The sequence below is a fragment of the Cannabis sativa genome, chromosome 8 (assembly GCF_029168945.1).
Source record: "Cannabis sativa cultivar Pink pepper isolate KNU-18-1 chromosome 8, ASM2916894v1, whole genome shotgun sequence".
Lineage (NCBI taxonomy): Eukaryota > Viridiplantae > Streptophyta > Magnoliopsida > Rosales > Cannabaceae > Cannabis > Cannabis sativa.
In genome coordinates, this window is record NC_083608.1 from 22,797,853 (window position 1) to 22,853,523 (window position 55,671).

Consider the following 55,671-nt stretch of genomic DNA (forward strand, 5'->3'; position numbering starts at 1 on the left):
GTTGTACATCTACGATTAGGTTTTCTTTAATTATTTATTGTATTCCTATTCCTATTACAATTTGGACATTCTCGTGGGCTCACACATAATATTCCAATCCGCACTTCTCTTTTTTCTTCTTCACAACTTAATAACAAAATATATAAGTAATAATAATAATAAAAAAAGAAGCGTGACTTTTATCAAAGTTCACAAAACCAAGCATCAATGGCGAAAAAAACCCAACAAAGTTTACAGCTAATAAATGATTCTAAGTGCTCGGCATATGCATTAGTTTCCAGGAGCAAAGATTTTTAAAGTTACGTAATAATTTACATATATGTTGCAAACACAATATACAAAAAATAAAGAAGAATATGGAAGAAAGAAGAGACCATTATTCACATCTAGAAAGGCAGTGGAGATAATAATAGAAACTTTTCATTTTTTAAATCATTTTTTTTTCTTTTTGAGTAAAGAGAAATATGAAATTTTAATCGTATCAAGTTTTATTTTAATAAAATATAGTATTTTAAAATAATTTAATAATATTTTGTTATAGAATACTATCACTTTTTGTTAAACATGGTTTTCACTTTTTGTTGACACTACCATATTCAATTTATCAACGAAAAAATAGACAATCCAGATATATGCGGACCCGGCTAGAATGAAAAGTGTAAAATACAAAAATTACACTATTGTCTCTATCGAAGCAAATGAAGATTGAAATTCACCAATGAATATCATTAGTTTTCTTATCTACAATTTTTAGACAAATGCTATCTTCAATTATCAGTAATTTAGAGATTAATTTTTAATTTTCTTTTTATCTTACACCCATTTAAGTAATGTTTCTTTAAGTATTGGAACATCAATTTTTAATTTATTTTTGGATTAACTTAAGAACATATTTAAAACATCAAGCTTTCTTAAACACTAATATATTGCATTCAATATTCACTTTTAATTGACAACATTATAAAATATAATATTTAGATACACATAATACTAATATCACTTAATAATTAATAATATTTTTTATTTAATTTTTAATTGTATCACTTTCAAATAACATAGAAAAAAACTAACATAAATTTAGTATACGTGCCTCGCACGTATGTTTTGCTAGTATTAATTAATGTCCATAGAAAACTAAATGCATGAAAAGAATAATTAATAATTTTGATTTTATATACTTAAAAAATAAAAAAAATTTATTATTAAACCAAAAACTTAAACCCTAAAAAAACTATGCTTTTTTTTTCAAAATCCCAAAAATACCTCCCTCACAATTCACCCATTCTCTCTCTGCATCATCTCTCTCTATCTCACATCCCAACCGCCCACCCTCACCACCACCTCCAACCTCCATCTTCTGACCTTTGATAAATTAGATGGAGGTCGGAGGTCGGAGGATGGAGGTCGGAGGTGGTGGTGAGGGTGGGCGGTTGGGATGTGAGATAGAGAGAGAGATGTTGCAGAGAGAGAATGAGTGAATTGTGAGGGGGTATTTTTGGGTTTTGAAAAAAAAAGACATAGTTTTTTTAGGGTTTAGGTTTTTGGTTTAATAATAAATTTTTTTAATTTTTTAAGTATATAAAATCAAATTTCCCTTTATTAATAGGAAATTAATTAATGGAAACTATATGAGCAAAGAAAATTATTAAAGAGAAAAATAAATAATTCAAAAGTAAATTAGACTAAATCAATATATCTTATAAGGTGGATTTTGCAACAAAAAAAATAAGGGAGTTAAGTGTATAAAAATTAAAACATAAGACAGTTTTGCCATAAAAAAATAATAAAGAGGTTAAGTGTATAAAAATTAAAATGTAAAAGGGTTTAGCTGCAAATTACTCTATATTTGAATGATATAATAATAATTATGATTTGTTTTAAATGGATATATCATTATGAGTTGTTTTAATATATATAATTTTTGTTCTTCATCACCTAATTATAGATTCATCACCTAATTATAGATGATGCTTCAATACATCTATTTATTCATTTCTTATTAATTCTCTAATTTTTTACTTCTTTATTATTTTTTTTCTAAAAAAAAAACTCCAATTAAGCTAATAATAATAATAAAAAAAAAACAAAAATATCTAACTAAAAGAAATTATATCAACATAGGACACAATATTTTTTTTTTCTAGATTTACATACGTATATATTTTCTAAGTTTTACATTTTTTTAGAATATATATAATACCTTAATAATATATAGGAAAATTACCTCATATACTATTTTTTAAGTTTTTTTTTTCAAATTTACTGTTTGGGTTGCTACATTAGTTTTTCCGGTGGTTTCAATATGGGTTGCTATGTAGATTTTTGTTGCAATTTAGGTTGCTATGATATCAATTTTAAATAGTAAAAATTACCCAAAATATGGAAAAAAATTTAAGAGTTTACTTTTTTATGGCATAAATAAATAAAGCTAAGTGGTTATAGGTTTTTTTTTTTTTTTTTTTTACATTTATATGCCATAATTTTGTAAAAAAAAAAATAAAAATCTCATATTTGTAAAACAACAATAAGTTTTGCTGAAAAGTCGCCGACACCAGAAAAGTCACCGGAAAAATCACGGTCACTGGAAAAGTCGTCGGAAAAGTCACCGGAAAAGTCAACGTGACCGGAAAGTCAACAAAAAAGTCAACGTCGTCGGAAAAGTCAACGTCACTAGAAAAGTCACCAAAGTAAATGTCTTATATATAACTAAAAATATAACCGGTTATATGAATAAAAACTAATAACTCAAATCGGTTATAATTGAAATATAACCCGTTCTGTAACATAATAAATAAATGTAAATAACATAAAATAACTCAAACCAGTTATAACTAAAATAGAACCGGTGCTATAACAGTGTTATAATGAATAAAAAAAATAACACGAAAGAACTCAAACTGGTTATAACTAAAATAGAACCGGTTATATAACATAATGAATACAAACAAGTAACACACAATAACTCAAACCGATTACAATTAAAAACAAAGAAGAAATCAGTTCCTAAAATACTGAAATATAAATTAAAGACAAAAGTAGTTTCATAATAAAATACTTCATAACACATAATACCTCATAAAACTGGTTATAATTTTTTTTAAAAGAAAGTGGGGATCAAATGTCTCGAATATAATAAAAGTAGAACCGGTTCTATAACATAATGAATAAAAATTAATAACTCAAACCGGTTATAATTAAAATATAACCGGTTCTGTAACATAATGAATAAAAATAAATAACACAAAATAATTTAAATCATTTATAATTAAAATAGAACCGGTTCTGTAACAATGTTATAATGAATAAAAATCAATAACACGAAATAACTCAAAACCGATTATAACTAAAATAGAACCGGTTATATAACATAATGAATACAAACAAGTAACACACAATAATTTAAACCGATTACAATTAAAAAATAAAGGGGTCATCAGTTCCTAAAACACTAAAACATAAATTAAAAATAAAACTAGTTCTACATCGTAACACATAATATCTCATAAAACCGATTATAATTTTTTTTAAAAGGTGAGGATCAATTTGAAAAAATACTGAAGCATAAATATGAAAAGAACCTGCTCCGTAACAAAATAAATAACACACAATAACTAAAAATATAATATAAAAAAATTGGCTATATTTTAATTATAACCGGTTTGAGTTATTGTGTATTTTTATTATATCCGAGACATTTGATCCCCACTTTTTTTAAAAAAGAAAATTATAACCGGTTTTATGAGGTATTATGTGTTATGAAGTATTTTATTGTGAAACTAGTTTTGTCTTTAATTTATATTTCAGTGTTTTAAGAACTAATTTCTGCTTTGTTTTTAATTGTAATCGGTTTGAGTTATTGCGTGTTACTTGTTTGTAGTCATTATGTTATATAATCGGTTCTATTTTAGTTATAACTAGTTTGAGTTCTTTCGTGTTATTTATTTTTATTCATTATAACACTGTTATAGAATCGATTCTATTTTAATTATAACTGGTTTGAGTTATTTTATGTTATTTATATTTATTTATTTATTATATTACAGAATGGAGTATATTTCAATTATAACCGGTTTGAGTTATTAGTTTTTATTCATATAACCGGTTATATTTTTAGTTATATATGAGACATTTACTTTGGTGACTTTTCCAGCGACGTTGACTTTTCTGTTAACTTTTACGACGACGTTGACTTTTCCGTTGACTTTCCGGTGACTTTCCGACGATTTTTTCGGCAAAACTTATTGTTGTTTTACAAATATGAGATTTCTATTTTTTTTTACAAAAATATGGCATAAAAAAACCCATATAAATGTAAAAAAATAAAAAAAACCTATAACCCTATAGTGTTATTTATTTATGCCAAAAAAAAGTAAACTATACCTTCAATTTCCATATTTATGAAAATTCCCCTTTTAAATACAATAGTGACTATAAATGAAATACGGTGATGATAGTTGTTTTAAAATTATATGATGAATTTTCTATAGATTTATTATATTATTTCTGTTTTAGATCTCTATTTTGTGTAAGAAATATTTAGTTTCTAATTTTCTTCACTATAATGTATATTTTAAAAAAATTTGTGTGATTTTATTTATATAAGAAGGTGTATGATAATTTTTTTTAATTATTTAGAGTTTTCTATATAAATTTATTATTTTTTAATAAAAAAATACATAAAAATAAATTTAAAATTATTTGATATTAATTTATTGTTCAATTATTATTAATATAATTATTTAACGCCGCACGCGAAGTGCGGCCTGTTTTCTAGTTATATTCTAAACTTAAGTAAAGAGTGAGGGTATATTAGACAACTCACTCAAAAAAAAAAAATGAGTATATTTTAATAAAATATAATGTAAGAATATTTTTTATTAATAAATACAAAAAAGAATTATTTTTTAACTTATCCATTTTTATTTTTGGTTGCAATACCCTCCTATTTTCAATTCTCTTTGTAAATTTAATACATTGTTAATAGGGAATTTTTAAAAATACATTTCTTTATATTTCATTTATAATTTTACGGCTTAAAATTTTTAATTTTAAAAATACTTTTATAAAGTTTTAAAATTACAAAAATGTACTTTGCTCAACAAAAAAGTTAAAAAAAAATAATTAAACAACAATGTGAAATTAATTCCACGACAACTATAAAACAACTAAAAATATTCTCAAGACAATTATAATATAACTATAATACAACTATAAATAAATTATAAAACAACTAAAAAATAGTTCACTATTTTCACTGAAAAAAAATTTTGTAAATAAAAAATTTTACAGATTGAAAATGAAAAAATTTATATTGATGTATTATTGTATATTTTTTGTTTGTTATGTAAATTTTTCTTTGTTAAATATAGTTGTTAGACATCTCCAGTGGTGAAAATTTAAAGGATATTTACCGAGGTGAATAAATTAGGTAGCAAAGTATTAAGATGTTATGCCATTAGAGAGAGATGGATGTCATTTTAAAAATTTACATAGATGTTACATAGTAACATTAAGGGAAAATTACATGTGGACACGTTTTTTTCTATTTAATTCTAATAATAACGTTACTTTTTAAATTTTTGAATATACCATCAGTTTTACCGTTTTTTCATTTTAATCCATTTCTTTATGTTTGGCTTGTTGAGCACGCTTAGTGGATGAGGGGGGCTGACGTCATTGTCAGTTGAATGAGATGGAGGTCATGTCAAAGTGGGCGTGTGGGCACGATTTTCAGTTTTTGAATTTTTTTAAACTTTTACCCAAAAAGTGGGTTGTAAACCTCACAAACCGCCTCTATTTCTTCTCTCTCAATATAAGTGTTCTTTCTTTTTCCTAATTTCATTTCTTCTCTCTAAATGCTTAGTAATGGTGAAAACACGTTCGTCTACTTCTCCATCTGCGTCATCCAAGGCGATGAATCTGAAGAACAAATCAAAAGAAACAATGTCTGAGGGTAGTAATAGTGGAGAGTCTGATCTTTCTTCGAAGAGGAAGAGGAATAATGCTGGGTCTAAGAAGGGGAAATCTGCAGATCGTCCTTTGAAAAAGATGAAGCAGGTGGTTGAAGAAGACGATGTTGAATATGATAATGACGATTTGGAGATTCGAGTTCCAGATAGTATTAAGGTATATATAATTTATATTTGGTTTATTTTTTGATTTAATATTTTAGTTTGATGGATTTATGGTTTACGGTTTTCTTTTTGGCTTTTTGTTTTGTTTTTTTGGTTTTGATTTAATATTTTTTTTCGTCTGTTGATTTTTGGTTGTGTTAGTAAAAATAGTACAATTACTTAAAAAAATATGAATAATTATAAATTCTACTTAAACCGTATTTTCGAACCAAACCAAATTGTTCTTAATGGTTTGGTTTGATTTGAAAATTTTATTGGTCTGGTTTGGTTTCCAAAATTCAAAAAACCGCTATACTGGTTCAGTTCTAAAAAATATAAAAATCCGAACCAAACCAATCCTTAAACACCCCTAAGATCAGTAGCAATATCAATATGAGCTTTCTTAATATTAAAGTCAACAAAAATATCATTAATTAGTATGAATTTTAATTTTGGAACACCTCGGGTTGTAATTACCGTAGCACTCCAAATTAATTTGAATTTACTCTCTTAAATTATCTTAGTGAACAAAGCCAAGGCCGGCCAGAGGGTGGGGCAGCCAGGGCTGCCCCAGGACCCATAATTTTTGGGCCCGGAAAAATTTAAACTAATATATATATATATATACGCATATAAAAACTTTAATATATATAAATACTTAATTCCGTAAATCGCATGAAAATCTTATGGCACATATGGTAATTGAGGTGTTCTATGGATGAAGAAATTGTTGGTTCGATCTTTTTTACCTTGATTTTTATATTTTAAAAAGTTATATATGTTATTCTTTCATTTCAAAGTCCTAACAAAAAAAAATTATAAAGATATTAATAAATAATTTTAATGTAGTTCTTTTAATAGTATTATAAATAATATATATATTTATCATGTATTTTTTAAAAAATTTATAAATATGTAAAAAAATTATATAATTTTTCACATATTATTTTTTTTTTAAAAAAAATGTGTTAAAATATATAACACTTCAATAGAGATGCTCGCAATAATTAATTAATATTATTTTATCGAGTTAGCTTATGTGGCAAAAATTTATTTATTACATAGAGATAAAATAATTAAAATTAATATTGTGTCAAAATTTAATTAATATTTATCTTTAATTTTTATATAGAGGGGCCTATTTTTAAATTTTCTCCCCGGCATCTTCTCACCTTGAGACGGCCCTGAACAAAGCTAATTTCATTCATAATTAGAGAATTAAGCCGAAGTGTTGATCAACATTTGTTATTTTATTTTTTTTATGTAAAATATTGCATTGTAATTTTTAAATTATTAAAAAAGTAACTAAATAGAATTCTAAAAATATAATTATCTTTAAAATATGTACAAGCCACTCAAAAGAGGGCATGCAATCTCCGATTAGGGCGGTCTTTCACAATAAATGCAATTTTGCTAGTTGGTAATTTTTTGTATGAATAAGTATAATATAAAATACAGCGTTGATATGTGTTCTGGAATATGTATAGTTGTGGAAAAAAATCTTCTGTCCCAAAAAGCATGTCTCCACCCTATCTCACCAACAAGTTTAAGCCACCTGTTTTTTTTTTTATTTATTAAATAATTTAATGAAAAATTATAACGTTAACTTAACTGAATAGTTAACTTTCCTCCTATATTTAATGCTATATTCTCTCTCTCTCAGAATTGTAAAAGTCTCCTTTTAACTTAATAATAATACTTTTCAAAGTAAATAATATTTTAAACAAACAAATTTTACTTTTTTTTTATCTCCACTGTAGAACCATCATTTTTCTGGGTTTTTCCTACTTTATTGAAGAAGAAAAAGAAGAAAACAAGTAAGCTCCATTTTCTATTTATTCATTTGATTTTTTTTTCTTGGGTTTCTCCTATTTTATTGAAGAAAAAAAGTAAACTTCATTTTCTATTTTTTTAATTCTTATTTTCTTTCTTTAAAATAATATTCAAATAAATTATATATTCAAATCACACATATTTTTTTTTTTTTGGTTACTTTTGCTGTATCGATTGTATATAAACTTATATATAATCAAATGTTTTGTTTTATTCATTCGTTTTTTTTAAGGATTTATAAAATGTAAAAAATATTTTATTTATTTACTGTATCATATTCTTATTATATATATATATATATTAATTTTTACTTTTTAAAATTATTTTTATATAGTTAAAATTATTAGTTACTTTATGACAACTTATTAATATTTAATTTATTAATTAATATATTTTTAAAATCTGACTTATTTATATATACAGGATTATGAATATTGATACAAATAATGAGGAACAACACTCCAACAATCAAAGGAATGAAGAAAATCAAGAAGCTACAAATGATTACGCTGTAAAAATAATGCAAATTCATTCCAACATTCCTGATGATGAGATACCAAAGGTTAGTATGGAATTTGAAACTGAAGAACAAGCTTATAATTTTTATAATGTTTATGCTTATAAAGTTGGTTTTAGCATACGGAGAAGCAAAAGTCATAAGGATAATGAAAATGGAAAAATAAAAAATAGAACTTTTTGTTGCTCATGTGAAGGCTTTCGTGAGAAAGATAAACAGAATGATAATGTGAAATGTCATCGTGCTACAACAAGATTTGGTTGTTTGGCGAGGATGAAGATAAAACTTCATCAATTTGGAAAATATCAAGTTATTGAATTTAATGCAGAGCATACACATGTGACTTCAAGCCCTAATATGAGTCACTTACATAGGTCACAAAGAAGAATAACCCCTGCTCAAGCATCTGAAATTGAAATGGCTGAGAATTCAGGAATTGCTCCTAAAGCCAGTATGGAACTAATGATTAGGCGAGCCGGCGGACACGAAAATCTTGGATTTATTTTGGATGATTGCCGAAATTACATACGCACCAAAAGAACAATTCAAATGCGTGCAGGAGATACAGGTGGTGTTCTTGAATATCTTCAAAAGAAGAAGTCAAAAGATCCTAATTTTTATTATGCATTGCAAGCGGATGAAGATGATTTGTTAACAAATATATTTTGGGCGGATGCACGAATGAAGGAATCATATTATAACTTTGGTGATGTTGTTAGCTTTGACACAACCTACAGAAAAAATCATGATTGTCGACCTTTTGCTATGTTTGTTGGGGTAAATCATCATAAACAAACCACTATATTTGGTGCTGCATTGTTATATGATGAAACTACTGAAACATTTATGTGGTTATTTGACACATTTGTAGAAGCTATGTCAGGGAAAAAACCAAAAACTATTCTTACTGATCAAGATGCGGCAATGGCAAAAGCATTAAGATCCCAATGGCCAGAAACGTATCACCGTTTATGTATCTGGCATATGTATCAGAATGCAGCTAAACACTTGAGTAGTGTTTTTGAAAGATTTCGTGAATTTGCTCATGATTTTGGAAATTGCATATATGAGTATGATGAAGAATGTGAATTCATTGAGGCTTGGGGAAACATGCTTGGGAAATATAATCTTGAAAATAATGATTGGTTGGCACAACAGTTCAAGGTTAAGGAGAAATGGGCTTTAGTATATGGAAGAGATACTTTTTGTGCAAATATGACCACTACACAGCGAAGTGAAAGCATGAATAATGTACTTAAAAAGTATGTCAGCTATCAACACACTATGTTGCGTTTTTTAGAGCATTTTGAGAGGTTGATTGATGATCGACGTTATGAAGAGTTAAAAGCCGACTTTAGAGTAAGTCAACGTAATTTGGCACCATCACTTCCAATTGAAATTTTGAATCATGCAGCGAATGTGTATACCCCTGCAGTGTTGAGAATGTTTGAGGTTGAGTTTTCAAAGGCTTATAGTTGTGCTATGGAACTTATTACCGAGTTAGGAGTTATGAGAGAATATAAGCTTACTCCGAATGGTAAGTCTTTTCACCACACAGTTAAATATGATTCATCGATTAATACAACATTATGTAGTTGCAAGAAGTTTGAGTTTGCAGGAATATTATGCTCACATATTCTTAAAGTCTTTTCCTTTCATAATATTGTGAAAATACCTTCTCAATACATTTTAAAGAGGTGGACAAAGCATGCGAAGATGGGAGTTACAAGTAGTACCTTTGAGATTAAACAGGGAGATGATCCTAAAACATGTTTGGCATTACGTTATCAAGATTTGTCAAGATCCTATACTCATATTGTAACAAGAGCATCAGTAATTGAAAAAGCCTATAAACTTGCTAGAGATGGTTTTAAACGAATTTCAGATGATGTGGATGCTTGTTTGGAAGAAGATACTGTTGGAAGAAAAGAGGAGAATTGTACCGACGACAGAATCAATACAACAATAAAAGGTATAAAAATAAATAATAAGAGAATTCGTGGTAGTTCTTCTACACGTCCAAAAAATGCTCTTGAGAAGATGCGTAAAAAAACTAAAGTTTCTAAAAAAACCGTCTCTACAAAACAGGTACTTATTTTTATTTTTTTAACTTTATGTTTTCAATTCTATAATTTTATAATATTAAATGTTATATATTTTATCTTACAGGCTTCACAAGTCTTTCACAACAATGATCAAGTCAATAATATATATGCCACTTTGTCAACCAGATTTTTCATTCCCGACTACATCATATAATCCTAACCATGTAATATATTATATATTTTATTTAATTTTTTATATCAACAACCAATTTTATATATATTTATATCTTTTTGTTTTTTACAAATTAATATGGCACCTGAAAATTCAAGCATACAAATAAGCATGACTGAATTACTTTTACAGGTATATTGACTTTATTTAAAAATAATAATAATAATAATAATAATAATAAATGTATTGCTTAATAAAAATTTTATTATGCATATAGGCTGAGAAGACACCTATTGGATTTGAAGATAGCTAATTTTTCAAGAATATCTAAGAATTTGGCTTGGTGGAGTTAGCAATTGTTAAAGGCACAAATTTATTGATATGTTTTGGAATTTAATTTATAATTATGATTATGTGGAGTTAGAATATAACTTTTATAAAGAATTTTATTATTTTTAACAATGGTGTGGAATTTGATTATATATATAAAAGATGTTATATAAATACATACGAGCAAAACAAAAGAGAGATGAAAATTTGAAAATTAAATAACAGTGGGGTAGTGGGGTGTTATAAATAACGCTGCCATGGGACTTGCTAGACTAGACAAATATATTGAATAATATATAAATATTAGCACAGGATAGGAAATAAAAGAATATAATATGTAGTTAATTTAATATTTAGTACTATTATTATTATTATTGAATAATTGAATCAAGAGAGAGAATATAACATTAATTATAGGATAAAAGATAACTGTCTGTTAACTTTAGTTAATCTATCTTAACGTTTTAAATTTTTATTGAAGTATCTATTAAATGAAGAAAATAGGTGGCTTAAATTTATTGGTGGGACAGGGTGGAGACATGGTTTTGGGGACAGAAGATTTTTTTTCCGTACAGTTGTATACTCCTTAGATGGAAAGGATCATTCCCAAGTAGTCCGTACAATGTAACAAAGATAAAATTTAAACATGCGCAAATAGAAAAAGAAATATATACATGTAAACACATGAAACTAACAACTGTCGAGCTTGGGCACGACTTGCCAAAGCTTCATATGAAGGTTTAAGACATCTGTAGCAAGATTGATTGAAACTAATGTTAATAACAAATAGGAACAAGACTAAAAAAATCAATATATGAGGAAAATTCAAAAGATATAAAGTAAACAAAGAAAATTGCAAAAGAAAGAAGAAAAAATGCAAAGCAAAAACTCTTCTAATCATCCAAACAACCAAAATTTACAAATACATATTGATATTTTTCCAGCAAAAGAAGAAAATTAATATAATTTTGAAAAAAAAATATGTAGGATTTACCAGAATGAAGAAGAAAGAGGAGAATGAAAACATTGTGTGAAGAAAACATAATTTACACAATAATTATATGGAATATCATAAAAAAAAAATTTAAAAAGAAGAAAACTATTTGGTTTTCGTTTTATCTTTTCTTCCGGCAAGAATCATAAAAATTTGGAGGTGTCTACTGAAAGCTTGGTTAAAGAGCAAGCGAGTCTGGAACTCTGATACAATAGGAACCATGACAAAATTGCTGTAGGAATGAAGATTATGAGTCCCATTATGTATTCATAAACTCTTACTGGTTCCTTCCTTTATTAAAATTTGAAAAACATGACATGAAAAAGGTACTTACAAGAACAATGGCCTACCCTGTGGGCAAGAAAGAAAGGATAGCAGCAAATAAATCTGAAAGAGTAAGGCCACGTACTACAAATAAGACAGTCATGACTGAAATAAAACCAAGAAACAAAAGTGCCATGAGAATTCTAATCATGAGCTGGAAATGTTTCCGAAATCGTTTTCTGCCCAGGGACATCATCTGATAAAACCAAAGATCAAATATTGCATTTAGAAAATGATTAATTGTCCATTTTACACAATATTTATTTCCAGTGTTGAAGACAGTTAAAACTGTTATATTGTTGTTAACTGTAATTAGCTTTGTTCTGTCAGTTAGTTATGGTTGTTTGCCACGTGTTCTTTCTGTTAGTTAGTTAGTAAAGTCTGTTATAGACTTCTTGTATTGTTAGTCTATAAAGCTGTAACACTTGATCATAATCAGTAAGAAGTCTTTTGCTAAATCTTTCCAGCACTTTCTTCTTCTTCATCCTTTCTCCTTCTCTGTTTTGTTCTGTTCTTGATTGTTCTTCAATGGCTAGAAACTTCAACATGGTATCAGAGCAGTTTCCTCCTTTGGGCGTGAACATGGCGACCGTGGGTAATGCTGGTGCAAACTCTGGTGTGACCAATCAACCGAATCCTGCAAGCGCGAATGGAGCTACTGTGAGAAATCGAACACATCAAGAACCTGTGATTTTCAATCACAATATCTCGATCAGATTAAATGATCACAACTTCCTGCTATGGAAGCAACAAGTTCTTGCGGCTATCAGAGGCAATCGATTGCTGAAATACATCAAAGAACCTCCACCAGCTGAGTTCTTGACAGAGGCAGATCGTGAAGCTGACAGGTCCAATCCAGTGTATTTAGAATGGGAGGTTCAAGACCAGCTTCTGGTATCGTGGTTGTTATCGTCCATGACAGAAGGTTTATTAACTCGAATGGTTGGGTGCAATACCTCTCTTCAGATCTGGAATGCTCTAGAAAAACATTTCACACTTCAGATTTCTTCCAAGATTCTTGAGTTTAGAACTAAACTCCAGAACTTGAAGAAAGGATCGATGAGTCTCAATGAATATCTGCTTAAGGTCAAGCAAACAGTGGATCTTTTAGCCTCAGTTGGTGAAGTCCTTAGTGATCGAGATCATGTTGCTGCCATTTTCAAGGGGCTGCCAAGTGAGTATGATACCTTTGTCATTTCATCAAACACAAGGGTTGAGAATTACACTGTGGGAGAAATAGAAGCATTACTTCTTGCTTCTGAGTCGAGAATTGAAAAGTCCAGCAAAGAAATTGATCTCAGTGCCAACTTGGTCACCAATGATCTGGACTCCACGGCTGAAGCTAATCTTGCATTTCGAAGATTCAAGCAATTTGGTCGTGGAAATTCTCAACTCAGCAATGCTTCTGCTCAATTTAACAGGATTCCTAATCCTAATGTCAGGTTCAACAATTTTTCTCCCAATCCCAATCAGAGTAGCATGAGCAGAGGTAATTTCAACTTTAATCCTCTCAGAAATAACAGGTTTGGATTTAACTTTCCTAACCGGCCTCAGTGCCAACTCTGCTTGCGATTTGGTCATGTTGTGCAAGATTGTCCTTTTCGTTTTGACAAATCTTTCTCAGGACCACCTTTAGCTAATGGCAGTAGCAGTGGCAACTCTCAACCCTCTACTCAGCTGCAATCACAGGCTCAAGCTAATCTTGCTACCAACAGTTCCTACAATGATGCAAATTGGTATCCCGATTCAGGAGCTACGAATCATTGTACCAATCAAGCTCAAAACCTTGGCAGTAGTGTTGAATATGGTGGTCAAGATCAGCTATACATGGGAGATGGATCAGGTTTGCATATTAAACATGTTGGTCATTCTCATATTCTTTCACAAAATTCTTCTACACCCCTTGTTCTTAACAATTTATTGCATGTTCCTGAAATTACAAAAAACCTCATTAGTGTCTCTAAATTTGCTCGTGACAATGATGTATTTTTTGAATTTCATGCTGATATGTGTTGTGTTAAGGACAATTCGACTCATACTATTTTTATGATGGGGAAGCACAAGAATGGCCTGTATTTGTTTGATTCCAACCATGTCAAGATTGTCCCTCCTCTTCCTAAGCAGCCTGCCACAGAATCCAACACCAGTAGCACCAGTAGCAGCTCTTTTCCAGCCTCCTTAGAAGTTAAAACAACCTACATGGTCACCCTTAATAATGCCAAAGTAGCAGTATCTAAATGTGTCCAATGTAATTCTGAAGTACAAAATGATTTCACTCTTTGGCACAATAGACTAGGGCATCCTTCTCAAAGAGTTGTACAAACTGTTTTACAGTCATGTAACATTCCCATAAGCAATAAAATTTCTCATTTTTCCATTTGTTCAGCTTGTTGTCTTGGCAAGATTCATAAGTTCCCATTTCCCAAAGCTTCCACTACTGTTATTAATGAACCTTTGCAGCTTGTAGTCTCTGATTTATGGGGACCTTCATACACTCCATCCTTCAACAATTACAAGTACTATATACACTTTGTTGATGTGTATTCCAGGTTTACATGGCTTTATCTACTGAAAAACAAGTCTGATGCTCTTAAAGTCTTCCTAAACTTTAAGGCTGAAGCTGAGTTACAACTAGGAAAAAAACTGAAATGCCTACAAACCGATTGGGGGGGTGAGTATAGATCCTTCACTAAGTATCTTACTGACCATGGAATCCAACATAGACACCCTTGTCCCACCACACATCAACAAAATGGCCTAGCTGAAAGAAAGCATAGGCACATTGTTGAAAATGGTCTTGCTTTGCTTGCTCAAGCATCTTTACCACTTAAGTTTTGGGATGAGGCTTTTTCGAACAACTGTCTACCTCCACAATAGACTCCCCACCCCACTTCTTGGTCATAAATCTCCCATTGAAACTCTGTTTAATATCCAACCTGATTACACCACCTTTAGAACCTTTGGTTGTAGGTGTTTCCCCAACATTAGGCCATATAATAAACACAAGTTGGAATATAGGTCTACTCCCTGTACCTTTTTGGGATATAGCCTCAATCACAAAGGGTACAAGTGCCTAGATTCAAATGGGAGACTTTACATTTCTAGGGATGTCATTTTTGAGGAGTTTGCTTTTCCCTATGCTAAAACCAGTACCATTTCACCCAATACAGTTTCTGTCTCCACTGGTGTATCTTCTATTATCCCTACATGTTCTCATTCTTCTTGTTCTTACACAATGGCTGATTTATTGCACTCAAATGTTGAGAATGACCAACCTGTTACCACAAATCATGATTTATCTCCCACTAACAGTTGCCTTCCTAGTCGATCTTCTGGTTTTGATGCAGGTCAGTCCACTACAGGTGTTGTTTTGTCTGATTGTCCACAGGTTGTCACTCATAATGAACAACAACCTCCTTCATCAGATTGTCCTACTGGTGTGCCTCTCCCTGCTGGTGTGGACACTACTGTTGTTGCTGCATCTGGTTGTAGCAGTGACATAGCTACTGCTGCTTCCACTATCAGTGGCTGCCATCAAACTGTTGGGTTTTATGCCCTAAATAAAACTCATTTCAATATAATCAGATTTACTTATTAATATAGATCAGAAATAACATTTAATGTTGCATGGTTCACATGATTTATTTCATGATTATATGTACATAATGTATAAATTCATCTGAAACCCTTTTCACATACTTGATCCTGTTTATTGTGCCGTCAACACATTGGAAAGTAAACATGACTATGTGAATAAAGTTTCCTAGATTTATCAGACATAGGGTTTTACTGATATGATAATCTACAACAGAGTTTACTTGCATTTGGAGAAGTGCTATGTTCTTTCCAGAGCATTGGTTAAAGTAAAGCTCAGGTTGGATGCATGGAGTATGCATCGGAAGGGACCGATATTGAACTCTGACTTAGATTTAATTAAACTTACCGTAAAATCTATTCAAGTCAATATCGCCTAGTTGATCCTAGATCAAATGATCTTAATCCTGTTATGATTAGGCTCAATCTTGAAAGGCTATTCGTGTTCCTTGAATTGTTAGTTAAGCCTACCTTTTGGTCAGGGTGATACGTACTTTTTGGAAACACGGTAGTGCAATTGAGTGGGAGCGCTAGCATAAACATGGAATCTATAGCTTCTATCTGGCGAATAGTAAGCAAAGGATGATCTCCTTCGAGCTTGACCAAACGAACATAAATGGTGGAGTACTCATTTCACATAAGCTGAAATATCATTTATACGGGGTCAAGTGTTTTAAGGAATAAATACATTGTAGGGTGTAACGGTAATTTAATCCCTTTACAGTGTAGATCATTCATATAGAGGATCATTGATCACATTAGGATTATAACAATGGATAACTAATGATGTGTCTATATGGTGGAACATATAGAGCATTCTATATACTGAGAGTGCAATTCTAAGTTCTATGCGTGGATTCAACGAAGAATTAATAAGTTAGTGAATTTTAGTGCTAAATTCTTGATCTACTTATTGGAAGCTCGGTTATATAGACCCATGGTCCCCCCACTAGTTGAGATAATATTACTTGTAAGACTCATATAATTGGTTTTGATTAATCAATTATAATTCTCAAATTAGACTATGTCTATTTGTGAATTTTTCACTAAGTAAGGGCGAAATTGTAAAGAAAGAGTTTATAGGGGCATATTTGTTAATTATGATACTTTGTATGGTTCAATTAATAAATATGATAAATGACAATATTATTTAATGATTATTTATAGTTATTAAATAGTTAGAATTGGCATTTAAATGGTTGAATTAGAAAATTGGCGTTTTTGAGAAAATCAGATGCAGAAAAGGTAAAACTGCAAAATTGCAAAAAGTGAGGCCCAAATCCACTAGTATAGGGCCAGCCACTTTTGTAGGAAATTTAAACTGATATTTTCATTATTTTAATGCCAAATAATTCAAACCTAGCCCTAGTGGAATGCTATAAATAGATAGTGAAGGCTTCAGGAAATTCACACTTAAATTTTCTATTTTTCCTTCAGAGAAAAACCTGAGCCTTTCTCTCTCCCTATCTTTAGCTGCCACTTCTTCTTTCTCTTCCCTCTTGATAATTTCGAAATCCTTAGTGTATGAGTAGTGCCCACACACATCAAGTGATACCTCAATCATAGTGAGGAAGATCGTGAAGAAAGATCATCAGCAAAAGGAGTTTCAGCATCAAAGATTCAGAGAAAGAGATCCAGGTTCAGATATTGATAATGCTCTGCTACAGAAAGGAATCAAGGGCTAGATATCTGAACGGAAGGAGTCATTATATTCCGCTGCACCCAATGTAAGGTTTCTTAAACTTTATATGTGTTTAATTTATTGTTTTAGAAAGTTCTTATTTAGGGTGTTAATCAACATACTTGTGAGTAGATCTAAGATCCTGGTAAAATAATTTCCAACACAAACACCAGGTCCTCAAAATGATAACATGAGGACACGATCTAAGTCTGGCATTCATAAACCAAAGGCACTTTTGGTGACTAGAGAACCTACATCTCTTCAGGAAGCTCTTAATCAGTTAGTGTGGAACAAGGCAATGAGTGATGAAGTTCTTGCCCTGGTTAGAAACAAGACATATACTCTTGTTAGACTCCCACCAGGAAGGAAAGCTATTGGTTGTAAGTGGGTGTACAAAAAGAAGGAGAATCCAGATGGGTCTGTTCTAAAATACAAGGCAAGGCTTGTGGCTAAGGGATTTCATCAAGAATATGGATTTGACTTTACTGAGACCTTTAGTCCAGTAGTTAAACCGGTTACAATTCGTGTTGTCCTGACTTTAGCCTTGTCAAATGGTTGGCATATTCGACAATTGGATGTCAATAATGCTTTCCTTAATGGAGATCTACAAGAGGAGGTGTACATGTTACAACCTCCAGGGTTTGAAGTGCCTGGCAAAACCGATTTGGTGTGTAAGTTGCACAAGGCCATTTATGGCCTTAAACAAGCTCCTCGAGCTTGGTTCGAAAAACTTCAGCAATGTCTCTTGTCTCTAGGCTTCACATCATCTAAATCAGACCATTCCCTCTTTGTTTTGCATACATCTACCTCTGTTACACTTATCCTAGTGTATGTAGATGATATATTGGTTACAGGGAGTGACAATGCCACTATCGAATCCATTGTTGCTGCACTCAACAAACAGTTTGCTCTAAAAGACCTTGGTCCTCTTGCATATTTTCTTGGGATTGAAGTGACACAAACAGAAGCTGGAATCCACTTATCTCAAGCTAAATATGCTAAGGACCTTCTTCTTAAGGCTCACATGAGCAATGCTAAACCTTCTCCAACACCTATGACTAGTGGTATTCGATTATCTGCATATCAAGGGGAACCATTGGAAGATGTTCAGTTGTATAGGTCAGTTGTTGGGGCTCTTCAATACCTGACCATTACAAGACCTGAACTCTCATTTAGTGTAAACAAGGTCTGCCAATTCATGCAAAAGCCCTTGTCTACACATTGGTCTGCAGTTAAGCGAATACTTAGGTATATTAGTGGCACTGTGGATCACGGTCTGCATCTGCAAAAACCTGAGAACTTGGATCTGGTTGCTTACTGTGATGCCGACTGGGCATCCGATCCAGATGATCGAAGATCCACGACAGGTTTTGCCATTTTCCTTGGGACAAATCTGATTGCTTGGAAAAGCAAAAAGCAACAAACTATTTCGAGGTCTAGCACTGAAGCCGAATACAGGAGTGCTGCCAGTGTTACGGCAGAACTTACGTGGCTACAATATTTGTTTTCTGAACTCAAGATTCAACTCTCTCAACCCCCTACAATATGGTGTGACAATCTCAGCACTATAATGCTAACACAGAATCCGGTTTTGCATCAAAGAACCAAGCATATTGAGTTGGATTTGTATTTCATTCGAGAAAAGGTTCTCAGCAAGGTCATTCAAATCAAGCACATCTCCTCCTATGATCAGTTAGCTGATGGGTTAACTAAAGCGATTTCCAGTCAAAGATTTGCTGAGTTTAGGCACAAACTCAACATTGAAGATCGTTCAATTATGAGTTTGAGGGGAGGTGTTGAAGACAGTTAAAACTGTTATATTGTTGTTAACTGTAATTAGCTTTGTTCTGTCAGTTAGTTATGGTTGTTTGCCACGTGTTCTTTCTGTTAGTTAGTTAGTAAAGTCTGTTATAGACTTCTTGTATTGTTAGTCTATAAAGCTGTAACACTTGATCATAATCAGTAAGAAGTCTTTTGCTAAATCTTTCCAGCTCTTTCTTCTTCTTCATCCTTTCTCCTTCTCTGTTTTGTTCTGTTCTTGATTGTTCTTCAATGGCTAGAAACTTCAACATCCAGCAATGTCCATTTGCTTACCTTTAAGACAAGGATAGGCCCTTGAAATTCAAAAAAAAAAAAAAAAAAAAAAAAAACATAATGAGAGCATCGCCCAAAAGAGTTTATGCATTAACAAAGAAATAGTTCGTAGATGGACAGAACGTGTTTCATAATCACTACCCCCCTTGACCCTTCCTTGGCTTCTTGGTCTAGTCAAGCATCAAAGTTATGAACATGATAAGCTATAATCAATCAAATGAATAAAGAGGAAACATACTTTTAGGTTAATTTAAGAAGAAGATGATAAACCATTTGAACATAATTTTATTGTATATTTGAACGAATTTGTAGTGATCAGAACAAGTGTCTAAATATTTAAATGTATGCATCGGTTTCATATAGACAAATATTAATGAAACTATCTTTGAAGCCAACATTTATGAAATCAACATGTTAATTTAAATTTTTAAACTTTTTTGAACATTTTTTAAGTTTAACAATGGGACAAAATATATATAATCACATATATATGCTTTCTAGTATGTAAATAGGTCTTCAACCTTATCTTTAATGGGTGGAAAGAAGTCAATGTTATTGTCGGGCACTTGCTGTGCACATTTCCATAATTATTACACCTTGTCCACTCTTATGATCCAAATACAAAAGTAAAGAAAAACCTTATATAATCCAACCATTATAATCATCAAATATCTATGCCAATAAAAATGGAGATCCAAAACATAATTCCCATTATCCTCTTCATCACTTTCGTCCATTTCTACAACCCTTGTCAATCCGAGCTCTGCCACCCAGAAGACAAGAAAGTCCTTCTCCAAATCAAGCAAGCCTTCAACAATCCACGTGTCTTCTCCAGATGGGACCCAAAAACCGACTGCTGCGCTGACTGGACAGACTCCCTCAAATGCGATGAGACCACACACCGTATCACCTCCTTCATGCTCCTCTCCGGTGATCTTTCCGGACCCATCCCCTCTCAATTCGGAGACCTTCCATATCTCGATGTCTTATGGCTTCACAAGCAACCCAATCTCACCGGACCCATCCCACGAGCCCTAACCAAGCTCCACAAGCTCAGGTTCCTTGTAGTTAGCTGGGCCAATCTATCGGGACCGGTCCCGGACTTTCTTAGCGAGATGAAAAATCTAGAAGACATTCAACTCTCTTTCAACAATCTCTCTGGACCCATCCCGGAATCTATCTCCAAACTACCCAAACTCACAGGGCTTAGCTTAGACCGTAACAAACTGACGGGACCAATACCGGACTCATTCGGAGAATTCCAAGGCAAGAGCTTTTATCTTGATCTGTCCCACAATCAAATTTCCGGAAATATACCAATCTCGCTGGGGAATATGATGGAATTCAACCACGTGGACCTGTCCCGGAACCATCTCGGTGGTGATGCTTCTGTGTTCTTCGGTTCTAATAAGAAGAGTTTGCAGTACGTGGACTTTTCAAGGAATTTATTGGAGTTTGACCTGTCCAACGTTGAGTTTCCAGAGAACTTGTTTTGGTTAGATCTGAACCATAATAAGATAAGAGGGAGTCTTCCAGTGGGATTGGCCTCACTGAAATATTTTCAGTTTATAAATGTGAGTTACAACAGATTGTGTGGACAAATTCCCGTTGGTGGACGGCTAAAGAGTTTGGACAATACGTCGTACTTTCATAACCGTTGCCTGTGTGGTGCTCCTCTAAAAATTTGTTAGAAGCTATGAAATAAATATAATGGGGATGTAGCTCAGATGGTAGAGCGCTCGCTTAGCATGCGAGAGGTACGGGGATCGATACCCCGCATCTCCAAGGTTTTTAGTACACAGTTCATAATTGTTGGACACTTTTACTTTTTATTGTTACTTCTTTTTCATTTACTTTCGGGAAGATAGAAGATATATAAATTACAATTTTAACTGCATTCAACTTGAACTCCTCCCTCCGTTAAAAAAATTATTCTTTTTTAGAATTGTGTTTTTAAAAGTGAGAATAAAAAATAACTTTTATCATTTTAAAAGTTAAATAGTATTTGGCAAAGTATGTTAACACTATTTTAAGATTTTTACTTACTAAAAAAAATTAATATTCTACACTATACCATGACATGAATCCATCCTACCCAGGACCCAACTTGAACTTGGACTCCAGCCCGAACCCGGACCCGAACGCAGACTCAGACCCAGACCCAAACCCAACCACCAGACCCCGCACCTGAACCTCGGACCTAGACTTAGACTCTCACCTCGGACCCTAGACCCGAACTTAAACCTTAGACCAAGATCCTGTCCCGGACCTCGAACCTAGACTTGAACTTGAACACGAACCTGAACCTGTATCCAAAACCCTGGGCCAGGTCTGAGGTCTTTGGCTGGGTTTGAGGTTCGAGTCCGGGTCTAAGGTTTGGGGTTCGGGTCGGGGTTTAAGGTTCAGGATTCGGGTCTAGGATTTGGGTTGGGGTCAGGGTCGGGGTTCGCGGTTTGGGTCCGGGTTCTAGTTTGGGTTTGGCATTCTGGTCTAGGGTCTGATGTCTGGGTTCGGGTCTGGATCCGGATTTAGTATTATTGTAATTTTATAATTTTATTAAGGGTAAAAATGGTATAGTCAATATGCACACCATTACCACACTTTTATAATAGTAAGATATTAAAGTATTATTATAATTAAGGTTATTAAAAAAAAGGGATATTGGCGGTTAAATCACCTGAACTTTAAATTTTTTAACACTTAACCACAAAAATTGATTTTTGGGGCGCAAAACCAACTGAACTCCCATTCTATTTTGCTTTATACTTCTCCGTCCAAAAATCACAGTTAAGTGTCACAGTGGTCTGCCCACGTGTACACACTTGTACACGTGACAAATTTTTAGTGGCCCACATAATATTAATTTTAAAAAATAATTATAAATAATAATTTAAAATTATAAAAATAAATAAATTATAAGAAAATTATTTTCTCTTATTTTCTTTTTTTCTTTCTTTCTTTTTTTTTTCCCTTTTTCTTTTCTTCTTTTTCTTAACTAAAAAAACCCTAGCAAACCTTAGAACCCAACCCCCCTCTCACACACTCTCTCTCACGGTGCACAACGTCGACGACCACCCTGACCCCCCTTTCTTTTCTTGTGCAATGTCGGAGCCACCAACAGACTAGGATACCACAAAATTGGAATCCCCAAGCCTCGAAACCAAAAACCCCAACCTCCCTCCTCGACCAACCCCGACGACCACCACAAAGAGAGAGAGAGAGAGAGAGAGAGAGAGAGAGAGAGAGAGAGAGAGAGAGAGAGAGAGAGAGAGAGAGAGAGAGAGAGAGAGAGAGAGAGAGAGAGAGAGAGAGAGAGAGAGAGAGAGAGAGAGAGAGAGAGAGAGGGCCTGGGAGGGGGTTCAGTAGAAAAAGAAGAAGAAAGAAGAAAGAAGAAGAAAAAGAAAAAAAAATACTTTAAAAATAATTTTTTTTCTAATTTTTTTTAAATATTTATAATTATTTTTTAAAAAATTAATATTACGCGGGCCACTAAAAATTTGTCACGTGTACAAGTGTGTACTCGTAGAAGTCCACTATGACACTTAACTATGATTTTTGGACGAAGGAATACAGAGCAAAATGGAATGGGAGTTTAGGTAGTTTTGTCCCCAAAAAATTAATTTTTGTGGTTATGTATTAAAAAATTTAAAGTTTAAAGCCGCCAATATCCCTAAAAAAAATAGACTTAGTTTATATTTTACGTTATATAAGTTAGAGTAATTTGCGACATAAATACCTAAGTTTAACTTCCAGTTGCAAATAAATACTTAAGTTTAATTTTTGGCGGTAATAATACCTAAGTTATATTTTTGAAACTTCATAGGTACCTAATCGTTAAATGTCAAATAATTATCTACGTGTCATTTTCTTATTGCTATATTTAATTTCAAGGAAAAAAATTTAATGACGTGGACCATTCAGAGATTGCCACGTGGCAATTTACTTAATAATTAATAGTGAGGTACCTAAAGAAGTTCCAAAAATATAATTTAGGTATTATTACAGCCAAAAATTAAACGTAGGTATTTATTTGCAACTGAGAGTTAAACGTAAGTATTTATACCGCAAATTACTCTATAAGTTATTATTTTTTCTCTTTTTTTTTTTTTTAAAAAAAAGTTATTAAATAATTATTCTCAATATATACACATATAATATATTATTTTGAAATTAAATCTCAGTGCTTTATTTTTTTTTTTTTAAATGGAAAATTTATGTGTGAATATTTGTATAAGATGGAGTTCTATTTAAGTGAATTATTCCATATACTGTTTTTTTAATTTTTTTTTTTTTTTTCAAATTTACTATTTGGGTTTTTAATGTGGTTTCTTAGGTAGTTTCTATGTGGGTTGCTATACGATTTTTTGTTGTGATTTAAGTTGCAGCGCTAATTGCAATAGAGATTTTTATATAGAATTTCGTAAAAATGTAAAAAAAAAAAAAAAACTGTTTTGAAGTGTAAAAATGAAAAAATCTCTTCTATTTATATCTCATAAAATGATAAACAATTTTTATTATTAAAAAAATATAAACTTAAATAATTTTTATAAATTATTTTTAATATTTTTTTAAATAAATTTTCTCATATTATTTTATATTAATTTTAATATTTATTTTGATTTTATAATTTAATTTAAATATAAATGTAAAAATGTATCCATAAAAAATCTGTAAATATGTATTATTAATTTTTTTTTGTTAAAAATAAATGTAAATATGTAGAACCATACAAAAGTGCTCCACGGCATAATTTCCAAAATAAATAATAGGACAATGAAAAAGCTATAAAAAAAGTAATGATGAAAAAATATCATATCTGGAAATATATTTTGATAAATGATATCCAATCTGGAAATAAATAGAGAGATAATTTTTATGGAAAATGGAAAAGTAAATTGAGAAGGATTGATGCTGATTTTTTTTTTTTTGAAATGGACTGAAATAATATGGTTCAGTGGGGAGGAGAAATAGAATCTTTTATCTTAGGGTAAATACTATTTTGACTGTGTTTCTGAGATTCTAAAATTGAAATTCGTATTTTGTTAAATGACAAAATGGAATTCGTATTTTCTAAAATAAAAAAATAAGCCTTTAATTTTTAACAACTTTTTTTTTAATATAACCAACTTGAAGACAATGCTTAATACGAACAGATACAAATAAATGTAAACAGTTTTGTCATAACACTTTTAGATTGGATTATAATTAAACTTTATTTTGACAAAAAATCAATTTAGGGTCCTATTTGTACTATTTTAGAAAATACAGGGTCCATTTTGTCATTTAACAAAACACAGGGTCCAATTGGTAACTTTTGTAAAATAGAAGGTCCAAAATGATATTTACCCTTTATTTTACCACTGGGAAGGGATGTGACAACAACATATTAATTAATAACAAATAAGGATGAATGAAAACGTGCCCACAAATAAAGCAATTTATTGTTGTGAAAATATTCTTCAACGCTTATTGCCAAAATTTGCCATGCTATTGCACTCTATTATCTGTATTATTACTGGTCAAGAACAATGGCTTGGCTTTTCATACGACTTTACAAGTTTATAAGGTGTTTTTGATTGGAGATCATAATTACATCTAAATTTTTAACATTTTATTTGTCAAAATAAGAAGTTATTATACACTAAAATAATACTTTTTAGTAATTAATATTTAAAATAGAAATTTTTTAGTAATTTTTTTTAACGACTTGAGCTACCTCTTAAGGCTAGCTCAAGTAGTGGCCATAGGTGGGTATGTGTCCTGGAGGTTCTGGGTTCGAATTTCATGTAAAACATGATCGTAATATATAAACGCTTAAATTAAAAAAAAATAGAATTTTTTTTGTAATTATATAGTTTAATTATATTCAATTTTTATGGGACCATGAGCATTAAAGACTATAATTAAAATTCCTTAATTACCTTTAGTTATATAATTACAGTATTATTATATCGTTTAACAAACATATCAAATCGTATAATTACTTCAAAGTACACAATAATTTTTCAAATGCGCGTTAAAAAAAAAAAAACAGGCCAGTAGTGTGTGGGGGAATCTTACAGGGAAACCATGCATATGAATGCATGAAGTAAAACCCATTACCAATCAAAAAATTTAAAAAAACTTACAAAAATATTGTAAAATGAGAAAAAGTATAAAAATACTGGGATACAGAAATTTTTATATTTTTACTGTATTAAGTTTACAAAAAATACTATGTTAAAGTTTAAAAATTACAAAAATATTGTATTACAGTAAAATTAAAAAAATAACTCAATATCAACTAAAACAGCTAAAAAATAACCCTAAAATAACTTAACAAATAACATAAAAATAACAAAAAAATAACTACAAATTAAGCAACAGAAAAATAACTAAATTTTGACCTAATTACAATAAACAAAATAATATTAACTCCTTAATATATTTTTGTATTACAATTTTTTTTACTTAGTTTTGACAACTTGATTTATCTTTTTGTACTATTACATTATTTTTTTTTTCATGGAATTTGTTGTTGTAACTTTATTCTTTCAAATTTTTTTCCTCTTTTCTGTTTTAAGTTAGTGATAGTTAAAATGATAGTTTATTTTATAAAAGTAATAAATAGTTATATTAATAATAGAAGTAATAAAAAATTATGATTTCAAAATAGGGTATATAATATAATGGGTAATGTATAATTGATATGTCAACACTACTACAAAAATGGGTTTTCCCGACGCTTTTAAACAGTCGTTTAAAGTATTGTCGTCGGTTTCTATAACCGTCGCCTATTCGGCCGTCGTAAATTGGACAAAATAGGCGACGGTTCAAAACCGTCGCTAATCTGGGATTCCCGACGGTTTAAAACCGTCGCCTATAACTGGGTATAGGCGACGGTTTTTAACCGTGCCTAATACTATAGGCGACGGTTTTAAACCGTCGCCTATAGTATTAGGCACGGTTCTTAACCGTCGCCTATACCCAGTTATAGGCGACGGTTTTAAAACGTGCCTTATATGCTGGTTTCGTTTTTGAATTTTTTTAGCGACGGTTTTTTTTCGGTCGGTACATTTGAAAAATAGGAAAAAAAAACAAATTTTCTGCAATTTTTTACCTGCATTAATTTTTAAATTTTGTAAAAATTTGCATAGTGACAACAATTAAACTAACGTCTAAATATATTTAAAATTTTGTATAGTCACAATAATTGAACTAACGCTAATTAATATCATCTAAATATGTATATGTATACACACTGTCTAACACGGTAACTGTTGTCGCTCCGCTTCCGCTTTCACATAATGAATCCACCGATCACGCATAATATTTATCTCATCATTAGTGTACGGAGTGGAGAACCTATCTTGTCGGGTCAACAATTGTATTGGATCTTCTACGACCATGAAACTTTCAATGAATTTCATGACGTAGTATCCACACTGTTTGTCATCTAAGTTGTCGAGGACAAATAGAGTCATCCACTGGGTAGGTCGATCAGGTCGTCGTACCATTCGGTTATACATTGTGAACGATCTACACAAAAAGTAAATTTAATTAGCATATATAAATTTATAAATAAAGAACACGCTAACATATTGGGATGTTTGATATAGAACTTACGTGGATATAATAAAGTTCAAATCATCCGGGATGTCGTCGTTGCCTGAATCCAAGTACGCCACCGTCTGCGTACTTGGCTGGATGACTACAAGCATCCAGTGAAACATCTTCCTGCTCGGACAAATAAGTGTAAAACTGTTAACATATACATAATAATAAATTTTATGAAGAGTTAAAAATACCGAAATTATTTAGTTTACATCTACATATACCTATTATTATATGGGGCAATAAGCCATTTCTCTGAATTAGTCATCCTAGTCATTCGAGCGACTAGTGCTTGGCAACGATTACTCTTATCCCCTGCATCGGTGGAAATCGCACCCGGATTCAAAAATTCATAGACTCGATTCAACCCACCCATGTCCAACAGTCTTTCTTTAAGGTACTTGATAAAATGTCATAATTAATAACTGTTGCTGTCAAATGAACATTAGCGAGTTTATTATTAAGAGTTATAAATCATACTTGCACCAAACTCCTATTTGTTGGGCTCCCAAGTATTGCATGGTGCACAATTCTTGAATGTCACTCTTAGCAAGCCAAATAGAGTCATCTGCGACCCCAAATAGCTCATTCTGGACTTGGAATTGGAGCATGGATGACTTGGGCCACCTTTTGACGAAGTTCCAAAATGCAATAATGGAAGAAGTTTGGCGTGGTTGGGCATACTTTGCATTAACTTTTGCCTTACTCGGCCTCCCAGGGTGTTTTAGAGGCTGTGTTGGAGGACCGAGTAAATCTTCAGAGCTTTTCTTCACGGGTTGCTTCTGAAGTTTCTTGGTGGGTGGTTGTGTCTATATATATGAAAAAAAACAATAAGTTAGCAATGCCATTAACTAATAAACACAATAAGTTAAGTAAACAAATTGAAACATACCAAATATTTCCCAACAGGTGTAAGATAGTCTTTTGGCCATGCCACATGACCATTTATAGCTTGACCTACTGTCATCAATGAATCGTCGACTAAGGGATAGTGCATTCTCCATATTGGCTTCTTCGATATATACCCGACGATAATCTTTGTGTATAGGTATTCTTCCATGTTGATGGAAAACTTTCCATCTTTCAAATATTTCTCCTTCACAATGTGGCCTGAAGCAACCTTCAGTACCATCCCACTAGGCTCCAACAGACAGTGCATCCAACATGGTAAGGTCTATAAATCCAAAACAAACAAGCAACAACTCAATTTGTAAGTTGACCATATTTATAATTTTGCATTTGAATAATTCGTAAACTAACATTAAGATTACCTCTTCCGAACTACCACCAGTAGGTGGCGGTGCTGCTGCTGGAGCAATTTCCTCTCGAAAATGCGGGGGTGATGGAGAGTAGACATTAGCAGTACCCGATGGTTGTGCTATGGGATCTGGTGCAGAGTAGACATTGGCATCACCTGACGGTTGTGCTATGGGATCTGGTGCAGAGTAGACATTGGCAGCACTCGACGGTCGTGCTACTGGTTCGGAGGCAATGTCAACGTTCGGTGGTTCAGTTGATGCTCCTCCAACACCGGAACCAGATGCAACGCTGCTATGCTGGGAACTAATAAGACGAATGAGCTCATCCACTTTATCCTCCAACTTTCTGTTGCATTCCTCTGTCTCACGCACGCGTCTCTCCAATTCAGATGATGCCTGGTTCGACCCATCGACATTTTTCCCTTTAGGGCGTGGTGTGTTGAAATATTGGGTTTGGGTGACGCCGAAACCCATGGCTCGAACCCGACCACCATGCTCATCTGTCCCGAGCGCCATGGTCAGCACGTCTCTTTTACCTTCCACTTGTACAAGACCCTCTGCCACTTGCTTGCGTAATTCATCCTACAAACAAAACAATTAGAGTTCGAAATAAATTATGAAGCATAAGAATTAATACAAACAAAATTAAACTTTAAACTTACAATCCGTTTAACGACTTCTGCAGTTGGGCCCTCCACCTCGACATTAGACTTAGTGCGAGATCTTTTCCAAATTTCAGATCTATCAAATTCAGTAATTTGGTGGCCGACCTCTTTCTCCATCTGTTCTTGAATCATCCTTACACCACCTCGTCCAGTGCGATGGGGATAAAGATTACAAGCCCTACTCTCTTAGGCCCTCTTCCTCTTCACACCAAATTCTGGACTTAATCTCGAGTCCACAAACTCTCTCCATTCTTGCAAATTAATTATTTTTTCATAAAGTTTGGGGGGCTTCTCGAGAAGATGGGGAGCGACATCTTTGAATGTAAAAATACCTTCTGTTAGGGTACTTTTCCAATCTTTCCACCTATCTCCACCTTTAGCAATTGTCATCCTCTTATCTCGTATGCGGTACATCAAACGCGACCTGCAACATTGACAATAGTATAGTTATAAGTACCTTGTTTTATAATCAATAATGAAGATCTCGAATAATAGAATTAATTTTACCTTTATGTGTTCCCATAATTAGTTTTTAAGGTCCTGGCTCACTTTAGGCCACGTAATGTCTCTAAGTGGAATATTAGTTCGCACCCATGCTCCAATTCGGGTAACTTTTGCCGTCCCTCCCGTTCCCCAGTGTTGTCCGTAGTGATTGTACTCAATCTCCATCTTTTTTCCCTCGCTAACCATTTTTGTTATATCATTTCGTTTGCTTCTCCCGCGAGTATTTTTTTGTGTTTGTTCTTCAGGATCACCACTACCTTCTTCCACGGATGGCTGTTCAAGATCAACACTAGATCCTTCTGGCAAGGATGGACCATCATTACCATCATAATCCAACCATGCACTCCACTCATCGTCCCCACCTCGTTCCATGATATAAAAGCCTACACAAATTTAAAATCATACATTAGAATATACAAGAATAGTCAAAATAATAGCTAAATGTAAATATATGAAAAAGACTAAATACCAATACGTGTTTGATATATGAATCATGTGTTGATAGATTCGTTCAACCATAATCCTTCACCATCATCACGAGATGATATGATATCGTCCCCAACGGTGACATCAACAGGTGGTGGGGTGATTTGATGAATTTGGTCACTAAGCATGAGATCATCGCCATTACACTCTTGATTATCATAATCTTTTGGTTGTGTCGTCAAGACAACTGACCAGCGTGCATCTAATGGATCACTCATGTAAAACACTTGACTTGCTTGGGACGCCATTATAAACCTATCGGACTTGTGTCCGATTCGGTTCAAGTCCACCAACTTGAATCCAAATTCATCGTCTTTGACCCCATTATCACTCCTAACCCAATCACAAAGAAAAACAGGGATTCGAAAACTACTGTAATCTAATTCCCAAATTTCTTGAATTACACCGTAAAAAGACATGTCACATTCAATAGGGTTTTTGTCTTTTGAACTAGATATTTGGAAAGCCTTAGCAACAATCATGACACCGCTATTTTGAGTTTTTCTAGATTTATCACGGGCTTGGGTGCAAAATTGAGTACTATTTATATAGTACGATGGGAACTTTAGTACATCACACGAAGGACCTCGTGATATGCAAAGTAGTGTGTTGGACACACTACACGGAGATTCACACATTTCTGCATATACCTATGAACATAACAAGTTGATTAGTGAGTCAAGGTAAATCAACATATGATGCGTAACAAAACATTAATATTAATAGTACCTTGTTTTTTAACCATGTACTGAAATTTCGATAATGTTCATCTTGTACCCATTTTTGATTTCGTGCCTTAGTCGGATTAGTAGTCTTGATCCAATTAAAATGTTCCCTTCAAGTGTTCAATGGATTTGTTTTAGTTTGAATTGATATTATTAATATGTTTTAACAATGAAAAATTAACTTAAACTTACTCAATGTACGGTTGGACAACATCAGTATTTTGCAACACAAGCCGGTGCGCTTCTTCACAATCAGCTCGACTCACACCACAAACAGAAAAACCCCTACCCCCTCTGCTTATTTCCCTATCGACCCGAGTAGAGCGAGAGCCAACAGTGGTAACCTCTGACAAGTAGTCTGAGCAGAATTCAATCGTCTCTTCAACGATGTATGATTCAACAATACAACCCTCAGGCCTACTTCTATTTCTGACATAACCCTTCAAGATTTTCATGTATCGTTCGAATGGGTACATCCATCTCAAGTACACAGGTCCACATAACTTTACTTCTCTCACCAAATGCACTGTTAGGTGGACCATTATGTCGAAAAAGGAAGGCGGGAAAAATTGTTCCAAGTAACACAAAACTTCTATAATTTCTATCTTGAGATTCTGTAACTTAGGCACATCAACCACTTTACAGAAAAGAGATTTGAAGAACAAACACAATCTCGTAATTGCATATCTAACTTTCTTTGGCAACACAGAACGGATACTCACTGGTAGAATATGTTGAATCAATATATGATGATCGTGAGATTTCAGACCACTCAAAATTAATTTTTTCATATCTACCCAATCAGAGACATTTGAGGAGTACCCTTCAGGTACTTTCACCTGGGAGATAGAACCGCACAAAGATTGTTTTTCTGCTTTAGTTAGAGCATGACAAGCTGGTGGTAAGAACGTTCGTCGACCAACAACTTGTGGGTGTAAATTGGAACGAATCCCTAACTCTTTCAAATCTAAGCGGGATTTGATTCCATCTTTGCTACGCCCAGGAATATTGAACAAGGTATTAAGCAAGCTGTCTGACACATTTTTCTCGATGTGCATCACATCTAGATTATGACGTATCAACAAATGCTTCCAATACTCGAGCTCAAAAAATATTGACTTCTTCTTCCATGGCCCTTGAGGTTCATTTGCAACAACGTCACTTTTCTCACGACGACCTTTTCTTTTCTTTGGATTTGCTTTTCGCTTTCCAAGGTGGAATTGAACTTTATTCAACTTTTCTAACACTTGTTCCCCTAGCAAAGGTGGCGGTGGCAATCCAAATTCTTGCTTACCGTCAAATGCTTTCTTCCAAGTGCGAAACACATGTTCTTTTGGCAAAAACCTTCGGTGTCCCATGTAACACATCTTCTTCGAGTGTTTTAAATACATAGAACATGTTCTCTCCTCACAAATAGGACATGCTTTGTACCCTTTCACACTGTATCCAGAAAGATTTCCGAAAGCTGGAAAATCATTAATGGTCCACAGTAATATGGCTTTAAGATTGAACTCTTCTTTCCTAAAGGCATCGTAAGCAGAAACACCCTCATGCCACAATCGACTCAAGTCATCAACTAGAGGGGCTAAGTACACATCAATGTCATTACCAGGCTGTGAAGGGCTTGATATCAACAGTGTAAGCATAGTGAACTTCCTCTTCATTACCAACCAAGGCGGCAAGTTATACATCACAAGCAAAACTGGCCAGCAACTATACTTACTGCTAAGGCTGGTATGTGGATTGATTCCGTCGGCAGAAAGACCAAGACGGATATTCCTAGGTTCATTGCCAAATTCAGGCCACCTAGCATCGATTGATTTCCAAGCGGGTGAGTCAGCTGGATGTCTCATCTTACCATCTACCTTTCTATCGCTGGCATGCCAAATTAAATTTTTTGCATGATTGGCATTTTGAAAAAACCGAACCAAACGAGGTATTGGGGGTAAGTACCATAATACTTTTGCAGGGACACCAACCTTTACCTCGTCAGAATTCTTTTTTTTTTTGCCACCTAGACTCACCACAAGTGGGACACCATATTGCATCCACAAACATCTTACGGTATAGGATGCAATCGTTAGGACATGCATGTATTTTTTCATATTGCATGCCTAACGAAGAAAGTGTCTTCTTCGCCTCATAAAAAGATGAAGGCACCACATTACCTTCCGGTAATAACTCTACTAGGAAAGCTAGTAAATGACTAGGTTATTTTGGCTGAAAAATTGGGGGGAATAATATTAATATGTATTAAAATTAAAAAACAAAATAATGGGGTATGCCCGACGGTTTTAAACCGTCGGGTATACCCCATTATTTTTTTTTTCGTATATTTATTATTTTAATAATAACTGTCGCCTATTATTGTTGCTACTGTTCAAAACCGTCGGGAATGCTTATTTTTCCCGACGGTTTTGAACAGTTACTTAATTTTTTTAGCGACGGTCCCAAAAAAAATTCGTTTTGAAAACCGTCGCGAAAACGAATATTTGTAGTAGTGACCATAAAAAATAAGGGTTTTGTCATTTTTACACTTCAATTTTTTTTTTTTGCATTTTTATAGAATTCTACATAGAAACTCATATTGCAACTAACGGAGCAACCTAAATCACAACCAAAATTCGTATAGCAACCCACATAGAAACCACTGTAGAAACCACCTGAAAAAACCCAAACAGTAAATTTCAAAATAAAAATAAAAATAGTATATGTGGTAATTTTCCAAAAAATATACATGAATAAAAAAATTAATAATTGTTTTCCAACCACACATCGTCTAACCAAATCCAATTCTCTCTCGATATGTTCCTCAAAAAATCTGATTCGTAAATAATTGTTCAACAAAAAAAATTATGGAAACCACTTTTTTTTTTTTTTTTTGAATAATAAATTGCTTTATTAACCAATAACTTCAGCTACCAAACAAGATAGCAAATCAGTTGGAACATCCTCCAAACTGAAACGACGATTAGGAAATAACATAGCAGCCTTAGCAAAGTTATAGGCCACTACATTAGCAGATCGTTTCACAAAAACAACAGAAATAATACCAATAGTGTTAAACAAAGTCTTACAATCCCGAATAACTAAACCAAACAAAGAATGCATTTTTAAAGAGCTACGAATAGCCTGGATCGCCACAAGGCAATCAGACTCCAAAGAAACATTTTGCCATTGCATGTCTTTGATCCAACTAAGGGCCTCCTTGAGACCTATGGCTTCGGCAAGGGGGGGATCAACTGCACCGTGAGAGAGCACAGTTCTGGCTTCAATAAGCACACCGTCATGATTTCGGGCCACCATTCCTATACCGTAAGAATTTCCTCCATTAAATAAAGTCGCATCTACATCAACCTTGAGACTAGTTTCGGTTGGGGGTGTCCAATGCCCATTCCCATCACCCATCTGAAGTTCAGACCATGATGAATCCAAATTGGATTTTCTAGCATTCCTCCATTGCTCAAGGTACTTTGTTGCAAACACAACTACATTACTAGGATTAAAAACTTTTCCCTGCCATACAAGATTGTTTCGGGCAACCCATATTGCCCAACAAAAAGCTGCCAAAATACATTTCTGCTCACCATCTGACTGCAGAAAGCTGCTGGTGCACCACTGCAGAAACGAAGAACCTGGTGCAACATAAAATATTGTCTGGAATAAACTGAAAATATACACAACTAAAAAATAGCATAAAATTAGGAAAACAAATGCACATATATACAACAAAAATATTGTCTGGAATAAACTGAAAATATACACAACTAAAAATGCATATAAACTATAAACTGTACACGAAAGAAAAACATAAAAACAATTATAAAACAACTATTGAACACCTAAACAAAAATATAAAAACAACTATAAAATAACAAAAAGACAATTATAAATTGACAAAATAATAACAACACATCAATCTTGTTATAAATATACAAATCATTCATAAATCAACTTTGAATAAACTACAAAATATCCAAAAAAAAAAAATATAGTACTTTTATTAATCATGTAAGAGATAATAAAAATAAGACGAGTCCTCTTAATTTTTTTGTAAGAGAGAAAAAGAGTGTAAAAAAAATATGAAAAAAGTGATAAAAGTAAAATAATCATATTTTAGTAAAGGTTAAAAGAAATTAATTGATATCTTGTTCTATAAAATGTGATTAATTAAAAAAAATAGTTAGAAATAGTTAGAGTGAGAATAGTAAAAAAATAAAAAAGAGAAAAAAAAAATAGAATAAGTGTTTGAATTTTATTTTTAAAAAAATAATAAAAATAAAATTTGTGAGAGTACAAAACTATTAAAAATACGAGATATAAAATTTATTATATATTTTTATGTATAGTAGGTATTAGTAACATACAATACATGTTTGCTTAGAGTTGTATTGGAATTGCTATTACTTAATATTAATTTAAATAATAATAATAAACTTCCCAATCAACCCATTCCCAATTCAAAGATTGAGTACGAGGTAAGTACATCTAGACCTACTGAAGAAGCTAAATCAATTTCTATCCTTAGGCCTAGAAAAATTCAGAAAAAACACTCAAAGCGCTCATCGTTAGTTTACCGATTTTCTTAGTTAATTTTCTTATGGGTTTCTAAGTTCCCTTATTATTAAGGTGGACGATGAAATTCATTGTATCTAATTAAGTATTTATTTTTATTTGATTTTCAGTACAATATATGCTTATGCTTTTTGCTTCTTAAAATAATTTCCTTCATCTTTAATATCACGTAGTTTTGAGAGTTATAAATTAATAATGCTTTGTTCTACATTTTATTAAAAATAATATTGTTTGATTTTATGTATTTACATTAAATTATTTCACGTTTAATGCTTAGAAGTTATAATTTTAAAGCGAAAGAAAATCTATTTTTTGTTAAAAAATAATTAGTTTGATTACTAATTAAATTATAAGAATCAATATAAAATATAAAATATATTTATATACACTTAAGTGGATACTGAATCCTTAATAATTCCCCTAAATATCACTGAAAATACTGTTACTATCATTTTTACCATTAACCACTTTATTTTATTTTGTTACCAAAAATTTCACTATTTTCAGAATTAGGTTAGAATTATAATAACTTAGATTAAAAATGTTTTTTCTTTTATCTCATGTAATTCTTATGGGTTCGACCTCATTCTTCACAATCTCTACACTATAATAAAAATTTGTGCACTTGCGAGTTGATAAATGTAAAACGTACCATTTCGGTCACAACAGTGGTAGTGGCACTACTTCACTTTTCTTGACTCTAAAATGATCCTAGTGCAATGAAAAAAAAATTAAATTTTGGCCACAACTCTCTCGATATGGCTTATAATTCACTACAACAATTTTGATAATTAGGGGCGGACCTATTACCGGCGGATTTAGGGGGTCCGCCGGTATTAGTGTTTATTTTTTAAAAAAAATTAAAAATATAATTAAAAAATATTAATACCGGCGGGGTACCAGTATTAGCGGCGGACAACCCCCGCCGGTATTTACGAGGCACCATTAATGCGGGAAAATACCTGCCCATTAATTCAAATTAGAATTAGCGGCGGATCAATACCGGCGGGGATCCGCCGCTAATTCTAATTAAATATTATTTTTTGTATTAATACCGGCGGGGTCCAGTATTAGCGGCGGACCCCCGCCGGTAATGTTTATCTATATAAACACACCCACTCCTGGTTCCCCCATTTCTTCCCTTTCATTTTTTTCCCAATTTTATTTTTCTCTCATTTTTCTCTCTGAAAACCGAAGCAAACCCCCTCCAAACCGCCTCCCCCAATTTTTTCTCTTTGTTTCTGCCTCCGTCTCCGCCTCCGCCTCCGTCTCCGTTTGAAGTGGTTTAGGTATTTATATTTACCAATATATGTTTTATAGTTTATTTTTTTTGGTTTTGTTTGTTAATGTAAATTTTTATGTTATAATTTCAGAAATTGTAGAAGAGGTTTCAAATTTTTGGCTTGGAGAAGAGATCAGAAAATTTCATTTGTGTAAAGTATGTTTTTTATTTCTATAAAATTTGTAGTTAGTATTATAAATCTGAAATGTATTGTATATATAAATATTTTAATTAATATGTGTAAAATATTGTTAGTGTATAAATTAAAAATGTATTAATTTGTTAAATCTGTATTTTTTTCTGAAACAAAAAAAAAATCTGTAATGTGTTGTATATATATAAATATATACAGTATATAGTATATAGTGTATTCTATATATTATATATTATACAGTAGATAGATAGTATATAGTATATATTTTTATGTACATTTTTATATATAGTATATATATTATTTGTCTTAGTAAATATATGTAATATATAGATTATTGTTTGAGTTTAATTGTTTATGTGTAATATATAGATTATTGTTTGAGTTTAATTGTTTATGTATTTTGATTGTAGTTATAATTATTTGTGTGGTTATAATAATTTCAGTTTTGTATTTAGTAAAATTTTACTAATTAAAAAATTGATAAATTTAGTTTAAATGTTTTAATTATAAATAAAAAACTTATATGAATATTTGTGTAATTATTCTTAATTAACAAGTAAAATTTTTTAGGTTTTTAATAAATTTATATAATTTTAAAATTAATACAATTTATTAAAATAATAATTATTGAAAATATAAAATTTTGCTTTTAAATATTTTAATAATTTAGTGTTATTTTGTAATTATTTTTAAATATGTGATTATTTATAAAAAAGAAGTTAATTTTTTGAAGAAAGTTTATGTAAATAATAAATTAATATTATTGATAAAAATAATTAGTATTTATATAATAAAATAATTAACAAACATTAGAATGATTAGAAAAAACTTTTTTATTAAAAAAAAAAATATTTTTTTAACAAACTTAAATTTAATTATTTATATTAAGTTAATTATATTTTTTAATTTTTTAAATAATATGATAATTAAATTTATTTGTAAATATATTTATGTAATTATTAAATTGATATATTTATTTATAAATAAATTAAATATTTATATAAGTAATTATTTAAAAAAAAAATAGAGAAATAAAATGAGTTTATTTAATAGTATTGAATATTAATTTTAATAAATAAAATATAATTAAAAATTCGTAAATGACTATCATGAATTAATAATAAATAAAAAATAAATCGATAACTAATATTTCATAAAAATTTAACCAAATAAAGTCTTTAACCAAATAAAACTTTAAACAATGTTGGTGTACACTTTGTTTACAATATACTAAAAATAAACTTTAACCAAATAAATTACAATGTTGATTAATTTTCCTTTGCTAATAAAAACATATTACAAATAAAATTTCTTAAAATAGCATAAGATTTTAATTAATTTATCACGTTGAATTCATAAAATTTCATAAAATAGCATAAGATTTTAATTAGTTTATTAACATTGCTTAAACTCATAAAACTTTAAAATTCTCTTAGATGACGATTGATAAGTCTTGGATTTCTTGGAGAAAACGCGGTAAAGAATATTGGGAGTGTCTACAAGTATTTTTGGCAATGGCTTCAAATTATAAAAATTCTGATGGAAAAATTAGATGTCCTTGTGTTAAATGCTTAAATACTCGATTTGAGCCTTTAAACATTGTGGAAGCGCATATATTTGATTGGGGTTTTGATAATGGTTATCAAAAGTGGATTTACCACGGGGAGTCAGAAACAGAAGTTGTTGCACGGACGGAAGTTGTTGAGCATATTTTAGATGATGAAGATGACGAGATGATTCCCATTGTTGAAGATTTTATTCGACCAACAACTGAAGATGTTCAACGCAATTCTGATTCTTTTCAATATTACGATGAGTTATTTGAAGAGATTGAATCTGAATTGTATCCTGGATGCCATTGGATTTCTTCACTTAACTTTCTAGCAAAGTTATTGCATTTGAAAGTTCGTGGAAAAATTCCTATCGGCGTATTTGATGAATTATTAAAATTATTGAATCTTGCTTTTTCGAAAGGAAATAAAATTCCATCGACGTACTATGAGGCTAAAAAGTGACTAAAAAAATTAGGTTTAGGCTATCAGTCTATTCATGTGTGCGAGCATGATTGTTGCTTGTTTTATAAAGAGCATGCCACTAAAGATGCTTGTCCAATTTGTGGAACTAGTCGATGGATTACTTCAACAAAAGCTAATGGAAAAAGGGTGCCACGCAAGGTGTTGCGCTATTTTCCATTGACACCTCGGTTGAAAATATTATATGGTTCAAGACATACTGCAAAACACATGGTATGACATCATACTGGAAAATCGAAGGATGAACGAGTGATGCGTCACCCGGTTGATGGGATTGCTTGGAAGGACTTTGATGCTAAACATCCTGATTTTGCCAGTGAACCTAGAAATGTTCGCTTAGGTTTAGCTGCGGATGGCTTTAATCCATTTGGCAACATGAGCCTAGCATATAGTATGTGGCCTGTCGTGTTAGCAAACTATAATCTTCCACCTTGGATGTGCATGAAAGACAATAATTTCATGTTGGCCCTACTAATTCCTGGACCAAAATCACCAGGAAAAGACATGGATGTTTTTCTAAGACCATTGGTGGATGAGCTGAAAGAGTTGTGGGTTGATGGAGTTGATATGAGAGATTGTAGGACAAACACCGTGTTCAAGTTGCGTGCAGCCCTTTTATGGACTATTAATGATTTTCCTGCTCGAAGTAGTTTGTCTGGATGGAGTGGTCAAAAATACAAAGCTTGTCCAACATGTAACGAAGACACTTCTTTGACACGAGTGATTGGTAAGACATCATATGTAGGTCACAGAAGATTCTTGCCCAGTAACCATCGATTTAGAAGGGACACCAACTTTGATGGAGAAATTGAAAGAAGACATCCACCAAGACGTTTTACTTGTGAGGAAATTCTCGAACAAGTAAACAAACTTGTGCCACAAGTTCCTGGAAAACATGACCAATTTGGTGGTGTAAAACGCAGACGAGTTGCAGAAGATCAAAATTGGAGGAAAAAAAGTATCAATCCACAGAGGAAGAAAACAATCATTAAGAATAACATCATTAGTATCAATGTTAGTGGTGAATGGTACAAAGATGACCCATTTATACTTGCTACCCAAGCTAAGCAAGTATTTTACCTCGATGATTTGCTTAGAGGTAGACATTGGAAAATAGTCGAGAATGTAAACCACCGGCAAATTTGGGACATTGAGCAGGACGAAGATGATGAAGATGTTGTACATGATTTAAGCTCCTCAAATTTTCAGTTGACTGTGGATCTAGGAGAGTTAATTTTGCAACCTTCTGAAGTGGCGACAATAATTGATACTGCACAAAATTTGAATGTAAATCAGGCTGATGAAAATGATGTGGATGGTGACGTTGATAACGTAATAGATGACGAAGGTGACGAGTTGCTAATTGATCGATGTGAAGACGATATTGTTTCTGAAAATGATGAGTGTGATAGTGACTATGTTATTAATTTGTTTGTAATAATATTATAAGTGATGAATTTGATGATGTTAATTGTATTTCAAACTATAACTATTTTTGGTAATCTATATTTATACTAATTTAGTCATACAACTTTGCTTTTAAAGAGTCATAATGTCAGCCGATGTAGCTTCTTCTCACGGGGGAGACGGTGGAGGTTTAGATCCACCTGATCCTAGTAGGGTACCCTCAGCCTGCGAGGCAACACCACTGCCCAAAAGAAAAGGTCGTGGTCGTGCTACTAATATACCACTAGAGGCTCGCAGACGTGCGAATGAGGGGCCATTGCCGCTTATACTTGATCCTGCAACAGGAAAAGTAGTTGGCGGGGAGAACCAAGCTTTCATCCGGCAGGTGGGTTTTGAAGTTAGCACATTCTTGCCGGGGAACTACTTGGAATTTTGTGATGTACCTCAACATCACAAGGACCAAGTTGTGCAAAGAATGAAGGTAATAAATTGATGGACATAATAAATTTTATTCATGTATAATTAAACTAAGTAATAAGGCATACTTTCTTCCAAAAATATTATGAGGGGAACCCAGATAATCTTGAGGCAGCACTCAATGCTCCTCCTGAGCACTATGTAACAAGAGAGCATTGGAAAGAGATTATTGATTTGTTTTTGAGCCCAAAATTTATAGCGCGTTCCAATCAAAGCAAGCAAAACAGAAAACAAATGAAGTACCCCTCAACTCAAGGCACAAAATCAATGGCAGCTCAGCGTCATGAATTTGTAAGTAGACTTCAAATAATTCATTTATTGAAATAATAATTTTTACAGAATCTAACACTGATAACATTACAGAAGGAGCCCAAAAAATATGTTATACCAACTTGGAGAGACAGCCATCTGAGGAAGGATAAAACTTGGGTCAATGATGCTGCTAAAGAGAAATTTGTGAGTTACACTAATATTTCATTATTTTTCTTAAAATTATTATATAATTGATTATTTAACAATTTTTATTTATGTTCAGGAGCAACTCACTCGTGAAATGGAGGAAGAGATGGCGAGAAGTAGGCTTCAAAGCCAATCTGGCAGTGATTCTGGAACTTCGGAGGTGCCGTCTGACATCCAATTCAAGGTCATGGGCAATGTCATGGGTGACAGGAGTGACTACATTCGAGGAGTCGGTTACAACATAGCAAAGAAGGGGAAAAGATCAACAACATCATCTAGCTCTTCGAGCCAAAGTCAAACTCAATCTCAAGCAGGGTCTACTATTTCTCAAGATGTTGGTATTATGGCTGAGATGTTTCAAAGATTGTGTGAACGCTTTCCACCGGGACAAGACACTTCTGATCTGTATGACTCGCGATTTGACAGATTCCTCCAACAATATTTACCTACCCAACCTCAGGGTAGTGCAACATGTCCAAGGCCGCAACAACAACCTTTACAGCAGACTCAACAATCTCCTAATGTGCAAGGAAGTGCCTCCCAATCTCCTCTTATTCCAAACATGTTTGGACGCTCCTCCCAGTCTCCTCCATTTTTCTACTCTGATTTTTTTGGAGGATCACAGTCCCAACAGCCGATGTTTGGCCAATTTGGGAGTTCATCTCAGCAGCCGATGTTTTTCGGGGGTCCAATGCAGCAAACTTCTCCGGGTCAATTTTTCGGTTCACAAAATCCATACTTTTTCCCGGGTCAGTTTCAGCAACAATCCCCGAACTTCTCGCTACAACAATCTCCAAATATTTCGCAACAGCAACAATCTCCGAATTTACCACAACAACGACAGACTCGGCCATTTGCGGAGCTTTTATCTTCCCAACAACCATATTACCCATCACCGCCAGTATCGCAAGCTCAGGACAATGCACCAAATCCTGATATTAACTTAAACGTTACTGGCTCAAATTTCGAAGATGACTTGTTTGATCAAGACAATAATAATTAGTTTATCTTAATTTTAATTATGTGTGGATTTATTTAAGTTTTTAATTATGTTTGGATTTCTTTAAGTTTTAAATAATGTATGGATGATAATAATTAATTTTTAAGTTTTAAATAATGTATGAATGATAATTATGTGTGGATTTGTTAGTTTTTATTTTAGAATTTATTAATAATATAAATTTAAAAAGAAAATTAATTAATTAAATATAAAAAAAAAGTTATTATTTATTTATTTTTTTAAAAAAAAACATTATTACCGGCGGACCCCCGCCGGTAATAATGAGACAGAAACATGTCAGTGGAAGGTGTACACCGGCGGACCCCGCCGCTAATTGTCCGCCAGTATTAATGATTAATAGCGGCGGGCGTGTCAGTCCGCCGCTATTAATCATTAATAGCGACGGGGTATTACCGGCGGACCCCGCCGCTAAAACTTATTACGGGCGGATTTATCAATTATTACCAGCGGACCCCTCCGTTCCTAAAAACATTAATTCTTGTAGTGATTGGACAATTGAAGATTTTTTATGGAAAATTAAGAGACTTTTGTACAAATGCTATTGGCAATATTTTTCCAAAAAGTGAAGGGATCCTAGTACAAAATTGGCTTGAAGTATTAGACTTGATTTTTGATCAAAAATTATTAAGCATCCCAACACATATAATTCTCCGCTCATTTCATTTTAAAACTTCGAACTCCATGCTAAATCTATCATTTAAGTACATGGGAATCCCAATGATTGTGAAGGGATAATAGATAAACTGACAACTAGAATTAAGACATGGAGTACTCCTAATATTTCATATGGTGATAGGTGTGTCCTAATTAATGTTTTCTTTATGTCAATTCATACATATTGGACCCAAATTTATATCCTTACAAAATAGTTCTTGCTAAAGCAAACAATATTTGTAAAGCTTTTTGTAGGAAATTTGCTGCAGTTCCCAACAGCCCCCTACACCCAAACACCTAACGTTCAACTACTAGGGGTAGATTCGTCATTTTTGTTTGATGCGGATCCAAAAGAGCATATTCTCTTTTCAAAATCTGATACCCCTTTTTCTCTTTCTTTAGTCAAAACCCTACTGCCATTAATCAAGACCATATATAATCTTTCTTTTCTTTTTCCTTAGAAAAACCTAGCATTAAAAATCATCTCTTCAAAGCACACACAACCAGCCGGCCCTATTCTTCTCCTCTCCTTCTTCTATTTTCTTTGAACAGCAAGAACACAACCTAGCCAAGCCTCTTCTTCTTCCTTCTTCTCTCTTGCTGAAAAACGCAGCAAGCTTCTCCCTTGCTGAAAAACGCAGCAAGCTTCTCCCTTGCTGAAAAACGCAGCAAGCTTTCGTTCTCCTTCCTTCCTTCTTCAAGCTACAGCAGTAGCTTCAATGGCCGAATCCTTGTACCCCCTTCAAAACCTGCAACACAAAGAGAAACCCGAAACACTAGTAACAACAAAGATCTAAAATGATCTTTGTTGGTTATAGAAAAGAAAACCCGAAAAACACTACAGAAAAATAAAGGAGAACACAACAAAGTTTGATCTCGGAGTTCCCCTTGAAATCAAGAGTACATCTCCGTCAAGCTTCCCTCAAAGACGCTTGATTCTTCACTATGATGTCAAAACCGGTTACAAGTTCATGGAGATTCCATGCTACAAAACACAGCAGGTAATCTCTTTCTCTTCACTTTATTTCTCTTTGTTTTCTTACAATATCTCTCACTAACTCTCTATATTTTTCTCTCTTGTTTCTGAGGTGGGTTACACAAAGAAACCAAAGGTTGCTGCCTTTTTTTTTCTGCTTGGCCGAAATGGTGTGTTGCTCAAAGTGGAAGGTTGAACCACTTATTTATAATGTTTTTGTTGTTGCTGGCTGTGTTGTTTGAGCTGAGAAATAACTATATTCTGTTGTGATATTTTCCTTGTAAAGCTGAAAGTTTGTTAGAGTCTTGAGATATTTTGTTTGCTTCTTTATATTGTAAAGAGAAATAAAGATCTAGGCCTATGACAACAGAACCGACAACTCTATGAGTTATAATGGTCTGTTGAGGCTTTGTAAATAGATCTAATTTATTTTCCTTGTAACTTTATTTATGGGACAATAGTATGGGAATTTATCCAACACTTATCAGGTGGCTTAGAATGAAGTGTGCAAATCTAAGAATAAAGAGGGGTTGGGTTTCCAAAATATTAAGAATATAATATTTCTGCAGTAGGGAGATATATTTGGGATCTAGCCTTGAAAAAGGATAACATGCATTTGGGTTTGATGGACACATTTATATGAAAGATAAGAAGTGGTAGAGCTATGAGGCTCCTTAAGGATCGAGTGTTAAAGATTTATAAAACACTCAAAATATATATTTATATATACATCACAAATTTAAACATATTTCTCTAAAAGTGTTTTAATATAAAAAATCCTAAATCATAAATCTATAAAACCTTTACTAAATTAAAGAAGAAAATAATGATAAAAGATGAGCGGAAGCATTAACCTGTTGGAGATTGCATAGAAAGTTTTGATCTTCCAAGAATACACTATTTTCTTAGGTATTTTCTCTGCTGAGGAAAGAGAGAATACAGAAACTTAATGTTTCGTGGGGACCACTACCTATAATTTAGACTCATCTTAGAATGAGTTTTGGATATTTATAATTTGATCCCTCAACAAATTTTAAATTAACTTATGATATCTACACATTATTTTTATGACAATTTAATATCTTTGATACCCATAACATAATTGGTTACTTAATTGTGTATCACACTTTATAATAATATATACATTATACATATGTGCCCACAATAGGATTTTAATCTAACATCGAGCTGGTATTTGAGGAAAGGTTTTCATATGAAAAACTTAATTAAACTCAAGATGGATATAACAGAACTACATTAGAAGTAATTTAATGTTATTCTTAGCAATATGATATTCTCTGGCCTAGTAATTACCAAAAAGTGTGGTACTCAATGGTCTGGAACAGATTAAGCACCCCAAAACACTAATTTATATTAAGGCTAGCTGCATTAAGAAGCTCCAAAAATAAAGATAGATTATTTAGATTTGGAGTGAGCACTGATGTTAAATGTTTGATTTGTGGGGATAAAGTTGAATCCCTTTCTCACTTGTTTTTTCAATGTCATTTAAGTAAGGAACTTACAACTTTAATTCTAAGTTGAATTGGCATTGGCTCTCATCATTTTAGACTTGAAGATTTCTCAAAATGAATCAAAAATTACAGGCATTAGATTCGAAGGAGTGCCTATACTGCTGCCTTGAATGCCATAGTCAATATGGTGTGGTGGGTCCCAAATGAAGTGTTACAGAATTTCAATGTATATACTATATACACAGCTGTACACAAAGTTAAAAATGTTATTAGTTGTAGATTTTCTTATATTAAAGTTGAGAAAATTAGTGATATAGATAGGAAGTGGTTAAGGAAAATAATAGAAAAGAAAAATTTGCCTAATGTTATAAATATTAATAATTATGTGGATGTCCAAATCTTTTATTTATTACCATTAATTGTAATTAATATTCCTCTTTTTCTTAGTTTCCCTTTTTCTTAGTTTCTTAATATCTCACTCTTGTATTTGTATAAATAGGGGTTCACCCCATTGGAATAAACAACTCAGAAATTCTCATTCACTTTCTCTTTCTCTCTTCATCTTCTTCTTCTTTCCTCTCATCTACTTTATATTATTTTATAACACGTTATCAGCACGAGTCTCTGCCTAAGCTTCAAGCATAAGTCTCTGCCCAAGTCCCAATGTAAGTATCTTGTTAAAGTTCTTGAATTGTTTCAAAGTCAAAATACACTAAATATATATTTATATATATACTCCTCTGACTGAAACAATTTCAAGAATCATTTGGTTTTTTTTTTCTTTCTTTTTATCTATATATCTATATATTATATATGTATGTATATATTTTTATATATTTATTATTGATTTCATATATATATAATGTTCTTATCATTCATAATATTTACAATATATGTGTGCCTATGATATGATAGAGAAAATCTATATAAATTATACATATATCCAGAAGATTATGTATCATCGATAAAATATTGCATATATTCTAAAGATTATGCATCATCGATAAAATATTGCATATATCCTGAAGATTATGCATCATCGATAAAATATTGCATATATCCTGAAGATTATGCATCATCGATAAAATATTGCATATATCTTGAAGATTATGCATCCTCGATAAAATATTGCATATATCCTGATGATTATGCGTCCTCAATAAAATCTTGCATATATCCTGAAGATTATGCAAACGTAATATTCATTATATAGTTGATGGATATATAATGAAAGAGATGAATACATATTTATATATATGTTCTTGTATTCTTTGAGGACAATGAAAAGTAATATAATATCGATATACATTTTGACAAACATTTCCTGAAGTAAATGTTTTATATTTGTCAAAAAAAAAAATGATTGTATTTATGTGAATACAACTAAAGAATCATTAAAAATGATTATTATTGATGCAATTTTATAGTGGGTTTTGAATACCTAAAAAGAATATTAAGAAAATTGCATTGAAACATCAAAATATAAGAATAACAGTGAGCATGACTAATATTATTTAAATACATGAGACATGTATTTATTGTTCATCATTCCCTGCAGAGAATGATACGAATTGAATTCAACTACTTTTAAAGATTGTTTGTATTAGTCATGTTACTATACATTGTTATTACTTGCAATGTTGGAAATTATTGCATGTGACATATATTAAAGATCAAATTTTGCATACATCTTGGAGATTATGCAAAAATTGTATTCATATATTCTTTGAAATATTGTTAAAGAAATTGTTCAGTAATTTCTTTTTATATATGAACAAGTAATAAATTTTTAAGAAATTTATAATAATGTTCTACTTGTTCAACGTCATTCCCCGAAGTGAATGTAATGATTTTAAATAATCAATGGCATTGTTTGCTACTCAAATATTTCCAGAAGAAATTGGAAACAACCAAAAGATGAAATATCACACACAATCAAAGTGCATGAATCTATATATCATGTGTGGGATTGAATAATAGTAGTCGCGTGCCTGTAGTACGGACACACTTATAATCAAGATAAAAGTATATTTGATTATTGAATAAGTGTGGATTGTACAAATTGATTGTACATTTAGAATATTTAAATATCATTCCCCGAAGAGAATGAATAGACATGAAATTCTATTTCAAAGAATATAAATTTCACATATATTGGTAATGCCAGAAGCAAATTAATATATGCATATTTTATTATTTCTTGAAATCAATAGTTTCAAACTATTGTTAGTACAAGATATGTATATATATAGTTACTATATAATTCAGTTTGCATATTCCCGAAAGTGGATATATAATTTACTAATATTTATTAGTGATCCAATATAATCAAAGTGATAAAGAATCACAAAATGATTATTTGAAAAGCTTATTGAAGAAGTACTCTTACATACAATTGCTACTTTGAGTAGCAAAATATCTTTGTATGTACCTAGATGTATAACTTTTATCTAGTTATGAAAGTAATAAGAGATGACTTATTATATGTACTGGTTGTACATTTAAATATATAATATATCAAGTCATGATAATTAGACTGATGAATAGTCTAAATAAATTAGACGACTTGTTAAAAAGATACCAGGAAAAATGAATGATATATTATGGTTATATCTATTTGACCATTATAACAACATGATGAAGTTGTTATGTACATTTTATATAATACACATCATTAAATTGATGATAGTGATTCCTGAAGAAATATAAAATTTGATAAACATAATAGTGACTCCTGAAGAGTGTATATGTTTTGGAGAATAATATAATTATATTATTCGTGTATATAAAAATGAAACTTATAGTGATTATGTTGTAATAAATTTACATTACATTTGAAAGTTTCATTGAAATACAAATTATAGTGAACCTGAAGTTCATTAATTGAATTATTTTGACATGATAAATCATATGCAATAAATTGTCAAAGGATTTGACTAAATTTTGTTGAAGAACCAAAAGTTTCTTCTCATTGTTAATTTATAAGGCTCAAAAGAAGAATGTGCATATATTTGCACATAGAAAATATTTAAATTATATTTCTTTAACAATCTTGAGCCATTGTTAGATTTTTATTGCATAGTTTCTTATCGATGTGATAAGATTATATGATCATGCATTTACAAAATGTGTACATTTATGTATTTCTAATTATACACGTATGACTCATTCTTAGAAGTGAATTAAGTTCATAAGTATTGAACTTGAAACTGAAGTTATTGAACCTGAAGTTCAATGTCATATAATATATATGAGTTTAAATAGGTATTGATTCATTGTGATATATTGAAATCCCTACAGGTGTATTAATATTATTAGATATCACAATTTCTTAAAATTCTCTCGATTAGGGGGAGAGAAGCAGTTGGGATTGATGATAATTTTTGAAAAATGATCCTTGCACAAAGTATATAAGAACGATATAGTTCAAAATGATATATACCAACTGCAAATCAATATTACTCAAAGTTGAGATAGAATGAGTTGAAAACGCCTGAAGCGTAAATGAACAATATAGAAATTATTAGTAAATGTTCATTTGATTTGCCCTGAAGTTGTTAAATCTAGAGGTACTCATGGAGATATCTTAATGTTATAAAGTATTAAAATGATAACCGTGATGAAAACGGTACTCGAAGAGACTCCCAAGAGAAGTTAGACATAACACATTTAATCATAATTGAATCCCTGAAGTGATTCGTTATAGGTACCTATAAATGATAAACATATTTGAAAATATGTAATTTAAAGAGATCTCTATAAGTTATGTCAATATGGGAGGAAATTATCATTTATTGAAATTTTTGTCGACAATAAATATTGAATGTGTGCATATGCAATAAACTAACATGAGATAGCAAGGATCATTGTATTAGATTTGTCGAGAATTATCGACATACATTTTGATTTTTGGCCAAAATATTATGACGCAGTCCAGGCAAATTTACTCACATAAAGTGAAGTAAGACCTGTAGGGTGTGCAAATAAATATTTCTAATGAGAAATTTGCATATATGTATTTGTACATAATGAATTGTTGTACAAAGTTTGCATAGACATGAGATTGATTGAAGTAAGGCTTAAATATTGAGAAAATATAATCATGATTTGATTATAGCCTGGAATATATTTTATGAGGATTTATAAGCGTCACATAAAAGTTGCAACAAAAGATTATTTATTTGGAGCTCCTAATATAGTGAGAATTTGAAATAAGCCTTATCTAAAAATTCTAGAAGAATTTAATACATGTCTTAAGTGATATAAATTCTAAGTCGCGCGCACTATATGACAAAGATCTTTGTATGAAATAAAGACATGTAAGTAAATTATTGTTTGAAAAATACGTATGGTTGTCTATGCAGTATAAATACGTAAATTATACGTTGTGATAGACTCTTGAAGAGTTTTTGATTAATTGCAAAACAAACTTTTATTTCTTTTGTATATCGAGAAATATTAAATGTATAAAGTTTGTTCATTAGTATTGAAGTCCTGAAGTACTTCATATGTATTAAGAATTATAGATATATGATCATTTGATATGAAAATTAAGATCATACAACAAGATGGAACAAATATATGGTCTTGGAGTACCATCATTGTCACAAACGAAAATTTATATTATCATTAATGTGTTATGTTCATATCTACTTGAAATGTTAAATTTTAGTATGAACAAGATTGTATATACACATGAATGATACAATTAGTTGGATAAAGATTAATGTTCCACGAACCCCTCATCTATAATTTAGAAGTCCATACATACTCTGGAAGAGTTATAGAAAATATATGATCAAAGATTGTATATTGTGATATTTTAAAAGTGATAACAATAATCTTATGAGATTTATTATCACCAAAAGAATTATGGATCATATGTGCATGAGGGGGAGACATATTCATGTTGCACTCTTTTTCCCTTAGCTCAGGTTTTGTCCCACTGGGTTTTCCTGGCAAGGTTTTTAACGAGGCAACTTGCAAATAGTTATGAATATGAAATATATATTGTACTCTTTTTTCCCTTAGCTCAGATTTTGTCCCACTGGGTTTTTCTGGCAAGGTTTTTAACGAGGCAACTATAAATCATGTTAACATACTTGCATTTTATGAAGCAAGTAGAGAATGTGTGTGAGTGAGATCATTGACATAGCATATTTGGGAAACATATGAATTGCACTCAATAAAGAAGTATCAACCCAAGCAATTCTCTATGGATAATACTGCTTGCATCGCTCAACTAAAAGGATGGTATATTGAAGGAGATAGAGTTAGAACACATTTCACAAAATTCTTCTTTATACGCTTCAAGAAAATACATATTGGTGTTCAACATATTTAATTAAGTGTCAATCTTGTAAACTTATTCACAAAGTTATTACCAACATCAACATTTGAGAAGACGGCAGATAAGATCGAAATTCGTCGATTAGAAGATCTCCACAAATGCCTAAATGAGGGGGAGTTAGTTTACACTATACTCTTTTTCCTTTGGTCAAGTTTTCAGCAAGATTTTTAATAAGGCAGTTATTATGGACATCTAAAGGGGAGTGTTATAAATATTAATAATTATGTGGATGTCCAAATCTTTTATTTATTACCATTAATTGTAATTAATATTCCTTTTTTTCTTAGTTTTCCTTTTTCTTAGTTTCTTAATATCTCACTCTTGTATTTGTATAAATAGGGGTTCACCCCATTGGAATAAACAACTCAGAAATTCTCATTCACTTTCTCTTTCTCTCTTCATCTTCTTCTTCTTTCCTCTCATCTACTTTATATTATTTTATAACACCTAATTCTTTGTAAGGAGTATACTTGACTCTTGTAAATGATTGAGTTATGAAATAAAAATTCATCTTACTTACTAAAAATATGTATACAAAAATTAAAGGATTATTTGTTAGTTTTATTTTTCAACAAAGTTTGTGTTACATTTGACTACTCATGTTATGAATATTCAATAGAAGGAGGTTTCAATGGTTACATTTTTTATTGTAACTATCATGGTTACATTTTTTTTAGTTATTGGATCACTATTAAATGGTTGTGATTAATTTAGAAATTAAATAAAAATAAATAAAAAAGGACCTGTAACCTGATATTAACCAATTAATTTATTTCCTTTTAAAACTTTAATTAATATTAAATTAAGTATAACTATTAATTATTTTTTTTCAATTTATTATTAAATAAAAATCTTTTAGCAATTATTTTTACACTTAAATTATTTAAATTCTTATAACAAAACTCTTCATAATTTAAAATAAGTTTTCTCCTTTTTTTGAGTTTCCCTCGCCAAAATTACGATGATCCCACGCCCCAAAAACTTTTCTTTTCATTTTTTGGAACAGCTGAAATAATAAACCTGATTAAAATCTTTTATTATGTCCACCAAAGCATACAAAAACATATAGCACTAATAAATTGATTTCTCTCGTTTTTCTCCATTTTCCCAAATAATTAATATTAAAAGTGGTGAAGCAAGATAATCAAATTAAAAACAAAATTAATCGAGCTTGATAATGGAAATGAAACATCATGATTGAGCATAAAATAAAAAATTTGAAACACGACAGAATTGTAATTGTAATTGTAAAAAATTAATTATTTAAAAATTAACTTCCCTCCTCTTAATTGTAAAAATTAACTCTCGTAATTGTAAAAAAAAAATAATTATTTAAAAATTTATTATAAAGACAGAATTTTAATGGGTAAATACTATTTTGGACCCTGTGTTTTGCGAAAGTTACAGATTGGACCCTGTGTTTTGTTAAATGACAAAATAGACCCTGTATTTTCTAAAATAGTGAAAATAGGACCCTGAGCTCAATTTTTGACAACTTTTTTTTTTTTAATACAACCAACTTGAAGACAATACTTAATACGAACATATACAAAAAATGTAAACAGTTTTGTCATAGCACTTTTAGATCGGATTATAATTAAACTTTATTTTGACAAAAAATCAATTCAGGGTCCTATTTGTACTATTTTAGAAAATACAGGGTCCATTTTGTCATTTAACAAAACACAGGGTCCAATTGGTAACTTTTGTAAAACAGAGGGTCCAAAATAGTATTTACCCAATTTTAATTTATACAAAAATAAGTTTAATTTTTGTAAATAAAAAAAATTAGAAATATTATAATTAAATGACTTAACTGTTAAAATAATTACAGTAGGGATTTATATATAAATAAAAAAATTATGTATAAATTTTAATTGCTAAAAAAAGTCTTGTTTAATATTTATTTAATTATTTAAAAAATAGTTAATTATAATTAATTAATTCTAAAAATAGAATTTTTATCTATTCGTAACCTGCTATTACAGATAAAAAAAATTGTAACCACGATGGTCACAATAAAAATATAACCATGGAATAGTATCACCCATATTGAATATTAATATATATCTACCACAATCAAAATTCAGTCGTGACACTTAAAATTTCTTATATACTAATATTATTTTTTCTTAAATGTGATAAAAATAATTTCAAAATACTAAAAGTATAAAAATTCATATCTTAGAAGAAAAATATAATAAAATAACAACATAAAAAAATGTATATTTTATATAATATAATTTTTATATATTTGTAATTATAATAAATTAAACTACAATATAATTATCGTTATAACTGGAATCTCAATAATTTATAACATTTTAATATTTATAATTTAATAAACATTTGACACAATTTTTCTTTTATTCACATAACTATTTTAAATTGGCCCAAAATTAATTTAATTATTATTTAAATATAAAATTAATTATTTTGATAGAAATATATATTTGTGAATGAGCAACAACACAATGTGAGATTCCATAATGGCAATTTCTAACATTATTTATTAAATTATAATAGGTAGAATCCTCATATTAGAACGAATTCTACTTGCTTAATTGGAAGCTAAGAAGCTCCTTCGCATTTCTAGTGAGATATAAAGTGTGTTTGAAAGTAATTGTGTAATTATTAGGTATAGTGTAATTATTAAAGTTGTAATTACACAATTTTGTAATTCCACTATATTTTAAAATACAAGGTGTGTTTAAATATAAGGTGGTAATTATATATAAATTTCTAATATTTTGTTTGACAAAATAATCAGTAATTATACAGTATTACAAAATTGGGCTTTAGAAGCGGTTTTTAAGGGCTTTCAGCGTTGGTATTGGCGAAATTCGCTACCAACGTTGTTACAGGTGACGCTAAAGGGTTAAAAACAACCGACGCCATAGGACCCCTATGGCGTCAGTTATTATGGCGTCAGTTGTTTCATATAACCGACGCCATAGGACACACATGGAGTCGGTTATTATGAAATAACCGACGCCATAGGGTCTTCCTATAGTTTTTTTTCAGCTTTACAATTTTGTATTTTAGCATAATTTATATATATATTATTTTATTATTAATATAATTAAATTAAGTATAAATTATATATAATAACAATAAATACAAATTAAATTGAAAAGTTGAATAAATACACATCTACATTACTCTAAGTGTTTGTATATCAGCTATCTTTTTATTAATATTTTATATTTTATATTATGTGTTTGTATTTTTGAACTTGAGTATTTTTTCGCATTCTACGCAACTCAAACCGCCAGCGGTTTGGCCCACCAATTTTTCAAAAACATGTTGTTTTGTATACTAAATTCATGTTATGCACCCCTTTCACCTAATTTTTTGTGTTTTATTTTGCTATTTTACTTAAAATAAACTAATAGAGTTCTTATTTTAAGTATTAGAATCAATATTTATAATGTATTTGTTAATTCTATTGTGTTTTGGTATATTGGTAAAGACTTATCCATCTATCCTTTTGGTCACAAGTTCAAATCCCAATATAGACCCTTTTTTTGTATTTTTTTTTTTTATAGCTTACTATATCTATCCTTAGCACTCAACAATATATATCCTATGTATTACATCAATATTATTCTAAATTACTCTAAGCATTTAAAGTTATCTAAATATATATAAAAAAAACATTCTTATAATAATAGGTTAAAGAAAGCATATCTTATACAAAAAATTATGTACTTGTCTTCTAATAAAGTCACTTCCGATAAAATCCTAACAACCAAGTTTCAGAGAAATTAAAATCAAATATTATCCTAATTCTACTGAAATTTCGGCAACATAACGACTATAATTGAACGTTTCCAAAAAATTCAAACCTATTAATAACAACAAAACACAATTCAAAGCAATATAAAATAATCACAACAACATTTAGCAATATAAAAATTTACCACTCATTCGACTGCAGTACATGTATTCACAGAACCTACTTCACTACGGATGAATGTTTAAGATATTCAAACTCATCTAACATGCATATTATTCCACCCATCGATCTGGCGTAGTACAATATATTACAAAACCTACTTCACTACGTATGAATATTTAAGATATTTAAACTCTACTAAGCATTTATAATAAAATTTAGTGAATGTATACCTCGAGCTAGCTAGAAACCGATCAATACCAAATAAGTCAGATCCTTGCAAATTGACCTTACAACCTACAACATAGCGAAATACTACAAAATTACAATTTTTTTTTTTTATTTAGCTACTTACTAGTTATATAATTTATGAGTAACTAGTTAGTAATAAAAATACATGAATAGAATGAAAATTAGTAACTTGCTAAGTAGTTGTAATTAACTATCTACTAGCTACTAAAAATAAATAAAAACACATGAATAAAATTGAAAATAGAAAAAAAATTGATACAAAATAGAGTTAATTTCTAAACTTTTGTTTCTAAACTAATTTTTTAGAAAACAATTTCTAAACTTTTATTTTAATACTCTCTTATCTCATTCTCATTCGTAATATTTAACAAAACTATTAGTTTAAAATACTCAATATATACATATACAATACATAAAATACTCTCCTACACATATATATATATCACATTTCTCATTCACAATATATATACACACAATACATATTCAATACAAAATACATACATATATACTCTCCTATATCACATTTTTCATTCACAATATATATACACACAATACATTTCTCATTCACAATACACAATACATATTCAATACAACATAATACATATTTAATAATATAGAAAAACCCTAAAAAATTTATAAAATAAAAAATAAAGGAATGTACATTACTAAAATTAGTAGAAATTAAATTTATACCTTAATAAACGTTGAGATACAATGTTTTCTCCACTAAAA

At 31.2% G+C, this 55,671-nt stretch overlaps 7 protein-coding genes, 1 long non-coding RNA gene and 1 other non-coding gene across 9 annotated transcripts; 4 read left to right on the top strand and 5 right to left on the bottom strand.

The window, feature by feature from the left end:
- The first annotated feature begins 5,865 nt into the window (after positions 1-5,865).
- On the top strand, positions 5,866-10,722 carry LOC115713683 (protein FAR1-RELATED SEQUENCE 5-like). The gene is made up of 4 exons (XM_061103236.1): positions 5,866-6,126; positions 7,874-7,890; positions 8,370-10,551; positions 10,633-10,722. Exons 1-4 carry the CDS (start codon positions 5,866-5,868, stop codon positions 10,720-10,722), a joined length of 2,550 nt encoding a protein of 849 aa, XP_060959219.1.
- A 9,255-nt stretch (positions 10,723-19,977) lies between these two features.
- LOC115698559 (polygalacturonase inhibitor) lies at positions 19,978-21,698 on the top strand. Its single transcript, XM_030625651.2, has one exon. The coding sequence runs from the start codon at positions 20,372-20,374 to the stop codon at positions 21,386-21,388; it is 1,017 nt and encodes a 338-aa protein (XP_030481511.2). The 5' UTR covers positions 19,978-20,371; the 3' UTR covers positions 21,389-21,698.
- Positions 21,410-21,482, top strand: TRNAA-AGC (transfer RNA alanine (anticodon AGC)). Its single transcript has one exon. It is a non-coding gene; the product is annotated as a tRNA-Ala (tRNA).
- A 5,243-nt stretch (positions 21,699-26,941) lies between the features above and the next one.
- LOC133030482 (uncharacterized) lies at positions 26,942-27,666 on the bottom strand. The gene is made up of 3 exons (XM_061103237.1): positions 27,515-27,666; positions 27,303-27,413; positions 26,942-27,215 (listed from the first exon to the last, which is right to left on the bottom strand). The coding sequence occupies exons 1-3, from the start codon at positions 27,664-27,666 to the stop codon at positions 26,942-26,944; spliced, it is 537 nt and encodes a 178-aa protein (XP_060959220.1).
- Positions 27,667-27,757: 91 nt separating this feature from the next.
- On the bottom strand, positions 27,758-28,273 carry LOC133029928 (uncharacterized). The gene is made up of 2 exons (XM_061101913.1): positions 28,183-28,273; positions 27,758-28,099 (listed from the first exon to the last, which is right to left on the bottom strand). Exons 1-2 carry the CDS (start codon positions 28,255-28,257, stop codon positions 27,758-27,760), a joined length of 417 nt encoding a protein of 138 aa, XP_060957896.1. The 5' UTR covers positions 28,258-28,273.
- LOC133030483 (uncharacterized) lies at positions 28,257-29,607 on the bottom strand. Its single transcript, XM_061103238.1, has 4 exons — positions 29,212-29,607; positions 28,562-29,131; positions 28,321-28,464; positions 28,257-28,271 (listed from the first exon to the last, which is right to left on the bottom strand). The coding sequence occupies exons 1-4, from the start codon at positions 29,344-29,346 to the stop codon at positions 28,257-28,259; spliced, it is 864 nt and encodes a 287-aa protein (XP_060959221.1). The 5' UTR covers positions 29,347-29,607.
- Positions 29,608-29,757: 150 nt separating this feature from the next.
- Positions 29,758-33,127, bottom strand: LOC115712281 (uncharacterized). The gene is made up of 4 exons (XM_061101914.1): positions 31,122-33,127; positions 30,934-31,039; positions 30,188-30,854; positions 29,758-30,101 (listed from the first exon to the last, which is right to left on the bottom strand). The coding sequence occupies exons 1-3, from the start codon at positions 33,032-33,034 to the stop codon at positions 30,210-30,212; spliced, it is 2,664 nt and encodes an 887-aa protein (XP_060957897.1). The 5' UTR covers positions 33,035-33,127; the 3' UTR covers positions 29,758-30,101; positions 30,188-30,209.
- A 703-nt stretch (positions 33,128-33,830) lies between these two features.
- On the bottom strand, positions 33,831-36,450 carry LOC133030484 (uncharacterized). Its single transcript, XM_061103239.1, has 2 exons — positions 36,405-36,450; positions 33,831-34,564 (listed from the first exon to the last, which is right to left on the bottom strand). The coding sequence occupies exons 1-2, from the start codon at positions 36,448-36,450 to the stop codon at positions 33,831-33,833; spliced, it is 780 nt and encodes a 259-aa protein (XP_060959222.1).
- Positions 36,451-43,247: 6,797 nt separating this feature from the next.
- LOC133030204 (uncharacterized) lies at positions 43,248-44,448 on the top strand. The gene is made up of 2 exons (XR_009684076.1): positions 43,248-43,992; positions 44,080-44,448. It is a non-coding gene; the product is annotated as an uncharacterized LOC133030204 (long non-coding RNA).
- Positions 44,449-55,671: the final 11,223 nt, after the last annotated feature.

What these genes read in the sequence shown, in the direction of transcription:
- LOC115713683 (XM_061103236.1), top strand. Translation starts at nt 5,866, where the DNA reads ATGGTGAAAACACGTTCGTCTACTTCTCCATCTGCGTCATCCAAGGCG. An exon ending in AAACCGTCTCTACAAAACAG is followed by an intron (nt 10,552 to 10,632) that starts GTACTTATTTTT and finishes TTTATCTTACAG; the next exon opens with GCTTCACAAGTCTTTCACAA.
- LOC115698559 (XM_030625651.2), top strand. Translation starts at nt 20,372, where the DNA reads ATGCCAATAAAAATGGAGATCCAAAACATAATTCCCATTATCCTCTTC.
- LOC133030482 (XM_061103237.1), bottom strand. Translation starts at nt 27,666, where the DNA reads ATGGGTGGGTTGAATCGAGTCTATGAATTTTTGAATCCGGGTGCGATT. An exon ending in ATTGCCCCATATAATAATAG is followed by an intron (nt 27,414 to 27,514) that starts GTATATGTAGAT and finishes TTGTCCGAGCAG; the next exon opens with GAAGATGTTTCACTGGATGC. An exon ending in TTGAACTTTATTATATCCAC is followed by an intron (nt 27,216 to 27,302) that starts GTAAGTTCTATA and finishes CTTTTTGTGTAG; the next exon opens with ATCGTTCACAATGTATAACC.
- LOC133029928 (XM_061101913.1), bottom strand. Translation starts at nt 28,257, where the DNA reads ATGACAGTAGGTCAAGCTATAAATGGTCATGTGGCATGGCCAAAAGAC. An exon ending in CACCTGTTGGGAAATATTTG is followed by an intron (nt 28,100 to 28,182) that starts GTATGTTTCAAT and finishes TCATATATATAG; the next exon opens with ACACAACCACCCACCAAGAA.
- LOC133030483 (XM_061103238.1), bottom strand. Translation starts at nt 29,346, where the DNA reads ATGATTCAAGAACAGATGGAGAAAGAGGTCGGCCACCAAATTACTGAA. An exon ending in CAGAAGTCGTTAAACGGATT is followed by an intron (nt 29,132 to 29,211) that starts GTAAGTTTAAAG and finishes TTTTGTTTGTAG; the next exon opens with GATGAATTACGCAAGCAAGT. An exon ending in CTGGTGGTAGTTCGGAAGAG is followed by an intron (nt 28,465 to 28,561) that starts GTAATCTTAATG and finishes TTGGATTTATAG; the next exon opens with ACCTTACCATGTTGGATGCA.
- LOC115712281 (XM_061101914.1), bottom strand. Translation starts at nt 33,034, where the DNA reads ATGAAAAAATACATGCATGTCCTAACGATTGCATCCTATACCGTAAGA. An exon ending in GTTGTCCAACCGTACATTGA is followed by an intron (nt 31,040 to 31,121) that starts GTAAGTTTAAGT and finishes GAACACTTGAAG; the next exon opens with GGAACATTTTAATTGGATCA. An exon ending in GTACATGGTTAAAAAACAAG is followed by an intron (nt 30,855 to 30,933) that starts GTACTATTAATA and finishes TTATGTTCATAG; the next exon opens with GTATATGCAGAAATGTGTGA.
- LOC133030484 (XM_061103239.1), bottom strand. Translation starts at nt 36,450, where the DNA reads ATGGTGCCTCGTAAATACCGGCGGGGGTTGTCCGCCGCTAATACTG. An exon ending in GTTGTCCGCCGCTAATACTG is followed by an intron (nt 34,565 to 36,404) that starts GTACCCCGCCGG and finishes ATGTTGCACCAG; the next exon opens with GTTCTTCGTTTCTGCAGTGG.